Source organism: Empidonax traillii, unplaced genomic scaffold (assembly GCF_003031625.1).
Source record: "Empidonax traillii isolate 1590-97213 ecotype Southwest subspecies unplaced genomic scaffold, ASM303162v1 scaffold966:size223555, whole genome shotgun sequence".
In the NCBI taxonomy this organism is placed as follows: Eukaryota; Metazoa; Chordata; class Aves; order Passeriformes; family Tyrannidae; genus Empidonax; species Empidonax traillii.
The window spans coordinates 157190-220069 of NW_020956159.1; the positions used below are offsets into that span (position 1 = coordinate 157190).

At 37.8% G+C, this 62880-nt stretch overlaps 2 protein-coding genes across 3 annotated transcripts; both read left to right on the plus strand.

The window, feature by feature from the left end:
• Positions 1–17393: 17393 nt before the first annotated feature.
• Positions 17394–31435, plus strand: LOC114067795 (prostatic acid phosphatase-like). Its single transcript, XM_027903475.1, has 10 exons — positions 17394–17507; positions 18843–18938; positions 21786–21872; positions 22454–22606; positions 24723–24821; positions 25915–26010; positions 28455–28587; positions 29830–29912; positions 30688–30794; positions 31279–31435. The coding sequence occupies exons 1-10, from the start codon at positions 17394–17396 to the stop codon at positions 31433–31435; spliced, it is 1125 nt and encodes a 374-aa protein (XP_027759276.1).
• Positions 31436–40154: 8719 nt separating this feature from the next.
• LOC114067793 (prostatic acid phosphatase-like) lies at positions 40155–60121 on the plus strand. Of its 2 annotated transcripts, XM_027903474.1 has the most exons (12): positions 40155–40227; positions 40525–40642; positions 45674–45769; positions 47738–47824; positions 48758–48910; positions 51535–51633; positions 53088–53192; positions 54206–54338; positions 55746–55828; positions 57536–57642; positions 58218–58387; positions 59301–60121. In XM_027903474.1, the coding sequence occupies exons 2-12, from the start codon at positions 40526–40528 to the stop codon at positions 59417–59419; spliced, it is 1269 nt and encodes a 422-aa protein (XP_027759275.1). In that variant the 5' UTR covers positions 40155–40227; position 40525; the 3' UTR covers positions 59420–60121. The 2 variants fall into 2 exon arrangements, with proteins under 2 accessions (XP_027759275.1, XP_027759274.1); XM_027903473.1 differs by lacking the exon at positions 40155–40227 and having other exon boundaries at positions 40369–40642.
• The last annotated feature ends 2759 nt before the right edge of the window (positions 60122–62880 follow it).

Genomic DNA, 62880 nt, shown 5'->3' on the forward strand with positions numbered 1-62880 from the left:
AGTAGGGCAAAGAGGAGGCTCCAGGGGTGGCTTACATGAGAAACTGCTAGAAGCTTCCCCTATGTTTGTTAAAGCCAATGCCAGATGGCTCCAAGATGGACCAGCTGCTGTCTAAGGCCAAGCCCATGAGCCATTGTGGTAGCACCTCTGGGATAACATAGTTAAGAAGGGGGGAAACCACCAAAAAATTACAGAACAGGAGCAGAGAGAGAGTTTTTCTCACATGTGTGAGAGAAACAGCTCTGCAGCCACCAAGATTAGTGGAGAAGGAGGGGAAGGAGGTGGTCCAGGCACAGGAGCAGAGATTCCCCTGCAGCCTGTGGTGAAGACCATGGTGAAGGAGGCTGTCTCTCTGAAGCCTATGTAGGGGATCCACTACAGAAACTTATGATTAAAAGCAACATTTGTGTGCTATCATCAAAACTTGTGTGCTTTGAGCTACATACGTTCATCTTCTGTGATGGAATAGATCTCAGAGAACCAAATATTCACATGTGGTGGCTTTGGCTTAGAGTATTAATGTTGGATCTCCTGATTTCCACTTTCTTTTATTTGTGCATACCATCAGCATTACACTGACTAAATGTATACATTTGAGGACTCCGTGTGGACTGCACTTGATCATTGTATGATGAAGATAAAAGCCACCCTTTTCTTGTATTTCATTTGCATCTAACAGTTCCAGAGCTGAAGGACAATACAAGTGTTGCAGGGTTAGATTGTTGCTGAGTTCGAAATTTTGACGTTTGATCCTGTGAAGTAGAAATTAATTCTGAAACATTGGTATGTTTCATGCTACATGAAAAAGCTCCAGTTCAAGCCACCCTTTGGTAGCCCTTCAGAAAAGTCTAAAATGAATACATTAAGATCAGCTTTCTGTAGCATGAATGTTTAATCCTAGACACATTACATTCAAACACAAAATTCTATCTGCTTTCTTCAGTTTTGAACAAAAATAGTCTGAAGTAAATGGAAATTTTCTTCTTCCTCCAAAGTAGCATTCTAACACAATAGCTGGTAGAGACTCTTCATATAAGTTTCTCACATTTAGGCTCACTTTTTGAAACAAAGAAAGACTGCTAGTGCATTTTTAGCATCATTTAATTATAATCTAGAACAGGAGAGTCCTGGGCTAGACTGGTGTAGGTGGGATGGACATCTGACAGGAGCCTGATTTGTCCAGCCTTAAGAATAGAACAATTTGTGGAGTCTTTGTCTACAACTGCCTGATGGGAGGGAGTAGAGAAGATGGTCAAACTCCACAGTTACACAGTGGTAGAGGAGAGGCAATAGCCACAAGCTGGAATCTAGGAAACTTCCACTGGAAAAAAAAATATTGTCAGAGTGGTGAAAACACTGACCCAGAGAGGTTGTGAGACTAAACCTGTTTTGAGCAGGACTAGAAACCTTCAGAAGTTACTTCCAGCCCTGGTGACTCTCTGCAGCTTCACCAACATGAGCCCCTCCTGCCAGAGCTAGAAACACTTGCATAGTTGTCAAATAGTGGTCATGCTCATTTGCCCAGAAAACAGAAACCAGAAGTAAGATGTAAGGGAAAATAAAATGCCTGAAGTGAGAAGAGAATTTTCTCAGATCAAGAAGGAGAAATGAGAAAAACTGTGCAGGGTTCTTTATACATGCAAGATGAGCTTCTGACTTCACATCTCACCACCAATTAACTATTTGTGTCACTGTCTCCTGGAAACTTATTCCAGTTGATGTTGCTGCAGCTAGGAACTGCATCCAGTCTAGAGAATTTTCCAAAATTTTTCATAAAACATCATCCCCCCAGAGCATGCCACTGGCACTTTGCCTCAGCAGTGTTCATCACTTCAGGTCTCACTGTAAAAGCTTATGCATGCTATAATTTTGATGTCTATATTTGTAATTCCACTCTGGGTAACACTTAGAAGGCACTGCTACACTCAGAAAATGTTTTTTTTTTTTTAATACACTATATATGTACAAGGACATCCGAAGTTTTACAAGCTGCTTATTCTTTCAGAAGCGTCTGATCCTTTCATTTATTCCCTACCTGAAATCATCACAAGGTGCATAATCATTCCCACAGCAACCAATTGATTTCACAGATTATTCTTTCAGCTGAGAAATAAGCAGATGATGAAACCTGCAGGGGAAAAAAAAAGTATCCTTGAAAACTTTCCCTCATTCCAAGCTAGAAAAATAGAACAGCAGATAAACTATACATGCAACAATATCCAAATGTTTTTCTTGAGAACCAAGTAAACAAATGTTAGTCCTAGTTCAGCAAAGTAATGAAGAATTTGGATGATCTAGGAATCGTGAGTGTTGGCTAAGCAGATACCCTACTGAACTTAAGTCAGTGTTGAGCTACACTGTCCTTTTCTTATTTTCACTGACCGAAAGTCTCCTTCCTACATGGCAGATGTGCCAGGAGAGCTAAGGAGGCTTCACAGGTACCATCAACTGGTGGGTGCCACCCACAAGTGGAGTGTTAGCATAACTCCATGCGGCACTGCCTTTCCCCATAGCAGCCAAGTTAGGCCAGCCCTAAAATGTCCAGAATGCCATTTAATCCAACACCCTATGGGAATAAAGTTGGATTTTAGACCCCTCTCCACATCTGTGTCAGGTAATGGAAGTACCTGAGGTAGAGCCTCTTGCAGTGTTACCTCCCTCCTCTAGTTCTTCTGCTTCACAGAGTAAGATATCACACCCTCTTATTAGATAAAAAGTCCTGCTCACTGCAATGACTGAATCAGAAATACAAAAAGCAGGTGCTTCGTAGTGACAGCTAAACACAGTGGCTCTGAATCTTCTGTGTGCCACTTTCACACAAGGTCAATTGCACCTATAATTAATTTACACAAGCTGAACCCTCAGCTGCAACTTTACACAGCCTTGTAAAGGCACAGGCTGCACAAAACTCTATTGGTAATTAATTTGTCAAGCAAATGCTAGGGAAGAACAACAGTGGTAATTTATACCATAGATATTCAAATGAAACATCTTGCCTGAGTAATTTAATGTCAGAAAGTAGAAGAGCAGCAAAGCAGAACAAAGAACTGGAGTCTTCCACCAGCTATTTCTTGAAGGGACATTACTGTAATGTGTTATGAGCCAATTTCAGATGCAGTATAAACACATGCTTCTTCACTGAACTCTTCTGGACAGATTTTGGCATTAAAAATGGTTGAGAAATTACAGATGCACATCCTATGTACAGAGACTGGGATGACAGAGGATGATAGAACTCAACCAGGAAAGACTTGTATAGAAAACATTGTGTGTTATTCTGAGAATGAAAATATAGATCAGCTATTGAAAATATATGTTGCATTCTAACCCTTTGGAAAAAAAAGAAAAAGAAAGAAAAAAGGAAAAAACACCAAGCAACAAAAAGCCAACAAACAAAAAACCCCAAGACTGACCCCTAATCCTTCTATCTTTCTCCTCAATCTGCCACTCTTAGTACTGTCTGAGGCATTGGGACCCTTGTCATTTGTTGGCAGCAGTCCACTCCATGATAACACTAGTTGGTTGTTCTTATTGATCTTACTTTTTGTGTGTGTGTGAAATAGAACTTAAAAACAAACAAACAAACAAACCCCAAACCCAGAAATGAAAAAAAAAACCCAACCAAAAACAAACCAACACAAAAACTGCTTGGGTGCTACTGCAGTGTTTTGCCAGGATATCCTGGATTTCGAGAAAATCAAAAGTGTGATTCCCTGGACTTCATAGTCACCAAACTGGGACATACTGTAAAATGCAATGAAATATCTATTCACAGGTGTATGAGTGGGAGGAATAACCTGTTATTTGTTCAATGAAAATTGTATTTACTTACAATCAGGATTAATTATTACTCCTCTCAAGAGAGAAAGTTCAAGTCAGTAGCTGTTGGAAAGCTTGAAAATTGTATCAATGACCGTAGAACTCAGCTACGTATCCATTAAACTATGGTCTGATGAGAAATGCAGTATAAGGATTGCCAATTCACCAGCTGACTAGTGCTTCAAACCCAAGGACAAATAGCGTATTACAGCTCAGTAGGAAAGGAGAACATTTCTGAAGCATAGTAATCTCCTCATGGTAATTGTTTGATGGTTTTCAGCTGGAAAAATATGCTAATAGGATCAGTGAACAAAGAGAAAAAAAAGACTTTGAAACAAAGACGAATACAGATAAAACAGCCCAGTGCAGCAGAGATATTTCCACATGGCAGCCAACCATGAGGTAGGAAGCATTGCATTGTCTTTTCTGAATGCAAAGAAATAAGCAAATGCCAGCAACCCACCTTAAAACGGTACTTACGGAGGGAGAAAAACCCTGTATTAGTTAGGGGCAAGGATTGTGAGGTTGAAGCAATCTGTGCTATCTCATCTTATTTACAGTTACATAATTTTTTTTTTTTTTTTTTGACACTTTGCCCAGAAGTGTTGACTGTCCTGCTATACTTTTAAAAAAGACTGTGGTCTGTGATGGTGCTCATCTTTTCACGGTGTTGTACTTCATCATTTGTCTGGATACCTTCATTTCACACCTTTTGCTAAAATCGGGAGAAAAATCCTCAGGATCTGTCATTATTCCGGCCAAGTGTCCCTGAGTCATTCTGTCCCTACTTAGAGATTAACAGTAAAAACTCCCTTAGCTCTCTCTGGGTCCTTATCAAGTGTTGCCTGACAATCCCAAATGCTATGCACCCATTCCTTCTGCTCTCAAGTTGTCAGCCAATACTGCTGACCAGATATATCCCACAGATGACACGATATGAGAGTTTATATTCCAAGTCTGAGAAAGAGGAAAGGTACAGTGTGTGCTGTGGGTCAGTGCAGTGGTTGAATATTGGTTTGCTTCACCTCATGTGAAAACCTGGCCATCAGCTGTGAAACTGAAGGCAAAAACCAGAAACATCATTGCAGTGGATCGCAAAACACGGGGCTTGTCAAGAGAAGGAGGACAGAGGAAGAGAGGACCGGCTCCTTAATTTTTTTATGAATTTTTTTTTCCACCAGAAACCCCAAGACTGGTCAGGCAATGTCACTGAGTAGTACTAAGGAAATGTCGTGATCTGTTCTCATCAAACCACTCTGACTTGCAGAGTTACTGTACAGACAGCTACATCTTTCGGAATATGTAATGGAAAGTTAGCAATGCAAGAGCTGCAGAGGCAGGTCACATTTTATTCAGTGGATTTCAAAAGAGAGATGGTTCAAGGAACAATGGCTTGGATGCTTTACCTAGTGTTGAGTTAGTTTAGTTACACAAACATAGGTTTGTTGCTTCAAGTCAGAAATCAGAGCTGACATGAAAAGTGCGTACGTCTTGGTGTGGATAAAAGGCCCGTGTAAGTGTCTAGCAGACAACCAATGATGTTATTTTCTTTACCTTCCTGAAACTGCACATTTCTTTTTGATAGAACATACATCTTGTGTGAAAAGTAATCACAGGCTGAGCTGGTGCTTTGAGATGTGCATTGTACTAACACAAAATAGTCTACAAATAGCTGGAAATTACTGTGGAGCTTCTGTGAGCAAGATGAGATTATTGGATGAGTCCTGTTCCACACAGGGAAAAGAGGTCACATGCTGTGTGGAATCACAAAGGTTTCAATTGCAAGGACTTCAGAAAGGGGCAGCACTTCAGTCCTTTCTCATTCTCTCATTCTTGGAGGTTTTTTTCCTCTTTTTTTTTTTTCTCTTTTTTTCTATAAAAAGAAAGAGGCTTGGGTAGTTGGCCATATGGAAGGTCACTCTTACTTCAGCCTACAACAACAGTTTCTGTGGTGTTAGGACCTGTCAGATGCTCTGCCATGATCAAGAAGGATGCTATCCTTGAACAGGAAAGAGATAAGTCAGCAAAAAAAAATTGAATGCTTGTTCAATTATAGGACCAACATAAAGCAGTTTTTAAAAATATTATTGACACATGGACTTTTAAATCTGGCATGCAGCAGAAGATAAAAAAATAGGTCATCCTAGTAAAAGTCTTCCACCCAACTACTGCACTAAAATATGATTCTTCACTTCCTCATTTTTTGTCCCATACCAGTCATTTCTATTTCCTTCAGTGTAACACAATTGTTATGCTGCAGTTCCATGTAAGTACAAAACTATTCAATCAAATCATCACTGCTAGGTAAAATAGTGCAAGTATTTGATTCTGCTGTCCTTTTCAAGTTTACTCTAGACATACTTCTATTTTAGGCTGGCAAGCTCAAAGGAAGAATGTCTCCCAGGGTAACCCTCATCATTTATATGCAGCACAAATTATGGACAAAACTGAAACCCTAATGTTTGCCTCTAAAAACCATGAAAAGAAGAAGGCTGCTTGCATCAAATATTACTGCACTACATAATTTATCCAAATTACTTAAATCACTGAGGCCCACGTGTAATATTTCATAAACTAGTACAGGGTATTTCACACAATTGGAACACTAACAGGAAATCTACGCTTGCTTGCCTTTCTTCTCACTATTTAAATGTTCACTCTGAGAAATAATTCTGAAAACATGAACAATCTGTTGACTATACAACATTCTTCTTGTAATGTTGCACAGAGGTGACAACTATAAGTTGGAAAAGACCGAAAGGGGAAAGTTATGTGCACTGGACTAGATCTTTTTGTTAATAGGTTGCTTTTGTTTGCTCCTTAGGGCAGGAAATACACCTGCTTTCATGATTATGTTTCTCTGTGAAGATATTTTAGGCCTAAATGTACCCTTTGGCACTACAGCAGAAAAAAACATGTTTTCAAGAACTTGAAAATTAACTCACTGAATTATGCATTGGTTAATTATTTTGTGAGTCTTACAAACGACATAAGGTGAGTATTAATTTTTGTATTGCACGTGGTGATCATCTGAGAGAGAGAATATTCATGTTTGATATTCCACTGCCTCACTTTCACCAAAGTTCAAGAACAGCACAAATCTCAGCTGGCTCTGTTTACTCAGCAAAAAGACATTAAAGGCAGTGTGACGTTCCCTGAGTGAACAAACACAGTGGAAAGAAACACGTTTTACAGATCAGAGATGGTAAGAGCCTGAAGCAACCAAGCATCAGATGTTTCTACACAACATAGCAAAAACAATTTACAATTTCTTGCAAGGCAAGTCACTGGGACTTTTGGAGACCAGTAGTTTGGATGCATGTGTATGTGTGGGCATGCACGGCATGTGTATATACACATTACAGCTGAGTCACAGATGCGATTAAAAACAAACACAGAGACAGAGACACAGTACAACAAATGCACTGTTTGCCTACAACAAATATTTTTCTTCCTCAATTCTGTGCTGTATTAGTTATCCAAATAAGACCCTAATGTTCTCCAGGAAAGACTGCTATCACAGACACCAAACTAGCCAGCAGCCAGTGCCTCATTTTACTTTTACTACCAATGGTAAATAGAAGACAGTTTTAGGGTGGTTTTGCCAGATGCATCTAACATTACTTTAACATTAGTGACAAAAATAGTAACAGTGATTAGACCAACTGTAAGACAGAAGAGTTGATTTATGAGTTGCCCTCTCATCTAGCTTTTGTTAATGAGTCCATGACTAACATAAAGAGAAAGCACTGCACAAACTCCCTGTGTGCAGCAATTTTATAGCACACAAATCTCACCTGTTCTGTTTGGCCCTCCAACTCTATTTTATAGCTGCCTTCACCGATAAATTGATAGTTTATAGAGATCCATACTTCAAAGGCTCTGATTTTTTGCCCTTTAACTGGAGTTCTTCCTATGGAAATGGAGTTACAGGCACTTGGTACTTTGTTAAACGGTTCATATGATTTCCGTTTGATTGAGCCACTCTAACCAAGACACACTCTCAGCCATTCATCTTGCCAGAGTGTTATGAGGCCAAGTGTCTGAAACGACCTTTCCTTGGCTATTATAACAGCCATTTCTTTAACTAGTTTTCTTTCCAGAGAAGGTGTTACAGTCTCTCCCACAGCTTCACAGTTGGAGATGTCACAGTTTCCAATGTACTTTAACACTGTTGATGTGACTGACATTTCTTCATGCAGCAGGACTGTGTTCACATGAAGCAAATTTTCTGGTGCTCAGGATCAAAAAAACTTCCTTTTTCTTTTCAGGAATCAATATATTTATTAGTAACGAAGTTTTTGACAGAAATCAAAACTTCATCTTTTAGTCAACAGCAATGAACATAAAGGGTGAAAGTTTATCCAAGTCTCTGACCATGTGAAGAAAAAAACAAGCACAAGCTTCTGGCACAAAGAGTGCTGAGAAACAGCTGCATATTTGCAGGAAAGTAGATCCTAAGGGAGGAGCTGTTGTCCCTTCTTTCTGAGAAGAAAATAGTCCCATACCCAGAGCTCCTAAGTCTCTGAAATAGGCATCTTCTGGCTTTTTGCCATAGGAAAATCTCAGCCTGTGGCTCACAGAGACTGGAAGTTTGGCCATCTCCTCTGTTACAGGACAAAAATTTCTAAGTGTTGCTTTCCAGGCAGTACTACTTGTGCTGGGTCTTCATTTGTTTGGTTTTTTTCTGGTTGGTTGGTTGGTTGATTGATTGGTTGGTTGAGTTGGATTATAAGTACCATTGAAGCATCCTACTTTTCTGAAAAAGGATTGGTCTGTGCTGAAGATCTTTATTCTAATTCAAATTTAAATTTTCTGAATAAGTATTGTAGGGACTTTAAATATGATGTTTTATTCAAACTAATTCAATGGCTGTTGTAACAATGCTGTCTTATACATGGTACTAATAGAAGTGTTACCCGCACGAGCAGAAGCAGAAATCATTCTCCCAGTAGAAATAATCCTTCTCCAGCATCCATGTGCATCAATTCAGGGCTTCCTGTTCATTAGAGAGATTGACCAATAGCCAGTAGGTAAGATAGGAGAAAAAAAGAAACAAAAAAATTCTTTTCACAGATTATGGGAACAGAAATGATGGGTAGAAAAATAGCAATATTATCCGCTAACAGTTTACCAAAAAGGGAAGGGAAATTCAGTTATCCAATGGGATAGCCAAGTGAAATACATCACAACACTTGCATCATCCCTAGGCAGTATTCCACCAATGTAACTGCATAGTAGTGTCACTTACTTTACAGAATAAATCTGGAGCCAGTATAGAACACAGGCCAGTGCCAGAACATTGTGCCCATCCCATGGGTTTAGAGATGGATGGTAACTCAATTAGAAAATGCATAAAGATATCTGCCAGTGGTATCTCTCCTTTTCTTATTTAAAGGGAAATAATTCATATAATTTCCCAAACTTTACTTGTAATTTTCCCAAAATGTCTGACTGCCTATGTTATTATTAAAACTACAGTCACTTCAATAAAATACAGATTTCCAATAGAATACCACTAACACTTTAGAAATGGAACAAAGCCATCCTAAACCTTCCAATATGTCACAAATCATTGTTTCCAGGAAACTAAAATTTAAACAGCAGGGTATAGACCTAGATATTCTTTGCTTCACAAGGTGATAATGGTGAGGAGAACAGTAAAGAAACATCTTGTAAGTAATTTTCTTAGACCATTCCTGAGAGAATGTAGTGAAAGTGCTATGAAATCTGCCATAAATTACCCATCTACCAATCAACAAATGTTAGTTACTTGAAAAAGAGTAAGCAAGGATCAGAATTATGCACAAAAAGATAAAGACAAGAAACAGAATAGGGCACTGCATGAGAAAAAAAATTCCGTTGAAGACACGATTTTCTGACAACAAAATATTATCTGAAACAGAAGCAGCTCCTTAAACTGGTTCAGTAACACATAGTAAGCACAAGAGATGCTGCTCAGTTGACTTGGAAAATTCTGTTCAAGTGCAAGGACAGAAGCTATACCTGCTAATTTTAAATATGTTCATAGAGCTAAGAATGCTTCTTTTGTTTCTTCATTGCTCATTCTCAGGATAAAAAGAAACAAGATGGATTAGCAGTCCAATAGCTAAGTTATACATACATAGCTAGGAAATAAATAAAACTCTGTAGTTACTTTTACCTTTCCAAGGTCAGCAGATAATGAAATATACAGTAAACTTCTCCCTTTTTCTTTTCCTTGCCTACCCAACAGCTTTTGACAAATAGTTCCATGAAAATGCCTTTTTTTTTTTTATTTATTTAATGTAAGTCATACAGATAGGAAATTACAGCTTCAATCTCTGATGTAAAGCCAGATTTTATGTAACTATAAAGCAGGATGTCATAGAGGTAAAAGCCCTTTCTAAAAGGAAGCATTTCCAGCTAGCTGACAAAATTCATCATCTGGAAGTCACTGCTATGGATCAAGCGAGAAAACATGGAAAGAGAGATGTGAAAGCTTTGTCACCTCTGAATACCATCAAAAATAAATTATCCAGAATTTCTCTCTTTTACGTTAAATAAAACTCAGAACTGAGGTGCATAGAGCAGAGAAAAAAAATAACTGTGAAAAGTGGAAGAAAAGAAACCACAGTACCCCAGCTTATCTCTGTAACCCCTCAAATTCTTTCATTTTGTAAAATTAATCCAAGTGCCTCTCTCTCTTGCTGGACTCCTATCACAACGTAAAAAAAAATATATGAGGAGATTAAAGAGTTAATAATACAAGTATATAAAAATTACTTTATTGTTTTTTCACCGCTTCTCATAATGTTGAAAGAAGAACTGGACACTGACTTAAAAAAACTCTTAACTTCTGGAGGGTACACTTTTGTTGCCAGCAACCCTTAAAATAGGAGTGAAATTACGGAACTTAATTTTTATTTAAATTTGGAAATGTAGCCTTGTGTTCTTCATGTCTGAAATGTAACACATTTCTCAACAGATGATGGGATTTCCAATGATTCTCACAGAAGTGTGTGTCAGGAATCTCCTGCAGCTACAGTAACCCAAAACACAATGAACAGAAGAGAGTTTAACACTAGATGGCAATATGCTTTTGTGAAATATTTATGTGAGGTGCCTACAGATATAGGTAAATATTTTTCCAACTATTGTACTATTTCCTAGTTCTTGTGTAGGTTTAGACATACAGTTTTTGTTTGGTTTGCACTAAAATAAACTCTCATTTCATGCTATTGCATGAAATTGTTTGCTTTAAAATAAGTTTGGACAATACTCTGATCCAAATAGAAGAGATTCACAGTTTAAATGAAAATACATTATGAATTATTCAGTGTGTGGGGGAAACCTATGAAGAATCACACAAGGAAGTTGACCAGTTCTATCCTGCTTGGTGAAATACAATTTTGTGGGCTACCACCTTGCATCTACTGATTTAAATCAGAACATGAACATAATGATGCATTTTTCAAACTCAGGATTCCTCTGGGTAGCATTTTTTTCCATTACCTGAAGCACTGATCTTGCTTATCCATTTCTTTGCTCTTGCCTAATCACGTAGCTTCTACCAAAGTCCAAGTCATTTAGTCAGGTAGAACAGCCTGGATTGTATTGCAGTTATCCAAGGTGTTTTGGCTGGGTTAAAAAAAATCAAAGCATACTGTACTTAGTGAAGTGCTTTTCCCAATTTCTAGGAAAGCTCAACATGTTATAAAGCAAACCTATAAAGCTATACTTTGTAAAACTAAGCCCACACTATAATTATCAACTAAGCTTCTAATTAATGGGTTGCTTGGTTGTTTTCAAGACTGATCAGTATGTGAAGGTAACATTAATCTGTCTCAGTATTGGCAGCAGCTCAGAAAGGCCTTGGCCAATTCCCTGCATCATTTTAAGTGTATCTTCCTTTTATTGGCACTTCTTTTCCTACAGAAATGGGTCCTTGAAGCTATTACCACTCCCACACACAACCTATTCTCCCTCCCACCAACTCAGTTAGTAACAGATCCCAAAACAAAACAACAGGGTGATTGCCAGTATCATTTTGTCTGTTCATCATTTTAGCTATTGCCCTCTGGATAGTTTGTCCCACATTTCTGCAAAAAGCACTTTTACACCTTTTATGTCTGTCTAGACAAACATGGACAACACAGGATTATAGTAGGTAAGACAGTGGGACGTCTCTTTGAGGTACTTTGTAAAGGCAGATCAAAATAGCTCAGAGAACTGGCTCAATGTCACTTCTAAATTAAGTGAAAATTAGGAAATTTCTATCACCCTGATAAGGAATATTTATTTTAGTTTGATTTAATGGGAGAGAAACTGGATATATGAACTAAGGGAAAAGTACACAGTTTGCTTCTAACAACCATATTGACAGTCAATGCAAATTGCCCTGATAAAAGTCACATTGGAAATGCCAAGTACAGCTTTGAAGTAACACCACCACCAGGCCTAGTAAGTATTAATAAACACAGTGTAATGACATAATAGCACAGTTGTCCATTATAACAGTTGTGATAGTTTCATTCAGAAAATGTTTGTGGCAATATTTAAATCGATCACCAGCCTCTCAAGAAGACATCTGAATGGAAAAGATTTGAAAGGTGCCATCAAAGTATGCCTATGTCCTAGCACAAAATGCTTCCCTGATTAAAATTAAGAAGAGCAAATAGAAGCAAAAACTCCAAAAACCAAAGAGTCTAAAGGATGATAAAAGCACAGGAACAGAATGGAAAGGAGGAAGGGGAGGAAATAGCTCCAAAACAAATAGCTAATTTACTAATTCTTCACTGCTAATTTAAGATTATATACCAAAAAGTAACCATCCAAATGGATAGATGACACTGATTACCAGTAAGAAATATTTATAACCAGTAATATTTAAATCACTGGCTTATACTTTACCTTGGTTGGATTTTTATAGAGGACTTTTTATTTTTTTATTCCAATAGAAATAAAAAAGTTATTGGAAAAACATTTCTTCCCTCACACATATTTGCATTTCAAACCTTGCAGCATTGTGCTAGGCATGATCAGAAATCATTCCAGCTGAGCAGAACAATTGCTTTAATCATAGTTATTGTAGCCTACCTCAAAGTTAAATATAATTACTAAAATTTAAAGAAAGCAGCAACTCAAAGCCCTCAGGTATTCTAAGCTGCACAAGGACAATAGCTTGATGCTTGATTACACACAGGGAGGTTGTTTGAACTGATGTCAGCACCTCTAGGAAACATTTCTGCTTTATGCCCAAGCTAGACAGCTGTGGTGATGGCTGGCTGGAAGAAAATGTTCTTTCCTTCAGTATGAGAATATTTCATCTTCCATTGCAAAAACAAGATACAACTCATTAGTAAGTATAAATGACCAGACAGCACCACTGGTCTAAAGAAAAAAAAAAGAATGGTGGAGACTTTTAACCTGCACAAAATTCAGGTTTGTGACCCACTGATGGCCTAAAACCAAACTAAGCACCACTGCTCTGTGGAATAATGCCAGCTAAATCCCCTTGATCTGATTTTATAATAATCATGTGTTAAAACACAACTATCAAACTGCATCTTAATCTGCAACTTCTCCATGTCGGTCTTGCTTCTTGAATTGTTTATTTTATGACCACAAAGATGATGAATCACATGGAATTGAAGAGAAAGTGCTCAAATTTGAGAGGAGTTTTATAGTCCAGCAGAACTTGAGATGAGGGTTAGATATAGAACTTGACCTCTTTTTGCATTAACGCTGGGATCCAGTTTTACAACGCTTTTTCTTTTTTCATCAGAACCAATACAGGAAATGGAATTTAGCATTTTCCCATGCGTTGAAGAAGTCCCTGTAAGACAAAGCAACTCTATTAAAGAGTTAGTCTAGCTCATACCAATAGAGGATCTGGAGCACCAGATGCACATAATGAAGAAGACCAGAATGTGCTGAGAACATAATCTGTGGAAGAGTGTGTAAACCTCAAAGGAAAATATATTTGGAATAAGTTCATAAAATTCTAAACAGTTACTCTACATTTGCACCAGTATAATGGAGAAGAAGCTGGCCACTGGGCAAAAGAAGTACTTTATCTCTGACATCAAGAGCGCAGCTCTGAACCCAAACAGAAAGCAACTGCCTAGAACTCCAAATGGCCTAAGAATGACCACAGCCCAAATCCTTACAAGGCCCAACACCCACTGCTGTCTCTTGTTTCCTGCTGTCATTTAAGGAAGAAAGAGAGAATAATGCAGCAGTAAGTGATGTCCTCTGCCAGCAGCATCAAGATCACCATGCACAGCTCATAAGGCCCCTAACTACCAGGAAATATTACTCTATTTGCAGGGCAAAGATGCTCCATTTTGTTCATACTCCTGACAAGTCTTGACGCAGCTCCTTAGGGCAGCTGAACATGCCTTTAATTTGGTCTTAAAATGAGCTGAAAGAGTATTGCTGCACGCCAGCACTGAAATTGTTAACAGAAAATGTGTATCTGATCAGGGCAGAATTCTTTTAGAGGTGGGGATAATGTGTCCCTGAGACACAGGCATGGTGACATGACATGACATGCCTTTGTTTTCCTAGCATAAAGGACCAAAGAAGTTTATGTAAAGCATTAGCCAAATAAAGACAGCTGATACCTATCTATTTAGATACTAAGCAATTGGATTGGAGTAGGATTTTTTTAATATACAGTAGGCTGTTAGTTTATTGCAGCTGAATGAATGATACCCTCACTTTTCTTTGTCATTTAACTAAAGCAGGACACAAAGAAGTACACTGTAAACCAGAGCGAACACGGAACTCTATTGACAGATACAGCCCTGATTTTACTGGGGCTGAGGAAAGAAGATGAGGAAAAGTCATGGAAGTGGACACGGACATCAAAACTGCAGAAGCCACAGAATCACATCTTCAACACCAGAGGCTGGAATAAGTATCCCACTAAGGGATCATTTCAGGGAGGGAGAAGGAGTGGAGGCAGAGCTAGAAGGTTGAAGAAGTAGCACCTCAAGCTGCAGGTCCAATCCTAACATTATGCTTACATGCCAAGCAGATTTAACACTACACTTAAAAGCTGGGGGAGTGGGTAAGCATCACAGCCTGGAAAGGATTCTTCATGATATAATTTTGGGGTAGAGGGCCAAATTTCATCCTTTGTATTAATAAGCTTTCAAATACAAGAATAGCACTTAAACCATGAACCTATTTTAAAGCACTGAAGCACTGTTAATGAACATTTACATTCTCTCTCAACAATGTCAGAGATCCAGCAGCATCTCTTAACTGCCTTCAGATATCACAGCACAAGACACAACACAAAGCTGTACCTTTGCTCACTAAAAAATATTATGTTTATCATGATCTCATAAATATTTCATGAAGTTTATTGCTAAGATAAAGGCATGTGATCTACACCTCATATGCTTTCCTTTGTCCTCCCAAGTCAGTGAGAGAGATTCATTTATTACCTTTATCATTATCTTCTCTTCTTCTACCTTCAGCTGCTGTTTTAATACAGACTGCAAGGATATTAAAGAAGCAGTTACCTTAACTTTGAAATGGCTGTAGTTCTCACACCTCTCACAACCTGCAACAAGGAATTTCTTTCTCAGGTAAGACCTGCCAAGAAAGCTCCATATCCTGCTCTCTGGAGTTTCACTCTCAGGAACACTAGCACATGGCAGAGAACACTGTTTCGTACTTCCCTCTGTGACCTTCAACAGAACAGAATCAACCAATATGGTGTACTTTAAAATAACTCCAGCCCTTTATGTGTGTTATCTTCCCACAGAATTAGAGGCACCATAATCAGATTTAAGAAAGCAAGTATCAGTTTTTTGACTAATATTTTTACATATTTTACAAACATTTGTACACCAATATTTACATTAATATTTTGTAATCCTCAAAGAAAGAGTAATTTCACCTCCCTTGTCACAGAAATCTCAATTAAAGTGTGAGGCAATGGATGCTTGAAAAGAATACTCCTGTTGTAGATCTGCTGTCCCTGCTAGACATACCTACAATATTTGAAAAACCTGAATGGAATTCTGAGAACTTGACTATTTTTTCTCAGTTGGTCTAATTAAAAACTTTGTCTGGCAGAGCAATGTATTTTAGGAGCAGTGTCTGATGTCATGTCCTCTAGAAACAGCAAAAAACAGTCACTTCAGAGAGAGTTTTTTGAGGTCTGACAACCAGTGGAGGCAAGAAAATGTAAAGGGTGTAAATAGCTTTAATCAGTTGACCCATAACTCCCACCCTGCAAAGAAAAAAAAAAAAGAAAGGAAAAAAAAAACGAAAGAAAAGAATTTTCTTTCTCAGTAAATGTGGGCAACTCCCCACACTTATCTATCTCTGCATGACAGTGTTAAACCTGTCAGGCAAAAAGCAGAAATGAAAGTCTGACCTCTGAATGTTTCATAGAGGCATCTAGCTCTGACAGCTGCGAAAGTTACAAAATTGTTACCTCCAGAAGGAGAACAGATCCTAATAATTACAAAGGAAAGTTTGTTATATGTGCCTTAAACTAGCTCGAGATTATATATAATCTTTTTGAGTAGAAACAAGACAGGTTTTTTTCCACTAATTTCTTTTAAATTCATACAGAGAGCTTTTGATGGCTAAGAAATCACCCTCAATTTTAACATATTAAAAGGACTTCCATTAACACTGAATGTAGACCAAAAACTTGCAAGATCCATCCTGTCTCTTGCAAAGGTATCTGAGCTAGATATTTTTTGTTATTTATGATTTTATTTTTATTTATAAAGTTCTATTTTATTTATCTAATGACAGAAACAACTCTTGATTTATGCATGCTGTAATATTGAGAGTGTTTGCAGCAAGAGAAATTTGAAAATAAAAACCTTAACTGTATAAAAGTCTGGGGGATAGTTCTAGAAAACAGTGGCACAAGCTTTACCACTAGAGACAGAATCATCTGCTGAAGAGATTAAAAGTTTGGGGGTTTGTGTGGTTTTTTGTTTGTTTGTTTTGTTGGGTTTTTTTCAATGAACTTTGTTTTATTCCTAGTCCTGTGCAACAAAAACCTTCTGCTGTTTATTCCTCCTGCAAACCACAGTCAAACCCAGGGAAGAATCCAGAGATTCATTATAAAAGAACATTTGTCAGCACTCCTTCTAGCCTTCTAGTACGAAGTGTTCAGAGAAAATTGTGTGAGCATTAGGAATGCAGATGGTTCACTAGCTCTTTTGCATACAGTAAGACATCTACAGCAGTTTCACTTTTGGGAAGGCTGACTGACCCATAGTAAATCCAGCTTAAATAATAGAAGGCAACTTCTAGTTCTTTACCTTCACCTGCCTTGCAAGTGACAGGGGCAGGAATTAGAGGGCTCAGAAATTCCACTCCATGTTATACGCTGGACACAGGAATTGAGTACAAATGAAAAATCTACTTTAAATTTTACAGTGTCCCTGAAAAACACTGACCCTAGAAGGGAAAAAAAGGCAGGAGGAGGCAAGTTCAGAGCCCACTTTCAGACTTCACTAAGCACAGCCGACTCCACCCCTCTTAGGCACATATCTACCATATCACCACATCCAACTTGGTGTGTAAAATAGCTGAAAGCTACCCTCAGGATGAGAGCAAGGCGGCTGGTCTGCGGAATATGGAGTCTGTGTTTCATGTTCTGTCTTTTCTGCATCTTTCTTCACCAAACAACAGCCAAAAGAAAACTGAAGTTTGTGTCCATGGTAAGTAGATCGTTCATGGGCAAATGGAATTTCTTCAAAACCTGTCACTTACTGCTCTTCTACTCGCAGGAGGGAGTACTTTTTGAATGTGTGTTTCCTGCATATTCAAAATTCGTTATTGCGTTGTCCAAAAAAAAAAAAAAAAAAAAGTCCCAATTTTAAATAAGATTTTAAATTGTTATCTCCTTTGTGCACTCCTAGATGCACTTTGCTGTCTGGATGGATATAGAATGCTTACTTTATAGCACTAAGAGAGAATAATGCAGGATTCTGTTTTAAAAATGTAAAAGAGGATTACATAACTAATTACCAACTATGCAAAACCCTCTTTACTATGGAAGAGTTTCCACTTTTCCAGTGGTTTCAACAGATTACCATGCAAAACAAATTTCAATATGTGAAACTCAAACAAGTGTACAATGACATTGAACAAGCAGCACAGAACCAGTACTGTGAAACTAATGCTATTTGCAATGATTATGACATACCATTTGTTTGCAGAAAGCCTGGATCTTGTTCTGAACATTACACATACTTGTAAATCACTTACATAATTATTGTGCTGCAGTTTTTGATTTTATTCTTCCCTGCTTGAATTAAGAAATAAAAAAAAAAAATCTGGTGTTAAAATTTTAAAATTATATGGCACGTATCCATAGAAATTATGTTGGACATGAAAAGAAGTCATTGTATGAATGAAAAACTCTGATTTATCTTTATAAATATATCTTTTATCTGAAGTTAAAGTCCAGATCAGGTCAATGTTTTCAGAGTAACAGTTTAGTCTGTATTTAGATATCAGATAACACTTTAATCACCCCTTGTGATGAAAAAGTCAACATATGGCTTTTTAAGGCTAATTTCTGCCAAGAAAGAGCACTTCACAACAGTCAGCCATAGAACTGTTATTTTGAGCAATAGTTTGGGGTTTCTCCTTCTGAATTTCAGCTTAGTCATAGCAAAATATTAATGTTCAAGTATTTCTGCAAAATTACTTACATGCTTCTGTTTGTTTTCTGTTTATTTAATATTGCGGTGTATACCTCCTAGAACACATAAAACCTCTTTAATATCTTAAGATATATTGTAGTTTTTGTATCTTGCAAAAATTTATTTGAGCTAATTACTTCTGAAATGCCAGGAAAAAAACCCAGTTACACTGGCCTAAATAAATCAAACAGGAAATGTAGCTATCTAGAATTAAAAAAAGCACTATTAATATGTTTAGCATCTGTCAGATACAGTACTCACTGTCAGTGCATATTTCTTATGACTACACTAATATTTACCACAAAAATACCAGTAACACAAAGGGAATTTCATCTATTTTACCAGGTATTTTGCCATGGTGAACACACCCCAGAGGAGTTATTTCCAGCTGATATGCACAAAGAAATATTAAGACAGCAAGGACATGGACAGCTTACCAAGGTGAGTTTGCTTACCTGTGGCAACATACTGAAATACTGGAAGACGGTTTGTTGATATTTGGGGTTTGAAACTTTGCTTTCACTTGGAGAAAGACCTTTTTAAATCGCCATTTACAGATCTCCAGAAAGACAACTTACCAGGAAACTACAGCAACAGCACTCGCTAAATGACAGCCTGCTGTAGTCCAATAGCAGCATATGCTGAGTTGTTTGATTGCAGACTAGGATCTTCTGGGAGGAGTCAGGCATAGGTGACCATCTCAGTTTACCTGAGACCACACATAGAGCTTTATCCAAGAGTAGCATAAACATGGTAGAAGTACTCACAGACACCCCCTGACTCATCCTCTGCTGAGTAGGAGTGTTTCCTAGTTCATGAACTACTAAGGTCAGCACTAGCAGAAACTCCTCTCACGTTATGTCCAAGAAAGTAGATTTAAAGGTCACTCTGATGACCAGTGACAGGACTTGAGGAAACAGCATGAAGCTGAGTCAGGGGAGGTTTAAGTTATTATCAGGAAAAGGTTTTTCACCCAAAGGGTGGTTGGGCACTGGAACAGGGTCCCCAGGGAAATGGTCACAGCACCAAGCCTGACAAAGTTCAAGACAAGTTTGGACAACACTCTCAGGCACATGATGGGATTCTTGGGCTGTCCTTTGCAGGGCTAGGAGCTGGGCTCGATGATCCTGATGGATCCCTTCCAACTCAGGATATTCTATGATTCTATTTTAATGCAGGTATTGGTTGAATACAGTAGAGCTGAGCTTACACATAATTATCAGCTGTCACAGCAGCTGAGGCAACTGCAGAAACTGTGTCTGCATTGACTGTGACTTCCATTAGCTGCCACCTCTTATGAATGGAGCCAAGGGTGGACTCCTGTGCTATCAGACTGTAAGGCAATACGTGAGCATGAGGTGTTTTTAACCCTACTTCTGCTCCACTCCCACCATCAGTACCTACTGTGTCTGTGTGCCTGTGCTGCATTCCCTTTTTCCCAAGACATGTTGTTTGGATGGAAAAATCCACTCGTTATTTTCCCAGCATTCTGGGAACCAGGCAGCTTCACTGAAGTAGTTTAGGTGTGCCAGAAGTCTGTTTGTCCCAGATAAATGGCTACTGTGCATGTGGAGGCAGACTGTGAGGTGTGTCTCTCTGTTAGGCACACACACACCTTATGTCCAGTCAGTCTCTTTCCTGGGCGAACTAGTCATTTGCCAGGTCTCCACCAAAATCAGAATAGAACAAACTGCCTGAGGCATTCTTCTTCCCCACCATTCTTAGGGGGCCAGGCTGATCTCCAATGCAAAATCAGGGCTGTTTCTTCCCATGTCATCTCCCTTGAAGAAACAGGAGTAACAGACCGGCTTACTACACCTTAACTCAGCTGTGACTCAATTATTCCATATAAACACGACTTAAGCTCAGCTCTCCATGCCATCTTACTCCAGGGCATGGAAGACTTCAAGACCCAGGTGTCAGGATTTCACAACATACCCATTAGGCAAGCTGGGGCAGAAGCCTAAGCCACATATATGCCTGAGGAAACTGCAAACACAATTCCAGCAACAAAAAGAGGTGATCACATACACACACAGTGGGCCCTGAGTAACTTGGTCTGACCTCATAGCTGACTGCTTTGAGCAGGAGGTTGGATTAGAGGCTTACTGAGGTCCCTTTCAGCCTGAACTATCCTCTGATCCTCTAAAATTACTTTAGGAAGCGATGAGTAATCACTGTAGTTGGGATCCCAGTGAACAGTAATGTTTACATGAGCAAAGTGGAATACATTTAAATTTAGGCCAGGTAACACAAGGTACAAGTAAAAAGGTGACAATATTGAAACTATTAGAGGGACACTGCACCTGACTGTGGTCAATTCACCATCCCTGGAGGTGTTTAAGGAAAGACTGGACGTGGCACTTAGCAACATAGTGGTGTTAGGTCATAGGTTGGACTCGATGATCTCAGAGGTCTTTTCCAACCTAATTCATTCTGTGATTCTGTGATTCATCTGTCATGTGTTCACAAAATTATGTAGGTAAGTTGGAAAATTTGCAGCAAAGAGCTACTAAAATGTTGAGACTGGAAAACCCATTTTGCTTTGAGAGTAGAGAATTGTCATCAGTTTAATTTAACACAGAGATAACCAGACTTGATTTCATTTTATGGATTATTGTTTAACTGTGAACAAGATCTGTGATGGTAAATGTTATTTAAAAGGATAACAAGATCCAGTGACTAAAAGCTGGCAACATAGTCAGGCAAGAACCAAGAATCAAATGTTTCAGACTGTTGATAATAATCAACCATTGCAGCAAAATACCTGAAGGCTTGGATGACTTTTACTTCAAGTCTTCTATTCTGAAAAACTAGGTCTTGCCCAAGCTAAAACTGTAGTCTGCATATGGAGACACTGGCGATACTCTATGGGATTCGTATCCTGTATGAGTCTTCATGGGCAGGTGGCTGCTCTGTCTGCACTCCCAGTTAATCATCTCTGAGACAGCAATCGAGCTGAAACTAGACAAATGGTGTTGGGACATCACTATGCCTGCTTTAAGTCATCCCGTTCCTCAGCCAGTCTTACTAGCTCAGATAAACATACACACAGCCTTCTGTAGAGCAAAATACAAAATCATATCCACCAGGAAATCATGTCTAACATTATCCACTATCAGACACACAGCAACTTTACTGCTTTTTTCCCATGTCTTCTTTCATCCTTCACTTGTGAAAGGAAAAACATCTTTATGAAAATAATACGAAATATTTATGGTTTTGTTGTTGTAGGAATGAATGCACAGCACATTTCTTTAGCCTCTGACTGTTCTGTTACTTTTACAGCTTGGCATACAACAACAGTATGAGCTTGGCCAGTACATGCGAAGGAGATACTCTCATTTCCTGAGTGTTGTATACAAGCAGAGTGAGGCAAGTGCTGGATCTGGGCGGGGGGGTGTTTGTCATGGATGTTAATGGGACTTCCTGGATGCACGAGTATCTAAATCTGGTGTGGCTGGAGAAAACTAATACCGATTGAATTCAATGTAATTTCATGGTATCCCTGAAACTGTGGTTCAACTTTTTTTCAGACTGATGGTCAACTGAAAACCAGGCTGTACATCAGGTTCAGATCCTTCACTGCTGTATGGGGCAGTATCTATGTCAAATACCTCCAATGCCACTGTGAGATGGAGTTGCAGATACAATTTAGTTTTCATTTAGGTTCCAGCTTCTCAATGCACATATGATGTCCCAAATACTAAATGGTCAGAGTCAGTCTTATGTTTTCCACTAGCATTCTGAAGTGAAATGCTATCATGTTGCAGCTCACTTGTTCAACAAACTTTTATTCCAGCTTCAGTCTTTGTTCATCCTCATTCTTCATGCCACTGTTTTAATGACAACTTCCTCAGCACAGCACCATCCCCCTTTTTTCCTACAAGAGGAAAGAAAAACAAACCTAATGGTAGAAATGACCTTCCAACCTTTTTTTTTTTCAATTGTTTCAGATTTATGTTCAAAGCACTGACTGTGATCACACGCTTATGAGCGCTCAGGCAAGTCTTGCTGGACTGTATCCACTGACACAGGACCAGATTTGGAACCCCAGAATCCTTTGGCAACCGATTCCAGTTCACACGGTGCCACTGTCACATGATAATGTGAGTATAAACTAGAGGTATCTGCTTTCCCTTAATGATTAGTAAAGTACATAGAATATGAGATGAAGGCACAGCAAAAAGTGCATGGCAAAGCCAATGAAGAGTATATTATCTTACAAGCATTGTGCAGAAAGGCCTAAAAAGCTGAATAGAAATATTGACAAGAGTTTCCATAGGAATGGACTTATATATCAGAGACCTGATCTTAACAAAATGGGAAAAAAAAATCAGAAGTCCTAGGTATGGAGAAAAATATTTAATCTGTAACGTGAGTAAATCACTATAGAAGTAGATTAATCCTAAACTTATCACAAACATGACTTTTTGTGAGAAGAGGAAACATACCTAATATCACTAGTGCTTCAACATTTCTTAGTCTGCAGCCAATAGAAAAGACAAAAGAATCATTCTGGGACTTACATTACAGTGAGAACTGAGTCACAGGATTGTTTTCCATGCACCTTGCAGGTAAGTGCATGCACTTTGAGGATGGTTGAAAAAAGTAAAAGGGAAAAGGAAGGAGGACTCAGAACTTTAAGCGCAGGAGTTCATAGGGCAATTCATTTATTCAGCTCCCTTCCTCAACCCCTCACCTTGGAGCTGTAAGGAATCATGTGGACAGCAGCTCTGTAGCCTGCACATACAAGTCCTAGAGGACAAAGCTGGGCAGCTGAGTGGAGCTGGAGTTTCCTGTGTACGGAAAACCTATGCTAAAAAGTTAGGAAAGATTAGATGTGAGCAGTATGAGTCCCACTTTGAAAGAGAAGGTTTGCATATGTGAACCAAAATAAATTGTGTGGGCTTACAAGTCTGGTTAACACAGCTTGTGATGATAAGGGATGATAGGTTAAATAGGCCTAAGAGCAATGGTTCTCACCTCAGGGTGATGAGAGCGTGAAGAGAGTAGATATGGAAAAACGTGTCTTCCTGTTCACAAACATAGCCTGGCACAGAGTCAGGAGCTGCTTCTGACACTGTCACAGATGGTGGCATCCCAGCAGACGTTCAGGAGTAGCTGGCCATTATCAACACAACTCACAAGCAGGTGGTGCACCTCACTCACATCTAGGGGAGAAAGTAAGTTTATTCAAAAAAATCAAAAAGTGACGAACACAGGCACATTTTTCATACTTTTTCCAGCTATTTAACTTTATTCATCTTTACTACATATACAGGCTCAGCTTGAGACAACATGAATGCTACCATCCAAAACAAAACCCCATCAATTTATTAGTGAAGTCATGCCTCTTTATGAACCTACGGATGTAATTCAGAAACACTTTCCTATCTTCTAGCATAGATAGATTGTATTTCTAAAAAGATCAAGGAACTGCTGCGAAGATTTCTAAGCTCATTACCCCTTCAAAAGTCTCAAGTTCTTTTAAAAGTTATTTTAATGTTGGGACTGTATAGATGGATCTTTATTGCTAGAAAAAGGAAAAAAAGCACACTGGAAAAAAGCACATTAGAGAAAAGCACTAAGAATATCTCAATGTTGAATTTTAACTTTTGTTTAAAATTTAACACAAAAAACCCCTTCGAACAAGAATAAACTCAGTTTAGCTTAAATAAATGAAATTAAGTTTTTTAGTTATTCCAGTCACATGTAATCTTTAACCTTCATAAGCCTTAGATGAATGAAAGACAAAACTGAGTTAAAGAAACTTCACAAGTTTCTACAATTTAGGCTGAACTAAATGAAGCTGTGGTTAGTCCACTCAATACAGCTACGTATGGACAAAGACTCCTGTTGCAGCTCAGCTGTTGCTTGACAGGGAGTGAAATCATCCCTGAAGAAGCCAAGAACAAAGGAGTTCATGAGGTCTTGTGTTAGTTTTCTGTCAAGAGACAAATTTCATTTCGTGTAAATGAATCCTTTAACTTTGAACTACTGCAGCTATTAGTCCCCTGAACATTTAAAGATTATTTTGTAAGTAGTCATCAGTATGACTCTTAGAGTCCTAAAGATGAATTTCCTTGAAAACTACATTCCCAAACTATTTTTCAGCTTGTCCTAACTAGTGCCACCAATCAGAACAACAACCCTGCAAGGGTATATTGAATTGCAGAACAAGATGCACCTTGCCTAACTAGTGTTTTGCAATTTTCTTTTCAGTTGCTATACTTACCTTTCTCACACTGCCCAAAATACAAAGAGCTTCTGAGAGAAACCTTCACAACAAGGGATTTCCAAAGGCAGCTCAAGCACTACAAGGTAAAGTATATTTTCAGTTCTGGAAATCTAATTAAAATGTACCACTTCTTCAACATTATATAACAGGTAGGTTTAAAAAATAGCAGTGCTTCTTCCAGATTTCTAATCTTCACAGTGGGTGTAGATGACATACAAAAAACCAATTACAACATTACAGATCCAGCTGGCCTGGGCTGTTCTTATCAACTCAAAATTGCAGGTCATAGAAAAGATAAATTATTGACTTCTTTACAAAAACCTAGCTTCTAGGAGACCAGACAAAACAAAACTCAGATAAGATCAGTGCCAGTGCCCCTTAAATTACTCCAATACTTCTCTCTGTTTACTCCTATGTAAAGCAAGTCCTCTGACATCTCTGTATAACTCTCTACTAGTTCAGATTCTTCCTCCTCCACAAAACACTCACAGCTCAATTCTCCAGAATTTCTATAACAGCCTCAGTGCTTTCCTCAAGTACTTGCTCATGTTTCACACCCAAAGTCTTCATCCAGGTGCCCATTTATGTTTTGTTCTCCTCTCTATGTAGTACCCTCCCCTGTCTTTCTCCACCACCAAAATCATTGCATGAGTATGTAATCACACGTCTATTCTGCTGCAACCTTCTGCACAGGTGTATTCAAAATGACACGATGAAACTCACCTGGTTTTCATTATCTTTAGCCACTGACCTCAGCCATCTACCTGTGGCTCTGTGTCTGGGTATTATATGCAAGTATATAACAATTCCCAGTTTTATCAAATTTGTATCATACCTTCCTTCTCCTGAGTACCAACATCAGCATAATTCTGTTTATCACGCTTCTTTTAAGCACTTATTGGATTTCTGCCAGACTTCTTCATGTATTCATGTCCCCTTTACCTCCTTCTGAACATTTTCACCACGCATAAACAACCACCATACTTCATGTCTGAACTCATATCCCCAACTTTGTCTAGATGAATAGGCCAAATTCTCTTACATCTAAGCAATGGTTCATTGCTTAATTGCAAAGACTCTCTTCTTTCTAACAATTCCTATGCACTAGTATGGCAGCGTGCAGAAATTACGTAAAAAGGCCCTGTGTACCTTAAGTTTGCTATTTTTGTATTCCAGCCATTTCTGAAGTTTTTAGCCACTCATACAGGATACTCACTGAAGAAGTTGAACACTGAAAGAATTTGGAAGCTCTTGGACACTTTACAATATGAGGTAAATAGAATCACAGAATCATTTTGGTTGGAAAACACCTTTAGGATCATCAAGCCCAACAGAAATTCCAACACTTTCTTAAAACTAGTTTTAGCTCCTAATTTTATTGTTTGTAAGACCTCAAAAGACAGCAGGTCTGTCCTTCAAAATTTTTTGAACCATAGACTATTCTTCCTCCGAAACCTTCACCTAACATCAAACTTACAACTGAAAATCCTGTGAACATACTGTGACTGTGTGAGGCTGCTGTGGGTCGTTCACCACTATAATGAACACAAACCAATGGCCCATCAAATTCAAGATCCTGTCAGTGACTGCATATGGAGAATTAGACAAAAGCATACCTTTGGATAAAACTGTCGTTACTCCTCCAAACACCATCATGAAGATACACATGAATAAAATATGTTGCTGGCAAAGAAATATGAGCAACCTTCCACAAAGAGTTTATGCAAATTGTGTAAGCAAGAGAAGTTGTTATTAGCACAGGAACAGTAGTGGTCAGAGTATTTTCAGGAATTAAGCAGCCATTGGAATGACACAAACAAATATTTGTTCAAGTTTGGGAGCTTGTTCTAAGCAAAGGAACCAGGGGTATCACAACAAAAGCATGGATTTTATAACAAAAGGGATATTGTGGTGCCAAACTGTCATGGGCATCTGGGTCCCACAGTCTGGTAATTTTGTGATTTAAAAAAAGCCTGACTGCCCTTAGTTTAGCAATAAACCCCTCTTTATATAACTTCAAAGTCCAGACTTATCTCAGCTGATGCAAGTGCAAATTGCAGAGTCTTGTGTTAAAAAGTTGTTGAAGGCAGCTTTTGCTACAAATACTTTCATGTGTAACTATTTATAAACTCAAATATTAATGATAAATTGGTCATTCATTGACCAATGGATATTCATATCCATTCATTGGATATTTCCAAGAAAACGGAGGCGTTTTAAAGTCAGATTTCTTAAGTTACATGTAATATTTGTGTGTGACACTAATGAGTTTACCTTCTGTCCTGCAGTTTTTGGTCCAACCTTGGTCAAAGCAATCTTGAATGGAATGTTAAACAGGCCCCTTGAGCTAAAAGAAGTGTTAAAATGTTTGATATCTCACTGTAATTTCAGTGAGGCCACCCTTTCACATTTTCCAATGCAGGATAGTTCAGGACCACAACTTTTTATTTCGATTTTTATATTATGCTTAGAAAGCTGTGTCACCGGACAAATGCGCAACATCAACAGCTCCCATCAGGGATCTAGCTAAACTCTGGAAGACAAAAAAATTAGTTGGGTTTTTTCTTCTAGTGTTAGATTTAATGAGCTTTTGTCTTTCATTCTACTCACTGAAGACTCTGGGGTTATCAGTTAAGACATTTTTCGTAAAAATCACCATCACCCTTTCAAGTATACAGAGAGACCACCATCCTTATGTAGCTTTTTTAATTCAGTTCATTAAACTACGGTAGCATGCATCTCTCTGTGTTTGTTACTTTTGGCTAAGCGTCACTTGACTTTCAGGTAACTTGGAGACTGATGTGCTCGCTTGCCTACAGCACTGTCTTAAATAGCATGCTATTAGCCCATTCTTTCCTCAAGACACAAATCACATTTGTTAAAAGAGAAATGGATAACATTGCGATCTGAGCCGGTTTAACCTAACAGTTCTATTGTTTCTCTTGTTTAAACAAATCCTTTAAGTAGTTGACATTTTCCTTCCAGCTCACTTGTTACAAGAACACTCCTTTTAGTGAGCTCAGTCCAAAGGTTACATTGCTCCAAAGAAAAGTTACAAACATTGATTAGAAAGGAATTCAGGGCAGTGCAAATCAGAAGTGTTGAGCATATCTTCCTTTCTCACAGTTGTGATCATTAATGTACCTTGGACTGCATCCCCAAGAAAAGACTAATTTGTTCCAGTTTAGCTTGAGGACTGTGTCAGTATCCAATAGACCAGGTATAAGCAGGTATGAATTTCATCTGTGTATCTCATCCCTATACACCCAGCTCATACTCGGGTACATCCATATTACAGCTCTACATATTTCTACTTGATCTCTGTATCCCACTTAAAATCTTGATGTTTATACAGAATTTGTTCCAGTAAAGATTTTTGGATGTATCCCAGTAGATGACTGAAAAAGTCATGCAGTGATTTTTTTTCATCTGATGACATAAATAATGCCAGATGCTTTTTGCATAATTTTTAGTATTATATTTCCTCTTCTGGTTGAGCACTGCCCTTCAAGTTTCAATTAAGTGGTATGATGCTATAAATAGGAATGTTACAGCTGTCTAAATGCAAAATACAGTCATCATTTTATTACAAAGAGAAAATGTTACTTGAGTGAAACATTCCAAATTTGTTCTGACAAGCATTTTGTGCCAGAACAAACAAAAGTTAGCAGTAGGAATCAGTAAGAAAATCACTATGTTTTCTTTCTTCACTGTAGGATAATAACAATTACACTTTACCTGTTTGGGCTACTCGTGGTGTCAGGACCAAGCTGATAAAGCTCTCAGAATTGCTATTGCAGGCGGAATTTGGGTTCCACAAACAAATACAAAAATCACGTTTGCAGGGAGGTAAGCCAAATTCTTACCCCATTTAAAAACAAAAGTAAGATGGGAAAGAAGAAAGGGATACAACAAACATTGCTACAGATTCCATAGTAGAAGTATGAAAGATGCCATGATGTGGATATTGGTGGTCAGCACTGAAAGATTTTGATTATTAGGAAGGGAGATGGTGAGGATATGAATCATGAATATCCTAATCTAACATTGTAATGGAGATATCATTTAGATTACATTGTATAAGAAATTCAAAGTAATATACAGATTCCTATTGAACTGAGTCGTGTGAATTTAATGTAAGCTACTATGTGTAACTTACTTAAAAAAATACTATTTGCAATAATGTCTAGAATGGTGACTTTGTAGCCTTACAGTCTTCATACTCCACTACTTAGTGTCCTAAAATGAGATTATTAAACTGCTTCTAAACTTTATTTTGCTCAGAAAATAGTATCTGAAATTTAAAAATATTTTATACCTTTTTAGTCACTCATTCTCCTCCATTCATCCACTGCCACCCCTTGAGCCTCTTTTCATTTTATATGGACAAGCTTTCAGACAGGATCTATGAGTTACAAAGACAAATAAACAAATAAGCATGAATCAATTTGTCACATTTTTGAAGCTCCAACTTAAAAAACTTAGCAAAAAGTTCAAACATCCGTCCTTGCTTTACTAACAATTGTTATTAAAAATGCGCCAGTAGCTGAAGACTATTCTGTCTATTTCTGCTTGTCTGTACAGTTCTCCTTTTAGGATTTTTTTTTGTTGAGATGTCAACCTTACACACAGCCATTGATTTAATTCAAGCAGTTTGTCTTACAGCTTTTCAGCAGTTAACATTAGTGAAATACAGACAGCTACACAGTTTATGAAGGCCCTGAGTCTGAAGGATAGGCTCTTCCTTTTTTCTCTGGAAATCAGGAAATCAATGGAATTGCACGCACAACAGGGTACTATTCATTACTGTGCTCTTCTTGCACCGGTCTGCTGGCACAAAGTAGCTGTGAAGGCACTGTTTGAAGATGCTGAGGCTATTAGGGATCCCCAAAACATTTTACACAGAAGTAAAATAGGTCCACTGTTCATATAAAAGATAGTGTCAGAATTAATCAGGGCACTTGGCACAAATTACTGATAAAGTCAATTGAATAAATCTGGTGCATTTCAAGAGTGATTGTTAAAGTGGCAGCAATCAATACAGAAGTTAATATCTCTTTCATTGTCATTTTCTTCCCCATTTTCTTTCAGGTATTCTTTTAAAAACTATTCTAAAGCATATCTCAAATGCCAGAAACTCTTCACACCGGCAAAAAATGGTTATGTATTCTGGGGTGAGTGATTTCTATTTCTTTTGTGCTTCCTTTCTGCAGTTATTAAATGCAGTGAAAGCCATGAAATTTTATTTCCACCATGAAATATAGCTACAAGCATTTTTATTTGGTTAGCCTTAAATATCTTTGGATTATTTTCATTCTTTATTGAACAGATACTGCTTTGAAACCTGCAGCTTTCCATTTTCCACCCGATGTCATGGCTTTTTTCTTTGTAATATTGTTTTGGTTGAGTAGAAAACTGGAAAAACCATGACTCATGTTTTACTAAGCCTGTATCATGAAGATAATTCAGAAAGAAATCTCCTGCTTCCTGGATATTTTTTCAGGTGCAAAATAAAAAATAAAAATAATAATAATAAAAAAAAGAAGTTACAGTTATTTGAGGTCTTATGAAGGCATTTACTCAATTGTGACTTTGTATTTTGGTTTAGAATGTGCAAACACTGTCATTGGGGAAGGAAATGTTTGTATTGCCCTCAGTAAAAAGCTTCTGTTTCTGTATTGCCATTAGATTATGGCCTAACTTTTATAAAAAGTGACTAAGGCTTCTTAAATATTTACATATATGTATATTTTATACATGCAGCACCTCAGTTTATACATCCATAAAAGGACACTATTCGCTTAATGTTGCAGAGGGGAACTATTAATGAGGTCACGCAAGTAATGTTAATGTTGAGTGGAGAGATAATGTGCTGGACATATTGTAAAATAATAGGTTCATGCAATCATTTTCAACAGACCTTTAATTACAGGTTTCTTCTGTTCACAGCATGCAGCCACCATTGCTGCCTTGCAGACAGCACTCAATGTCTTCAATGGGAAATTGCCTCCTTACAGTGCCTGTCATTTTTTTGAACTTTACCAGGAAAGAAATGGGCAAGTACCTTCAAGCTATACTTCAAACATGTACTTTTTCTAAAAAGCAATTTACTAATTTGCAATTTACTAATTTCTAAAAAAGCAATTTACCCCAGATTAATTAAACCGGTTTCATGAGGTTCACTGTACAGGAAAATATTATAGATTGATTTTAATTATAATAATTGGACTCAGTTTAGCAGACGGTAGCAGAGTAAACCAGAAAACCCTCTATATATTGCTTCATTACAGGTATGAGAAGTTTTACTCCCTCCTTTTAATCTATTTAACTTCTTGACAAAGATGACACACTACATGCAAACTGGCATTGACCCCCTATTGTTTAAAACGACCTTTTCAGAGTACTAATGATATTAGTAAATCACAAACACAATAACAAACAGAAAAATAAGCTGGCTGAAGGTTTGTCCCAAAGTACAATCTCTACAACATGGAAAGACTGTGTGGTTTTGCATGGCTAAGTTTCTCTATTTTGAAACAGGCAATACACCATAGAAATGTACTATCGGAATAATTCCTTGAGAAATCCTCACCCTCTCACCCTCCCTGGCTGCAAATTCCGCTGTCCACTGGAGAGATTTACCCAGTTGGTCTCTCCTGTCCTCGTACGCTACTGGACAAAAGAATGTAGGATGTAGGACACCAAAAGAGGTAAGTTAGGTGCTTTGGGCACATGTACCCAAAAGTAAAGTCACAATTAGATCTTCTGCCAACAGGTCATTTAAACAATCATTTTCATAAGTGTCTGCTCTGAAATGAAAAATATGCAGATCCAGTAACATAGAATTGTACCCATGGCTATAGTTTCTACTCCATTCATGCATTTATCCATTCCAGACCAACTTTCTGATGAAATGAAATCAAGGCTGATCAGACTTCAGCGTATTGTTTTTCATATGAATTTTTTTGATTTGTTTATTTTCAGTACAGTCAAAAAGACCTTCAGTTACTGAGGAAGCACGTACAAATGCACTGACTTAAAACAGTCACCTTATCTTCTCTGACTGCAGAGTATTTGTTCAAGCTAATTAGCAACATTATGAATTCCCTTGATTTTAGGAGGCATTCGGAGATTAAAGGAGATGAATATTGAATAGTATACCAGACCAGTACTCACCAGAATGTCAAAGATAAACAGACACACATTGGCAAACTAACACATTCCCTACTAGGTTGTCTGTATCTCCATATTAAGATGTTTAAATGTCCATTTTGACCACTGATAGTATTTACTTTCGCAGAAAGAGGGAACAGGAAGGCAGAAAATGACATTGTCTGTCTTTTATCTAGTTCTGGATTCCCTGAGGGAAACGAAAAGCAAACAGACCCCACCTTTTTGATGATCAAATATTGTACCTAACATTAAAAAAATACCACACTGCTTCCTGAATCACTGATCTAAAGGAGAATTTGAAATGTCAGAGATTATAAGAATGTAGACCAGCCAACTCATCTGGGTGAAAATAATTTCCTCTTAAATATCTTGAACCCATTAACAGAGAGAGTTTAGCCAGAATGAATGAAAAATTAGCAACTAATGATTCACTAAATAAATTTCCTCTCTATAGTCACTGCTCACAAATTCTCAGGAAACATATCAGGAAATTACCACATTTAATTGCAAAGGTTATTTGGCAGAGGGAGAGACAGGTTGTTTCTGATGAGGGGGTTTTTGGCAAAGCTATTAATACAGTCATGGAAGATAGTGATAGATACTTTGTGTTTATACTGTGGTGCTTAGTATCCTAAGTTTTGTGGAAATTATTCCCTCTCCTTCACAAAGCAAGCTGTGTAACTGACCAAGTAAATAAACAACAACAAAAAAAACTATCATATAATCAAAATTTAACAACAATAAAGACACAAATATTTAGCCTTCAAGTTCAACACGAAGGCTGCACGCTGTTCCAATTCTCAAATTTTGATGAAGTAGAAGTTAGATGGTGTTCAGGCATTTTACACCAAACCCAGAATCACTGCTTTCATCAGCAATCCTGAGTGCTGAAAACACATATGGGCCATGAAAGAGGTTACAATCAAACCCGATGCTCCAGTCAAAATATTTTCCAGATTGTCATACCAAAATTTGACACTTTCCCCTATTTTATCCTGGTTCAGAGAGCACCTCTTGAGGCCAGATCCTATTTTTGCTTATTTAGGAAATGTCTATTTTGCTTCTCCTACAGGCAGTTTTAACTCTCTGCTGTGCATGAGTAGCACCTGGGAATGCCAAGCAAGGCCCATCGCTCCCAAGCCCGCACAGTGCAGCACTCTGACAGACTGCACTGTGCTAAACCGCTGTGCTCCACAGTTCATAATGAATGCAGATAGGATGGAACGGATGAATTTTAACACCAGGAAGCTAAATTAAGCTGAATAGTGATGTGAAGAGTTTACAGGTCACACTTACACCTCACATGCACAGCTGCAACATCACTGGTTTCAGCTGTTTTCAGATTTGTCAAAAATAATGTCAAATACCATTCTTTGCTAATGCATACGTTAATATTTTGATTACACATGCATCAGAGCATCTAGTGAATAGAAGTTCATAAATGAGACTTTTTAAATGAAATCCAGGAGTGACTAAGCTCAAAAAATTAACTTAGATAGCTATTCTACAGGGAGACACCAGTTCCCAAAAACAAAGCTGTTTCCAGAAAATGTTTAATTGAAATTTCGTGGAAAGGACTTACTTCCCCACTACAGGGAAATAAAGGGATTATGCAAGTATTATTATTACAGGTCACACAGTACAGTAGCAGTATTTGAGAGTGGCATAAATCAGAGTCAAGTTTTTCCACATCACGATGACCATATTGTGGAACATAGGAAACAAAATTAGCTCAGCATATTTGGGAAAGAGAAAAAACTGTGCTCTCTCTGCACACTTTTTGCTGCTCAGGAGGATTTCAGTGTGGATTGACTCAACATTTCATAAGACTTTTTCTAATTCCATCAAAATGAGAGCAAATTTGTTAAGTCTTCCACACTTAATTTGAGCTACCCTCTTGCTGAGATACTATGATCAGGTTTGCCATGTTTTTGGAGAAGGAGGCCACATGCTAAGAGCGATTCTCTCTTTTTCTCTTGCCTTTAGGTGTTTCCTCCATGATCTTCAGTGTGATTAGCTTTACGGAACAACTCCTTCCACACTGTGGTGTGACTACAGTCTAACATTTCTCCTTAAATTCTGTCAGCATGAACAGTCTCCTGACCTTTATCAAAAGAAAACATTCCTCAGCACAATAACTCAAAATTATTGAAAGCAGGGACTTTTCCTTCATGAATATTTGCTTTACTTTATCAAGTGGTAAGACCCAAGAGCAGATTTAAACTAGAGTAATTTTCAAGATCTATTAATTCCAAAGGGATTTTGTTAGAACTAATTCACGAATGTAATTGTAGCTACAGTGTTTTAAAGGGCTATCACCTACATTTACAGCAAGATTGGAAAATACCTCTGAAGGACTGTTGCCCTCTTTTGAAGAATGAGGCAAGAACTTCCAGAATTGGTGACAGAAGCAGTGCTTCAAAAGGAGATCCCAGAAGGAGGAGTCATTCCAGTGTCCTTAGACTTTATTTTATTCAAGAAGTAATGAAGTATTTCATACAAACAGATCCCAGAAGCCACAAAAATTAGGATAATGTCTGTTTACTAACTAAGAGATATCTTTTTTTTTCCTTTTTTTCTGTCTTAGACATGCACAAATATTCTACCTCTATATAGAAGGAAGGAGAGACTTATGGAAAATATGGACCATGAATCTAGACCTAAGAGAAGCCTAAAACAGGCAGGCTAGCTACCATGAAGACCTAGCACACAGTTTGCTGATCCAACAAGGCTTTCAAATATTCTTTCCAAAAGATAGCAAGGCCAAGTGTTAATTTTGAAAGAAGAATGATTTATGGTTTCAAATAGCTTTTCAAACACCTTTCTTTCATTATGTTACCGTGGTTGTATACTCTGAGCTGATCACATGAATTTTGTTCCTCAGAGGAGCCTATAAGTTCACACTGCTCTTGACATTAACAACAAAAAGTACTTTCTACAGAATAAAAAAGTCCAGAGCCACGTGCTCAGCAAAGCATGCAGAACCTCTTGGGCAATCCCTCACTAGTTACTTTTTCTAATATTGCTATTGCAAAACCAGTTTGTGTTCTTACCACAAAAGCTGAATCAGCACAATCAGATGCAAATAACTTCTGAAAACAGTGAATACTTCTTTGCTTTCTTATTTTTTATTTTCTTACAGTGGCCTTTGTCACCAGTCACATTGCCTGCAGGTCATTTTAAAGAGAATCAGACTAATAGATGAGATATAGAAAATTTTGCCATTCTAGCTTTCTTTCCTTGGACCACGTTTTTAAAATAGTTGTTAAGCCTATGAAAAGTATATTCCTTTTTAGAATTACAGCATAAGCAGATAGCTGCTTAAGTTAAAACGAATCAAGATAGCTGCTGTAAGTTAAAATGAAACAAAATAATAAAAGGATCCCTTTCCCCTCTAACAAGAATCTGAGATTCACAATTCTCACCGTAAATGCCCATCCTCTTCTCAGGAGGTCCCAAGCAACAATTCCTGTGCTTCTCAAGCCATTATAGGATGCATCAAGAAACATTGTAGGTAGATTTCGCAGCAAACACAGAGATAAAAATAAATTATGTCCTCTAGTCAAAAAATGCAACCCCTTTTACCATAGCATCCAAATAAAGGTAAAAACAAGGGTTTTCCAACAACATGGGACAACTAGTTCTAGTTACTTCTTAATAAAAGGAGAACAAGCTTGTTTATTCTGTATTACCCTAATGTCCCACTACAGACACCAGCAAAAAGCCTTCCTAGGCCTTGCAGCCCTCACAGAAAAGTCAGTGCAAGCTATTTAATTGATTCCTTTCAAAGACACATTGATCATGACACCTCCCTTAATAAGAAGTTATCTTAAAAAAACTGCTGGAAGAAGCAAATAGAAAGGAAAAGCTAAGGCTCCATCTTTAGTGGCATCAGACTTCTAACAGATCATAGCTTTAGCTGTCAAAAACAAATTTATAGGCCTTTATTTTATTTCCTCTGAACCTGTTCCTGATTCTTCTTTTCCTGAACTTGTGCCAACTTGTGCTGCTTGAGTTGCTTTTAATGTGTTTTTTTTTTTTTGGTCAGATGTTTAGAAGTAGAAGTTCAAGAGCTGTAAAGGGGGTTTCATGCTTCTCCCATCAAAGACAAGGGCAACTTTTCTGTTGATTTCCCAGATTGCACAAGGCTCACATAGAAAATGCAAGAGCTGAGACGTTTTGTCTCCAGTTCCCAGTTCCTCCCCTCCTTCCTTACCCAAAGCCATCTCTCAAAAATGGTCAGAATTGCATGAAGACCCTTAATCTGTTCTGCAGTTTTGGCTGGTAAGGGGGATCACAGAGCTGGATGGACCCTGGTCTCAGTACTTCAGTTCAGCTATGGAAGTGCATCCTAGCTGAGGTCACTGCTCACAGAACACCAATGTAAGGTCCCCCTTTCCCCTGACACGTTCAGACCATGACTTCTTCCATGCTACATGCCCAGTGAATGTGCCTTGAACATTCTGATTTCTGCTGAGCAAAAATAAATTTCAAAGTTAATTCACAAATTAAGGTATTTCTAAATTATTTTATTCCTCTCATCCTTATTCAGCAGAAACCCCATCACACACATTCTTTGTGAAGTTTTTTTGTTCTTAGGGCTATCACAGTAGAAACACATAAAGGAAGATTTCCTTTTTACCTTGCTTACTCAGAGGAAAAATAAACATCAGTGTTTATAAAGGCTGAAACATCAAGCCCAGATCTTATTGTAGGACTATAAATTCAGGATGTCAATGAATGAATAATAAACTGCTCTAAACTATGTTTTTCTACAACTTCACCAGCTGACTTCCTTTGAAAAATCAGTCCTGTGGTCTTTTGCAGGTATGAAGCCATAAATGGGTTCATTTCAGTTCCTCTTAAAGAAGAAATTAGTAAAAATGACAAAAAAAAAATTACATTTCGTCTTTGAAAATATTTAGACTATTATTTAAACTATTTAAAATTAAATATGTTGAAAAAGTAGGATCACCTGGAAATGCAACTCCTTCTCTTCTTTCACAAACAATGCATAGACAGACCAGTCATATTTTAAGGAAGACTTGCTAATGATACAATAACCTAAATAGTCATAGATGCTGTAATATAAGTGGAAACATCTTCTGATGTTCATTAATTTTCCTGTCATATGCTGAAGCAGTGCCAGCAAGAAGGGGAATGAACAACAGAATGGAACAATAATTTTGTCCTGGCTGGAAAATGTTGCATTGGACAGCCTGGCCTGTCACTTTTGTTAATTGCATCACTTCCCTTTCTCTTTGGGTTATTTACTGAGCTGACTGACTACCAAAAATGAAAGAAAGAAAAAAAAAGCCCCAACCCACACCTTGCATAACTCACAAATATGGATCAAATGAATTGACTAATTTTGATTTGTTTCGTGGTAGTGGTGGAAATAGGTTTTCCTTCTCTTTAGTGCTTACACTACTCATCTGAGATGTAGCTGACAGAAATTAAAATCCTTTAACCAGAAGGATCTGACTCTACCTCTTCCAGAAACCAAAATCACCACCAGACTGCAGAGTTTCAGAGGGGAAAGTGAAGATGAAGAGTGCTTTCTGTGTCTTTCATATTTGCTGTTCAGTCTGTTTATATACTTCCTAGAAATATGTAAGCCTGCAAAAACCTACAAACTAGGCTTCTGTGTCTCAGAAATAAATATCTTAATCTCATAAGAGCAAAAAGAAATTCTCTCTGTGCCTTCTAACCAGGTGCATATTACAAACTTGGGACAAACTAGGAATTTACTAGGACATGGTGTGTAGACACTTTCTCCCCCCCTGCTTGCCTATAGAATAGTAACTTTGTGCTTAGGGCATTTTTCCCTGTAGTGCAAGATAGAGATTCATGTTCTATTACCAGAATAAGTAAGCTAATTCTTCCTGTGTCACAAATTATTTCCTTTGTCCCTTCCCACTTCCCACAGTTGGGTGAAAACAACCCAACACAGGACTGCAAGACAGTCTTTTGTTTTTCTCATAAGTGCTTCAAAACAGCACCCAGAAAACGTGTCACTTTGTTTACTGAAACCAAAATATTTCTTCTCTTTCCCTTTCTCATCTTAAAAGAAGCTTGAAAAAGATGACTGGAGGTAAATCCAAACTCTATCAAGTGCTAATCTGCACATTCAGTCATCAACAGGACCTGAGCTGGTTCCCCATGTAAGCAGCCTGGTCCATGAGTGCTGGCAGCAGCTTCATATCCTTCTGCCTTGACTGCAATGACTTCCACCCTTTCAGTGTTGTAGGTTGAGCTCCACCAGCAGTGGTTACCTCAGGTAACCCTTGTGTACATTAAAGCTTGGGTTCTTTCGCAACCAGGCCACTTCAAAGCTAATCAAGCTATGCTTCAGCAATCCTTTTATACAGATACATGCACTTAAAATGGATAATTGTGTTCAGGTTAATTCTACTTAATGCCCTAATTTGATAATTAAAATATATGGCAATGAGCCAAATTAACATAAACACGACTCAAATTGTTTAGGTTCACTTGCATTAGAATGCTTGGACAACTGTAAATAGATTGAGTTAAGAAGGATTTTTTTTAATTATTATTTTAAGCAACTTTTTCTGAGAAGATCCAGGATTTAGTTGTTGCAGAATATGAGCTTATAACAAGTTTATAGCTGCCAAAGGCCCATTAGAAATGGAAACAATTCAAGACAGGCAAGGAAATTTCCAAAATAAATACATGCTACCAAAGTACTTACAGATTGCATATGGGCTTCCTACAGGACCCTATCTTAACAACTATGGCACATGAATGGGATATTCTTTCATTTTGGAATGTGTAGACATTTATTTAAGTTGTTGCAAGCATAAAATAATCTCACTAGCAAAGTTATGTGCCAAAGGGAAGAATGAAACCACAAAAAGCAGAACAACTTGTTATATGCTTGGTCTTGGGTTAAAATATGATTTTTAAGAGATGTAAGCAAAGATTTTCTATAAAATGGGGTTGTTATATATTTTCAAACATTTCTGAATGGTGCCATCCAGAATCACAAAAAAAATTGAGGTCATGTCGAAAGTGAAGTCACTATCAGGGTTCCATAACAATGAGACTTCAGTAGTCATAGTCACTCATCAACAAAACACAATCAACCAGCAACTCTTACAAAATACCTGATCGGTTATGAATTTCATAAGGGCTTAGAAAGGAAAAGAAAAAATTGTGAGAGCTAACAAGAATTTCTTGATCAAAGAGCTTAGGAACCACCCATCTAGAAAACTATATAGATTAAAAAAGTAGGGCATGCATCCCAGATTTTTGAGGCATATTGAAGTATTATAAAGAAAGTATATTTTATGATTTGTATCTTAAATAGTAGAGGAAGATCATCATCTCATGTTTGTTTTCAGAAGGACAAAGTATTATATATCTATGAAGCATGGATTTCTCTGTTACACCTTCTGCATAGGCAAAAATCATATCAGGAGAGATCAAAAAGAAGGGTGGAGACATAACAGTGGAGAATGAAAGAAGTTCAAGTGTTGAAAACTGGTAATGGAGCAAGAAGACAGACGGGAAAGTCTGGGAGCTGTGGTACTCCTCCCATCCATCAGGCAAAGTGGATACATAAAAACCTTTTGTTGAGAATACTGTGGCAGAGAGCTCAACAGGAGACTCTGAGAAAGATTTGGGTATGACAGGAATGGGATGGCAATACACTAAGGACCTAAAGTTTTAATATTTAAAGAATTCTATTTATAGATCTCTGCAAACTAATCAATTTACTCAGAAAGTCCTCATGAAATCAAGTTGAGTATCATTATTCTTATTTTATAGAGAGGCAGTCAGCAGAGGCAAGCTGAGCAATCTTCTCAAAGGTAGTGAGCTCCTGTCAGAAAGAGTGTTCTTAATCAGTAACAATAAAAATGTGAACTCCAGGCCTTGTTCACAAGAAATTTCTTAGAGATCTGAGGCTGAAAAAATCTTGATATAAGCAGTCACAAAAGGGGAAGTACAGAAATAGTCCAAGGGAAAAGAAAAGCAACACACGCAAATTGAAGAGCAAATAACTGCCCAGTAAGGAGCCTAAAGAGCACAATTGTTGCAAGATTTCAACTATTTTATCTAACGGACTGGCAGTTTTAACCTACATGAAATGCTGTTTGAAATAATTATTCTGCTTTCACAGTAATAATACGGAAGAGGGAAGAAAAAAGAAGGGGAGGGAAGCTGAAAAGTGAACTAGCTGAGCAGCAAAGAGAAAAGAGAAGGAGGATTGCCTCTTGGTTCTGAGTTCATCCTCGTGGCCACGCTGTAGTTTGGAAAAATTCCAAGCACTGAGAAGTGGAATCAGAACAGGTAGGTTGAAACATTAGGAATGCTTAGCAACTCTTTTGTATTTTAACCCATCCTTACACTCCAAAAGAGAAAAATATCAGAGAAAGAAAAGGAAGTGAATTAAGATTTAAGAAGAATGTAAACAGTAATTTGAAAACAAAGGGCAATGCAATTTGTTGCGTAGTCACACAACATTCCTCTTGCATTTGAAATGCACCAGCGGCAGTTCCACCCCTTTTGAAAGTACAGCCTGACATCTTGGCTGTTCAGCCTGAGCAGCTGCTGAAGCTACAAAGCCTTTTTTTCCTCCTCTGCCAGGATGGGTGTGATGATACAGGTTCCCAGCCTGTCTAGGGTCCTGTGTTTTTCTTTTCATCTTATCCTCATTCTGCTTCAACAGACTACTGCAGAACGAGAACTGAAGTTTGTGCTTGTAGTAAGTAGTTTTGTTCTCTATTTTGTTGTGGGGAATACAGGGAATTTTACATGTCTGTCGAATCAGAGAAGGTGTGTAGCTACTATGCTTATCTTCTAACTTGGAAATAACTACTACTGCGCTTTTGTTTACTGAGTTTAAAGACTTTAACTAAAGATGGATAAAAATGCCTCTAGTTATAAGAATTCTAATCTCCTAACATCTAGTTATTATTTCAAGATATCTGAACAAGTTAGCTTTGTGGTAGATGCCTAGTGAACAGGAGTTAAGAGATGCAAAGTCTATGTTTGCCTATTCTTCCTTAATTTAGCTAACACTCCAATTCATAATCCAAGAGCTGGTGATTATGGCCTACCTATTCTGTACTTGGAAGCTGAACCTTATGATGTTACAGAAGTTACCACTAAAAAAAGTCGGTATTTTTATGTAGAGATTTGAGACTCATGTTGCATTAACTGCAGTTAGGCTGAAAACTGACTGTAATAATTTTTTTTGCTGGGCCATTTCTTACCTTAGAGTAACTAGACAATACTTCAATGGCCCTTTCCCCAGTACCTCAGGAGGAAGAGAGATTAATTCAATGTAATACTTTGGATTATGAAGGTTGAACCATAGTCCTTTTCATAGTTTTTTTTGTTTGTTTGTTTTTGTTTTGTTTTTGTTTTTTTTTTTTGTTTTTTTGTTTGTTTTTTTTTTTAATAAGAAGTACACTGATAAAGAATAGTTAGTCTAAAGTGATATTTTCTATAAAAATATGAGGGGATTGGAATTGCCATTTATATATAGGAAATTGGTGATCTTCTCCTTCCACCTTTCTCCATTTGAGACATTTGAGACATTACATGCATGTACAGGTAACAGGCAGAGGTGCTGTGTCCAAAACGTATCATCTGGCTCTAGATAAAGTATTTCGTGTCTACTTGTCTATTGGCTGCATTGTAGATGCACAACTTGGAGGGAGGCCAGAGAGCACAGGAAAAACCAGTCCTACTCCTGCTGACACCGCAGGGACTCAACACTAACTCCAGTAACGTTTTGTATACAGCAATATATTTCAATGTTGTTTCAGTGATAACAAGAACTGCACGCACAGATGAAAACAGGCAGACAGCAAGTGTTGGAGAATTAACTCCTTGAAGGGAAAGAGACCTCTGTTGCATTGCAGTTGTTATTGTGTCCTAACCAGCAATGGTTTTGCAGAAAGACTTACAGGAAATGTTCACCATTATGGAGATAGAGGCTTCCTTTTTAAAACCATCCACTTAACTATGAAGCCACATACCAAAATGCCTATTTATTTCTAGGGTAGCTTATCACAATTAATAATAAAATAGTAGGTAAGTTTCATTTAAACTGTCTTCCTTTTATCCCTGATACATTTGCTTAGGCTACCAAACACCTAAAAAGTTACAATAGGTTGAATCTTATTACAGTATGCATCTTTTTTCTCAAGATGCATGGCTTATGTGTGCTCAATTGAATTTTGCCTTCTGAACTCACTGATTGAATTTTCATGGGAGCAGAATTGCTAGCATAAATTAATAGGATAGGAATTGGCCCAGAAACTATCACTTGTACAATGAGATATTATGAGGGTATGGTTATAGTCAAGTCTAGAAGGCATCTTTCTGAGATAATTCCATAGCCATTCTCCAGCTGGACTCTGTGAGTGACTATGTTTTCACCTGACAGTATTACTGCACTGTAAAAATTGTCATAATGACTTTTTAAAACTTTTTTAGCAGAGCTGCACCATATAAAATACATCTGCATGGGTGAAAAAACAGATAAATGAGACCTTTTGCTCACTTTTAGAATTGTGCTGTGCCTGGGAGGATGTCTCACTCTCTCCTCACAATTTCCAACTTTGTGCTGATTCCATGCATTTTTCTTATTGGTCACAAGTCATTTTGTCTGAATGTGAAAAGATCTAATTCAAGCCAATTTATCAAAATGCTTTTTAAATTTTCTTTCTCACATGTAATCATTAGCCTTCACCATAATTCTTGTGCACTAAATTTAAACCAGGCAGAAGAAAATATAAAATATGTAGGACAATCAGGTACGCAAGTAAAAGTGAAATACTGTTTTATTGCCTCTGTATAAAGAAGTTCTGACTTGTAACTTCTGTCTCCACACATGCCGTCATTTCACCTGTCATGCATACAAAGAGGTGTGGCTTCTGAGGTAATGTGATTTCATCATGTCTTTCTTCTTGTAACTCAGGATAGAAAGTGCTTACTGAGCATCTTATCTCTGAGCATCATTTGTCTAATCAAGCCAAGCCATCTGAAACCTTGACTAAACATGCTTAGTATTTCTGCATCTACAGTTTCCCTGAACTGACAATATGATATTTCCACTTCACTCGTTTCTTTGTTCCTATAGTTGGCTTCAGAGTAAGAAGTCTTTTTGTTTGAGGCTGAGTCTGTCAATAAAATCGTCTATAAGAGGCTCACTGTTACACAGAGACAGATAATTCACTGTAATTCATGGCATTTCTGAATGAATATGTTGTGTATACTATACATGCCATATTCTCAGCTAACCCTCTCCTCTGCAAGAGGTTTTCTCCAACAAAATTTTTCACCTGACAACAATTGAAGCAAATGCTGACCAAAGTCTCAGTCATGTGACCATTCTGATCTGAGGTCATCACCCTCATAAAGCAGTACCAGAGTTGAAATAGAGGTACTGGGTAACTGTGCACCTATTGCTTTTGAGAACTCAGCTAAAGTGCTTCAGTAACGAGTGCTGAAATTAATATCCCAAACAGGTCTGCTTTGCACTTCTTGTGTATATTCTCCTTCCTTCCTTCTTGATTTCTAATGTCTTTTCAGTTTTTATAAAACTTGCTCCTTTTCCCTCATCCTGCCATGTTTTCTGAAAGGCCAGGAAGGCAATCTGGAGGCTGGGAGTAATAAATGCTGCAGCACACATATTTTTAGATTAATTTAAAGGATCAACTCCTTTTAACAAAGTTGAAGTTATGAGTGTTGAGAAGTACATATTGATGAGCAAGGCAGGATTTGTAGGGATACGCTTTCTTTACCTAACATTATCAGGTCTTCTAATGAAAAACATAAACTTCCAATATACAAGCTCTTATTAGAGTTTTAAATTTTTTAAAAAAGTCTCCTAAAAGGTTGCAATGAGTGAACCAAGTTAGTCTTTTAGGTTAAGTGATTGTTCATGAGGTCATTGTTTCATTTCCAACTGCAGATGAAGCACGGTCATTTTCAGAAGTAGCAAGCAAAGAAAGAAAATAGTTTTCATTACATCTCCTGCTCCCAAATATATTTTAATGTCTTTTGATCTTGATCTCTTTTGCATTCTAATCTATGTTCAGGTAAAATACTGCTCTGTTCTGGCTTATTGAAAGTTTTTAGGGATTGAGTATTGTGACAGTGAAATACACTCTGAGGGTTGTGTCATACATGAAGTATAAAAATCACAAAGCAGTATTTAAAATCTAACACATTTTCAGTAATTTTTCACTAGTAAAAAGGGCACATTTATTGGACAAGTGTTGATCCATTTTTAAAAATTGCCTAAAAAAATAGTCATTTAAACATGTCAGTCAGTTTGAGTAACTGTCAGTTAACCCTAAAAATGCTTTACTGGGAAGCTGGATAATCTAACAAGAGAGGATGCAGCTACATTGAAGTTGGGAATTTAACCTTCATTCTTTACAGAGGCACCAGCTTGTCCAGAGAAACTAATGAACCCTACCTGACAACGATGTACATCAGCATATCAAAACACCAGGGAAATAAGCAGGGGCACAAAAGTCCTTCTCACTTGTTTTTCTTGCATGCAACTGAATCAGCCACCAGACAATGTAGCTCTTAATTTATTCTCCTCTTCAACACAGGTGCACTGAGAAATGGTTATAAATAACCAACTGAGATTCCAAATTAGTAAGAAGAGAGATATATACAGAATTTAAAATTGCTAAGAGAAGAAAAAAAAAAAAAGATTTAATGGACTATTTTTCTGTTCTTGAACTCGGACAAAAAACGGTGTGGGGCTTTTTTCCTGAAACTGTGCAATTTCATGTTGACCAACATGTTGTCGATGATAGTGAAAAATATGGCTTGATTTGCTGCAAAACATTCCTTTCACATCTTCAGTGAAATTTAATTAGCAAAGCAAAAAAATAATAAGCAGTATTCTAAACAGTTCTGATAGTAACATGTACTCTAGTAAATTTTGTTGTCTAACTGTAGAAAATGAACAGAGGAGAAATCCAATTATATTTACCTATAATAGACAGTATTTTCCGACTTTGAAGTACCTGCTCTAGCATAGGTTTGCGCACTTGTACAGAAGGCTGATGGAAAGGGGATATGCTGCAATTAAAACATTAAGCCACACAGATGGTGTTTACTTTGAAAAATATAAACATGAAACCCCTCCCAGTGGGAGTGGCAAACTAACCGGCCTGTACAACCGTCTCTGATGTTTGGGCAAGAATGATGTGGCTTAATGAGGCAGTGGAGAGTAATAATTATAAAAATGTTCTTATACCACTGAGGTCCTAAGAAACAAATGTCCTTTTATGAACAAATATACCATGATTCTACATTGTCATTTTATTCTGCTGAGTCAGGAATGAGGTTGGTTATGGGAACATTGACAAGCAAATGTAACTTTTGCAATAGTTTAGGTCAGCATTCTGGAAGGTTGTCTGGAGCCCTATGAATTTGTATTCCAGCATTTCCTTTCAGATTTCCTGTCTGAATGCCTAGCTATGAATGTAATCCCAGCATTAACATCTTTGGTGATTAATTTGATGTTCTAGGAGGAAGAATCATTGGGCTTATGCCCAGTTAATTCCTATATAATTATACATATTCTTGAATGTAAAGAATGTACTCCAATCCTACTTGACTAGGTTTCTGCAGAGTCTCCAATATTTTCATTTGAAAAAGAGCACTGGAATTATAATATATGCTTGACTTCTAGTTAGATAAGAAAGGAATGTTAATAGCATCTAACTAAGGAGGTTTTGATTGGTAATACTCTTAGGTTTTCCGACATGGTGACCGAACACCAATTGTAAACTTTCCAACTGATCTACACAAAGAAAGTGAATGGCCCCAGGGATTTGGACAACTCACCAAGGTATGTTGACTTTCCTAGAAGAATTTATATATGCTAATAAAATAGGAAGTGGGAAGATTTTTTTTTTTTTTATGTGTGTCTCAAAATCATTAGCAAATCCCAAGTCCTGATAGCTGGTATTAGCCATACCCCATAATTTGTAAACATTTTTGCAATGTTATTCATCCAGCTACTGTTCATCATAGCTTTACAACTACCTTCCTAAAAGCAAGAACTTTTTTGATAGTGTGTCTGTATTCAAGTAAATGGCAAGTTTAACTGCCATTTAACATTGTACTATTATCACTGATGAAGTTCTAATGACCATTAAGCACTGGATCCTATGACAGGGCAAGGGAATGACAACAGCCCACCAGGTCAAGTGATGAGTCCACATCTCAGCATTGGTCTGACAACCATCATCTCACAAAACAAGGGAAGACTTGCAGGACCTAAGGTTGCTTCTGGGGACAATGTGTCTTCTAACAAGGCTTCTTGCAGCCCAGAGTTTCACTAGTATGCACTGAACCTACTTCTTGCTCTGGCATTTTAATATCAAGCCTTAGCTCTTTAACTGTATTTTATATATATGAAGTTCTGAAGCAAAGAGAGGTCAATGCATTTCCAATAACACTTTGTCATGATGCAGAAGCATGAAACAGAGACAAGCCAGTATTTAATGTTTGAAGGGACATTTGAATGATTTGTAAAATTAAGATACTCAACACATTACTATCCTCAGGTACATAGCTTATGTAGTAAGAAGAAATAAATTTCTGCTTGGCATAGACTTTTTTGAGAGATTTTTGGTATTTTATTTCCCTTTTAGTAACAGTAGTAAGAATGTACTCTGACAGATACAAATTAAAAAGTTCATCTCAGGTTTTAGAAATGAATAACAGAAAAGACAGTGTGCAATCTAAGACAACTGCGGGCACACCAAGACAAAGACGGAAGAACGTTACTTCAAGTATGAAGTGTAAGCCACAAATTTATCAAACAGCATAGCAATGACAATGATAAATACCAGGCTGTCAGCCATCCTCTCTCAGCTGTCACTAAGTGACACACATTGTCACTTAGCATCTACAGAGTTACAGCAGAGTTACAGAGTTACAATGGGAATTGTATTTGTATAGAATATTTGTATAAAATTTGTATAGAAAAGGTGCAGCAGATTCTGCAGTCTTAGCAGCTCAGAACACATAATTTTTTCATAGACATAAATGAGTATTTTTGTTAAAAATTCTAGATCATCTACAACATACACAGTTGTGCTGGTTTTGCCTGAGGAGAGCTAATTTTCTTCACAGTAGCTCTGCTTTGGATTTGTGCTGAAAACAGTGCTGATAACACAGTGATGTTTTTGTTACTGCTGAGCAGGGCTTACATAGAGTCAAAGTCTTTCCTGTTTGTACCACCCTGACGGTGAGTTTGGCTGGGGGTGCACAACAAGTCGGGAGGGTACACAGACAGGACAGCTGCCCCCCACTGACCAAGGGGATGTTCAGTACCATATGGTGCCATGCCCAGCATATAAAGCTGAGGGAAGAAGGAATGGGAGGAAACATTCAGTCTTATGGTGTTTGTCTTCCCAAGTCACTGTGATGGAGCCCTACCTTCCTGGAGGCTGAACAGCTGTCTGTCCACAGGAAGTGGACAATAAACAATTTATCCTGCTTTGCTTTCATGTATGGCTTTTGTTTTGCATGTAAAACACTCTTTACTCCAACCCCTGAGTTTTCTCACTTTTACTCTCCTGATTGTCTCCAATATTTCACCAGGGGGGACTGAATGAGCAGCTGAGTGGTGCTTAGTTGCCAGCTGGGGTTAAACCACAGCTACCGTACATTACAGAGTTGATGATTATTTAAAAACTGATTGCTGAAGACACACACAATAGACACAAAAGTAAATAGAAAAGAAACTTATACATTAAGATTCTCCAGTCACCTTAATCTAATGGTCACCTGTCTGCTTGCCTCACAGACTGGAATGCAGCAGCTATTTGAGCTTGGACAGTACATGCGGAAACGATATTCCACCTTCTTGAACAGCACATACAACCGGCAAGAGGTATATATAGCAGAACTGTCTGGAACACATTTCTCTGGCATAGCAGAACTATGGATTTATAAAAACACATCATCATCATTGTTTTATTCATGGAAAAATTAAGGTAATAGAAGAACATTTTTGAAAGTCAGACTTTTATGTCAAGGTTAAATCACAGATTAAAGTCCAACTTTCAGCTCCTACATTCAGTTTGGGTCTCTCATAGCCCAATTTTCCTGAACCAACCAGCTCCACACCACCAAGTGAATTGGGAATCTATACAGTGACTCCACTGTATAAATGAATGCCTATCCAGTCATGCAATGGGCCATGCTCACTTACTTCATCCTGTAAAACAGAGGTCCAACAGTTTTTTGGATGTGCTTATCGTACAGTACAGATTTGTTGTGGGGAAGATACCACTATCATTTTGGTCTATATATTAGGGATTCATTGACGGGAAGGTATGAAAGACTATAACTTTGCCAAGCTTCCAAGAGAAGTTTATGATTTTAAGTGCCTTGACATTCCTGAGCTGTAGCTGATAGATCATAGAATAATTTAGGTGGGAAAAGACCTTTCTAATTATCAAGTGCAACTGTTAACCTAACACTGCCAAGTTCACCACTAAACTACATCCCTGAGCACCATGTCAATACGCATCAGAGTTTTTCTGAATATCAAAAGATGGAGAGCTTCCTTCTTTTAAATCATGCTTTCTTATTCTCTCAGTTCAGTCTGAGTGTTAGATTCCAAATTAAAACATGCCTTGGCAATTTCATTTATGAAATTGAAGTAAGGCCCTAGAAAGCTGAGTTACAGTTTCACTGTTTTGACTTTATGCAAAAACATAAATCAGAAAACAAGAAGCCAGGATTCATGAGTTGGGTAAAATTTCCCTATTATTTTTATAGTTTCTATTTTAACTTTAATTCTTTGCTATTCTATCTTCAGTTTTACATCCAAAGTACAGATTACGATCGCACCATTATGAGTGCCCAATCATACCTTTCTGGCCTCTTTCCACCAACTAGCAGCCAAATTTGGAACCCTGAGCTTCTCTGGCAACCCATTCCAGTTCATATTTTTCAAAAATCAACAGAGCGGGTGAGTATTGCCTAGATGTTTCGTATAATGTCTTAAACTTTCACAGAAGCAAAGCAGAGAAAAAATGGAAATAGCTGAAAAATATTTTCTATGCTTTTTGAGTTCAATCTAGTAGAAAATATCAAATGCAGCTACTGGTTGACAAGTATATCATAGGTCAATTGTAATTGCTACATGAAAACTCTCCTTCTGTAGTCGCAGAATACCTGAACTGTCATACACACTACCATTTTCTTCAAAGCACATTTCTCTTGACCAGAACACTTTTGGGCAGTATGCTAAAGAAGATGCCCTAAACCTTTCCAGAAAACAAATGCTTTTCTAAGCACCAATCAGCTAGACAGACCTCCTCTCTTTGGCAAGTTTGTTCTATAGTTTATTCAAGGAATTGAATTTTCACCAGCCACTGTAATGACCTCACAATTATTGCCTTGCTATTCTGGTAGCACTTAGGCACTCTAATTACAGAGAAGGGTCCTTTTATGCTCAGTACTATAAAAACATTTAATGAAATCCTAGCACTTCTCTTGAATATCATAAGAGCAGACCCACCTGAATAACAGGTCCTGTAGAAGTTTTACTTTACGTAGCTCTCCCTGGCTGACTCACATTTACGTTTAAATTTCACTTGCTCTTGTGACAAGGACTGTGTAAGGAACAGTGTGTTCCAACAAGGATGAAAAGCTACTGAAGGTAATGACAGAAAGCCTAATTTTCTTCTGCCTTTGAGGACAGAATTTGACTTTAAGGAAATTTATTCAAATCCCCTATTAAATAACTGCCTGTCACCAACATTAGAGAATAGACTCTGTCATCAGGAGGTGGCCACACCTGACTCTCTTTGGTATTCCTCCATTCTTTGAGACCGTGCTCGAGAGCAGGTACAGAGTGAAAGGGTTTCCACAAACTGGATTAGGCACAATGTGATTCAACTAGAAATTTAACCCTGTTCCTCAACAGAAAAGAATGCTGTCACTGCCATTTAACTGTGGGACACCAGGGGAAGTTATTTCACCAGAAGACCAAAAAAGCATCAAAGTGGTCAGAGCTTTGCCCAAATAATACCTCAAAGCCCTTAGGGGAATCACAGTGCAATGTAATGACCTGTTTGGAGAAGGCAAGCTCATTTGTAGGAGTCTCTAGTACCTCATTGTTTGTGTGGCTGCTCTGAGTGGGTATTGATGTTTCACTGAATCACACCTCTCAGCAACTCAAAATTCCTGTTATATATGCAAATCACCTGGAAAAAACATTGTTCCCTTGTTAACCAAGCAGATGTTTGAAGGCATTTTCAAGCCCTAAGCAACACAAAGTGGGAAACTGAGGCCAAGTACAGTCCTGTAAAAAAAGGTAATCACAGTTTATTTTTAAGCCACTGAGATCTATCAAGACTTGACAGGCAACAGTACTGAGTAATGCTTAATGAAGCCAAAGGGAGTGGCTTAATTAATAACACCTAGAGAGGGATAATTAAGCCATGCAGCACGAGAAACATTTGTTATTGTGTAATTAAACAACATTCCCCAGGTTCATATTATAACTTTGAGCCTTCATCCCCTAGTGTGCTGCTGTTACAGAAAAATTATACTTTTGGAAATCTGCCCATGTGAAAGTGGGCTAGAGTCAGTTGGCGGCTACTGCAAACTTCACATTGATTAATAAAACAGAAAAGAGATGTGCAGTCTGTTAATGTTACCCCAGGACAGAGTAACCACTCTTGCCATAGATATTGAAGTTATTTTCTCCACTGTGTATGAAGTCAGTTCCTTGACATGATTTGTAAGGTTATAGGCTAACATTAGTGCTGGGTCAAAAATGCTCTAATGATGTGACACAAAGTACTGAACCAGCACAAGCTTGTTTTGCTCATCATGACTTTTTACTGACACTTTATGCTGGATCAGGTATCATTTGTCTCTCTGCAATTGGTATAAACCCTATTTGTCAGAGCACAGTGTTTGATAAATGCATGTATTTACATTTGGTTCAAATCAAATATGTACTATCAGGTGACCCTGTAATGCATACACTGGAGTTATTAAAAGGGAACCATATCCCTGAATAACAGAAGAGCCATTAGGCTCATAGCTTTTTGAGATTTCAGGAGTACAATTTATTTGTCACTCTTGCTTGGAGTTCTGTCCATTAAGTGATACTTAAAATGCTTACCATAATCCACCACTTATCTCCAGGGATGAGAGCAGGATGTGTAGATGCAGAAGCAGTTCAGGTTCCAGTACCAGGTGGAGTCAAGTTGCATCTGGGGGGATTCAGAAATTAGGGAGGAAACGGTAGCCTTTCAAAATTTCTGATCATGCACGTTAATCCGTTTCCCAGAGCAATCCTTTGCCAGACACACATAATTGCTTTTTGCCAAAATCAGTTCAACTGAGGGAAATCAAGCTATCCATTGAAGTAGCCACTGAAAAGTCAAGCTACCACAGTCCATTGCCTATGTTAACTGAATTCACGAACAAGGCAGCCAAGCAAACAATCATGGAGTAACTCTTGCACAGCCATGGATCTGTCTAACAAATATTACATCACCAGTCTCAGCAACAGAAAAAAACAGAGAGGTGTTGATAATTTTAGAACTATTCTAAATTATACTTTTCTGGTTTCAGAGGCTGAACTTTCCTCTGCCCGACTGTCCCCGTTTTGATGAACTTCAGAAAGAAACACAAACATCCAATGAATTTCAAAATAGAATACAACCCTACATGGTAAGACAAAATAAAAAGAAAATAAGAAGGAAATAAAAAGAAAATGAGAAGAAGGAAAGTAACTAAGATGTAGAAATTATGGAATTGCATTGTTTCCTTTTGCTAAAATGCAAAAATATATTAAAAAAAATTAAAATCCCAAGAACACTTAAAATCAGACATTTAGGCCAATACAATCAAAAAGTATATTTGATATGCTATACATTACTCAAATTTTTCTATATGAATCTCCTAAAATGTGAATTTAATATTAATTTTCTGAGACTATTTAGAGTTCAGTGATCTGCAGGGAACAGAAATTTCTGGATGCAGCAATTTCTAGTTTTACAGGGTAGCACAAAACAAATTCTAAAACATCTGAGAAATCTGAAACTTGGAAAGGTTTGTGCTTTCCTGCTCTAACTTTCTGAAGTTGGCAACTAAAGCAAGCCTAACCAGGAGAACACTCTGATTTATGTAAATTTCTCTGAATGCATTTTGGATCCATCACAAAACATGCTTCTGTTTTGGCTCTGACACAAATTTTCACAGTCAGAGGTTCAGTTTCCCATTGCAGTGCTGCAGCAGGATATAAGTAGATGGATGGTATACTTGCCTCAAGCAACCATGTTCATGTGGATAATAATTGTTCTAGATAGTGGTTACTGCTGCTCTTTTGTTTGCCTGCCATTGCACTTTGTAATGGGATGACTGCACAAATAAAGCAGGGGCTTCAGGTCCTCATACCCTGACTGCACTCAAAGTCACTTCAGGCTTACTGCTTGGGCTAAACCCAATATTTTTCTTTTTTTGGTTTATTTCTAACTTTCCACCAGCTCAGCTACTCTGGTCAGCCTCACTCACCTGCAATGGGTGGTGAACTATGACTTCATAACTATCCTCTATCTCAGCTAGTAGTATGAACCAGGTGAGATATGGGAATAAGGGATATTAAGGTATCCTTTTATTCTTCTGTGGTAGCACATAAGAATCCCTACAGGAATTGTGGAACTATTAGATATTCAGGACTATTAGATAGTCAACTCCCCTTCAATGGCAGAAGTAAAACGTACTTTCCTTTCCAGTTTCTTTTTGCCTCACCTCTCCTTAGTTTTCTATTTTCCCCTCATCTTTTTTTCTCAAGTTCATTTCCCCTTAGTGCCTTCCTCTTCCTTATATCTGAAGGCTTGAGGTGACTGAGGCAGCCTCCTGGAGCAGTCAGAAGAGGGAGAGAAGAGTGTGACAGAGAGCACACCAAACCTATCAATGGCAGGGACAAGAAAAACAGTGTCTGAAACAGAGACCAGTACCTTGGGAAGTTACAAAATGAAAACTGCAACCAGAATCTTCTGCTACAGGGGTCTCATTTGTGAAAAATGAAACATTACTGTGATGCCAGGTGTTAATGAATCTGTATGCATTTATCTTCCATTTGTATTGAATATTTGTTGTATACTTTTCACTCTTCCCCCCAGGATTTTATACAAACAATGGCTGTTAATACAGGACTTGAACTAAATAATCTTAAAATTCTGGACAATTTCCAACTCTGGAATACATATGATACTCTACATTGTGAGGTAATAAGAAGTCAATAGATGCTGGAGAAGAATTTAATGTTGGGTTTCAGTTACATCATGACAAAGTGTTTTCACAGGAATGAGTTGTCTTCTCTCCTGGATCTGCTTCTTTGTTTGTTTGGTGTTTTTTTATATATATTTGAATCTAAGTTATAATTTAGTACTTTGGTATCAGATAACCCAAAAACATGGTTTACAGCTTGGGAAACTCTTCTTTCCATTTCATGTTTTATCCTGAAGAGCAGATACCAAAATTCATGCCCATTATTTCATTTTCCTTCCCAATATCATGCAAGAGAATTAGAGTATGCTGCCTATGGTATATTTGTGATTTTTAACAGAGAAATGAAATTATCAGCCTTAACCTATCAACAGGTAAACATAAAAAACTTAGATTTTGAACATGAGAGATAAGATCAAGATCTATCAGTTGAAAATTTTTGAGATGACGATTGCTACCAGTGAAAAAAATCAGACTGATCATAAGAATGGATTCCATTCAGTCCCAGTCATTACCAGCAGCACATGAAGCCTTTTTGAACATATCCTTCACACACTGAGGCTATTAAACACGATAAGACACAGTCACTCTTCCACGACTGGAGAGTGACACTTGTCTGTAATTGGCCAGTGATAGAACTGGTATGTGGACAACTGTATGGAAAAGCAGAAAAAGTTAGAGATATATAACCTGATGACCCAGAGGAACGGAAGAGGAAAAGATATATGTCTGTGATATTTCCCACCAAACCCATATATCTCTACAGCAAGAAGACATTATACCTACAAAGAATATCCTTCACACAGGTGCTTCTGCTCTTCCTATACACTCACTTCAGGCTGATCTCCATCCCCCCAAAGTGTGTTTCAGGGCATTCTGGGGAGTAAAACCACACTGGGCAAAGAATTGCAGGACAGCCCCGGAGAGTCTAAACTTAGCAATGTGAGCCTAAGCAATAGGATGATGGAAACCAGTGAATGACAAATATTATTTTGTTTTCCTTTATCACTAGGGCATTCACAATTACACTCTCCCTGTATGGGCCACCAAAGATGTCATTGACAAGATGGAAAAACTGGCAGAATTGTCCTTATTATCATTATTTGGGCTTTATAAAACAGAAGAGAAAGCACGACTGCAAGGAGGTAAATCAAAAAATGTATAGTTCGCAGAAAGGAGGAGACAATGCTTATAATCAAATGCCACATCCTGTCACCTTACTCATGCAAAATTATTCATACAGAATCTTGATTTGAAACTATGGGCATTGGATGCCATATTAAACATTAAAATATGTGCTGAACACTGGCACTTGCATAGATGAGATATTGCAACAAGGTGTAAAAACTTTTTTTATTCCAGATTTTTTAGGGGATTAAGATTTCAAGGAATATTTTAGAAATATGAGGGAAAAAAAATCAGGCCCTCATAGGTAAGACCATTACTCATCTTATAGTAGGTTAGATTAAGTACTGTTTCTCCAACATTTATTCTGTTTCCAGTTCTTTGTTTTTTCCTTTGATGTACTGGTTATATATTGTGCCAAAACCTTGTGCCAAACCAACACATCGGTAGCTCTCTGAGTGACTGATATAAAGCTGCTCCAAAACAGACTGATCAGCAGAGAAGATGAGAGATTCCAGTTATGGCTATACTACAAGAACTGGGAAAACTGCTTAGCTCCAAAACAGGGGTGCACAGGCTGTGCATATTCTGACACTGCTTCAGGACACAACCCAGGAATTTATCACATGATCCCCAGGTGTCCATGAGCAGGAAATGCAAACAATTGAGCTTGAATATCTGCAGGCTGGAACATTTGGGGCTAGGCTTTCTAATACATGTACTGTGCAGTCTAGCTCTAGATAAAGAATTATTAGCAGACTCATCATCCAAGCATATATAAATCACTGGATCCAGCCATACAGTAATTACAGGCTTGGACTGGCAGTAAAGCCCACTAGCTGGCAGATGACCATATAATCTGGTCAAAACTATTTACCTAGTGTTCACAGGCATGCCAGTTACACCCACTTTCCTTAGAATTATATAAATTGTGCTTTGTGGGAATTTCTGCTGCCCTTATTCCTTTGGTTTTAGAATGTCTGGTCTGGAGAGGAAGTACAAAAGAGCTTTCGAAAAAAATGAGAATCGACACTGCGTAACTGGTTGGAAGCAAAGAGTTAAAATATTTCTTCAGAACATAGAGAGGAAGAGACTAGCACAGTTCTCATTATTGCAACACTAGAAACAGACAAAAAAGGATGCAGAGGAGATCTCAGCATAACAGAACTGGAAGTGTCATTAGCAGCCCCGGTTCTTAGGATAGTTCTAGATGATTTCCTGTGAATCCTGTCTCTTCCCTTGACCTCGATGTAGAATCATCTATTTTACCTTTGTAATACCTTCTCTCTGCTTATGAAATTGTAGTAAGCTAAAAAAATAAGTAAGGGGCCTGAGTAGATGTCTTACATTTGAAACTCATAACATTTGACCTTTTTTGTTTCCATGCAAATGTTATACCTTCATTTTCCTCTTCATATCTTTTTAAGGTGTCCTTGTGAATATTATTTTAAATAGTATTAAACAAGCTGCCAATTCTTCAAAACCAAGAAAAATGGAGGTCTACTCTGCAGTGAGTATTTTCATCTTTAAAAAAATCTTACTTTGATTTTGCCAGTAAAGGACCCTTAAAGAGAATAATCAGAGTTTCCCTGTAAGTTAAGTGAAAGAATAATATAATACCATTTAATTCAGCTAACAAGCTGAACACCACTCAGTACAAAAACACAGAATAAGCATGGATCTCACCTCAGTTTTAGTCATACTTGGCAAAGAAAACTATGCCTTTTACTCAGTTTTCCTACAACTTAATGGTGCATTTTTCCTTAAGTGCTCCAGAGATAGTGGCACACAGCAGAACTTCAGCTGTGCCTCCAAAGCTCTCCTCTGTGCTTTTTTGTTTGTTTGTTTGTTATGTTATGTTATTATTTAATTTATTTTAGAGGGTTAAAAAGGCCACTTGGGTCAGAGCAAGATCCACTTAGCTCATTCATTATCCTGTCTCTAACAAGGGCCAAAGCCAGGGATGAGAGTGAGCGTAATGCCAGCACAGAGTGATAAAACATTCCAGACAATCTGTGGCTTAGGGACTTCCTGAGGCAGAAGCTGTGTCTCTGTGTTTAATAGCTCTTGAGAGACTTTTTCCCACCACTTTTTAAATGCATTTATACTCTTGGCCTCTGCAACATCCTGTGACAATGACCCATGTGTTAAAGTAAAAAAGTACTGATTTAAGTCCTTCCTAGCATTTATATTGTGAGAAACAGAAAATAGTCAATCTTTATTCACTTTTTCTGGGTCACTCACGAATTTAATATTTTCTGTCACACCTCTTCCATCTTTCCTTTTCTGAGACAAAGCCTTACCCTATTTAATCTTTCCTCGTATAGAAACCACCTGATACCTTAAATCTTTCTTGCCGTCCTTTCTACGTGATTTCCAGCAATACTACACTCTTTTTGAAAAGGAACAAGAAATGCATCCAGATTTTTCTCTTCTGCATTAATATCTTGAGTACAAGTAGACTGTTATTTTTTTTGAAATTGATCATTCTAAAAAGTTCTAGAATCTGAAGAATAATTAAAACATAGATGCTACACTATAATATAAATAGGCCTAGCAGATATGTGTATAAAGATGCTTGCAACATTTATGCATCAGTGTTTGGACTTCCTTCCTTCAGCTCCTGCTCCTGATATCCTTCAAGATGAGGGATAATGGGGAGAGGAAGAGACTACAGGTAGATGGGTAATTGGTTCATAAAAATAGAAGCCAACTGAGATTTTATTGTGTGAGTCCAAACACAAGGAACAACAACTAAAAAAATTCTGAAGTGGAAGTGAGGAAAACAGTCTGGTGTGCTATCTAAAGAAAAGAACTTGTATCTTTACTTGAAATGCTGTAGGATATATTACTTTACACTGATTTAATCTGACCTGGGAGCAAAAAACTCTACTGGAGGAAGGAGTAGCACTGAAAATCTAGATTTATTACTGAGACCACATCTTGCTTTCCCTCAGTATCTGTGTCTCCAAAATACTGCCAGATGGTGTAAGACATAAACTGCAGTAACTCTTTGGAAATGTCTCCTGCTTCCTGTAGTACCCATGTTTTTTCCTAATGTTGAATACACTGAACACATTTTTATGGTCAAATTTATAAAGGTTTCCTTTTATTTTGATTTCCACTCCTTTTCTACTCTTGTCTAATTACTCTAGATAAATGCTAGTTGACTGACCTAACTGGCTTTCAAGGATGGATTTTTTTTCCCCCTCAATAGCATGACACCACAGTTGGGGCCCTCCAGATTGCTCTCAATATTTTCAATGGAAAACTGCCACCATATGCTGCCTGCCAGTTTTTTGAACTCTACCAAGAAAGCAGCGGGCAAGTATCTTCTTATCTATGCAAGAACAAGAAGTGTTTGGAATTGTTTCCCCCTTACCCAAAATCATTTTCCTCTCAAATATTGTGAAGAGATACCATTTTGATTTAGATGGATACTTCAGTTAACAGTCCATAGGCACAAAGTTATACTAAAGCTAAGAAAAAATACAAGTGCATGTATGTGTGTGCTTTGAAAAACAGGAAGAAGAGGAAAAACAAGCCTTATCAGATAGAAGTAAATGGTAAAATAAATTTTCCCAATTCTTCAAATGATAGCAAGAACATTTCCAAGATTTTTCATAAATCCCAAGGCAAACCAGTTGACTTAGAAGAACCTGGTGCTGTTGTCATTCAAGGAGCCTTCTGAAGGACATTTTCAGCTGACTGGTGATCTATGCAGTAACATAACCAGCTTCAGCAAAGTGGGCTTTGCAGGTGTCTTTCACAAAGCCTCCATTCCTGAAGAACAGGTTGTAGAGTAGGACTTTAGAGCCTATTTACAACATGCTGTCTCTAAATAGGAGATCTTCTATTTAGGAATGTTTTTTAAAAATTTTTTCAATGTTGTTAATCAGGCGATACAGCATCGAAATGCATTATCGGAATGACACTTCAAAGGATCCTTACCTCCTCACTTTGCCAGGATGCACCGCTTCTTGTCCACTTGAGAAGTTTGCTGAACTAGTTTCTCCTGTGATAACAGAAAATTGGTCAAAAGAATGTGGGAAGAAAGACAATGTGAGAGGTAGTGTAACAGTTCTGTATTTTCCACATTAGACATCAAGGCAGAAACTGTATCAATGGTTTCAAACTTTGTACCTTTCACACAATAGATAGATTTCCCTTTAACAAATGAGGGCCAAATTTACTATGGGCAAGAGAGGTCAACAGGAATTAAATTTCTCTAAACATGTGAAGAGTAGACTTGCCCACCAGTGTAAAGGCAGTGCTGTTGTGAACATGCTCATGTAAGGAGCTGCTTAAAGGCCAAAACTAGAGCTCTGCTTGTTGAAAATGTCAAAGAGAAGTATGGGTGTGGGTGCCAAGAAAGGGCCCTGTGTATCTTGGATGCATCAGACCTTCTGTAGATGCAAATCAAATCTGGCTTGCAAACGCACAGAAAGAGTGGTGCATCTGTATTTCTGGCACACATACTATGTGTTGAGGATACCTTAACCTCAGCTGTACAGAGTGCAGCTGATCCATGCAAATATAGTGGCTATTTGCATCAGACTACCAACAGCTGAGAGCTGATAACCTCCTCCCATTCAAATAGTATTGCCTGGAAGAAGGAGAAGAGCAAGGCAATACATGTTACTTTTCAATAGTGATGGTATTTCCTCCTTCCTGCGTATATTCATTATTTTGCTTTTTTGTTTGTTTGGCTTTTTGCATTAACTACACATAGACCCTCTTGCCCTGTGGAAACCCAGAAGTGAGATTTGTCCATGCACAGGAAGCTATCTATGCATTTCTAGGATTGAAGTATATGTTCTAATGTTGCATGTGTCAAGAAAATATGATCTTGCCAGAAATAGGAACAAAATACAACCATACATTGGGCATATTTGTAATTAGACTTTTATCTCTGCATATAAAATGATATGCATATATGTCTTTCATTAACTCCCTTTTCCTTTGCTGTTTGTCCTTCACAGATATTTTTATCGGATTTGATGTTGCTATTGGCTTGTTGTTCACTTTTAACCTTGTACTGCTCTACCTCCTTTATCATTATGGACGCTGCAGGCGCAGAAGCAACTACCAAGACATTTAAAGGGGAGGTAAAGAAACAAAAGAGAGAGCAGCTACACATCGAACAATACTTGAAGTTGCTGATATCCATCAGTTTGCTCTGGTCAAAATAATCTCCAAAGCATATTCAATAAATTTGAAGAGCTGAGGTATCTGTGGCCTAGCTCCTAAAATTCTAAACAACTGCAGTGAGAAATACTGTAGTAATATGTTATTGTTAAGAATTACTGGATGGATGGAATCACTCTAATTTATATCTTTAGGTTTTCTGCTACTGTTAATCAATCTTATATCAGTGGGTGGGGTGAAGGGATCCTATTGCTTATGCTTTTTTTTTATATTGTCTATTACCATTCAGCCCTCTGCTACTCAACAAGTCTTTCTTCAAAATCCCAGTCTATAATATTTTCCTTACTTCTTATAAATGGATATTTTGTTGATACACAGGAAAATGTTTTTAGTGCGCAGAAGCTGCAATCACTGTATGAAAAAGATTCATACCAGCACATGAACATACTGTTTCTGCATTTATTCATGCAAATCTATTAATGAGACTTGACCTTGGCCTTCAGCTACTAAAAGTCTTCAGCCTGCTTTTTAAAGGAGTTACACTACTATAGCTCTCACTGAAATTAGTAGAAACTGGGATAATCTCTGTCACACATCCAGGCATCAAGTAAGAAGCTTAGTGCAACAGCATCTTAGTCGGTGTCCACAACTTGGGTAATACAGATGAGTAAATAATTAAAATCTATTTTCTGCCGCTACACCGATTTCCTATTTTTCTGAGCTCAAAGTTATTAATGATCCTTTGCCCTGCAACTATTCTACAATGCCTCTGTTCTCTGTCCTGCTTCAGGTACCATCTTTAATTTTATTCTTTTGAGCCACTCTTACAGTAGCTCCTCAAGCTGTCACACTCTTCATTATCTTTCATTTTAATCTACAATAACTCATTGTTTAACTCCTTGCTCTGTTTGAAATCTAGTGTGTTTGCAAGACATGCACTGAAAGTAAGAAAATGATTCTGCTTTTTGTATTTTGTGCAATACATTTTGTTTAGATTATAAGCTCCTAATGGCAGGGAGTGCTTCTATAACTGCTCTCTAGTATCATAAACTAGTATAATAAGCACTAATACTGCTGTATAAAATCCTGCTTATAATCGTACGTTTCAAGGGCTGAATCAAGACTTTTTCATCCTGTAGTCCTGAAGAGGATACTGTGAATTCCATTACCACGGAGAAGTCTTTTAAAAAGTCAAGTCAACTATACAAGCAGGTGCCAACAGCAGGTTCAGTCCAACAGATACAATGAGTTCAAGCTAATGTACTCCAGCTGATGTGTCGTGTTGAGATGCACAAGTCTAGAGAAAGCAGAGAGGTGGAGCTGCTTGGCTCAGGCAAAGCAACACAACAATGTGAATACATTGCATCTGGACTGATGTTCCCTCACGTTCTGTGGGTTGCAACTTGGAGCCCAGGAGCCTTGGTCAGCTACAACTGATCTAGAGATCAGCCCTCAATATTACAGCTGTAGACACATCTAAAATGTGAAGTAGTTATATGTAGTGATATTAAATAGTATCAATCAAACAGAATAACAAAGGCTTGTGGGAACATAGCACTTCCCAAACACTGCATTTTCCTGTGGTAACTTCGGCTCTACTGAAGCGTCCACCTTTTGAAACACTATTTCCCCTGCAGTAAAAAGCTTTTAGTAGTATCCATGACATTTCCATTTTATTTATTTTAGGAAATACCATAATCAACTGATGGATTTGATTCTTACATGTTTTATTGTGTAACAATCTGGGGCAAAGCTGTGAAAGAGATGAAAGGCTGTCCCTAAATCAGATGGTTTAGATGTACAATCTTAAGCTTGTACTAGAACTACTAGTTCTGATTTTCATGGAAAAACTTAAAGGACTTTCTATATTGCAGTCAAAGGTATTACAGCAACTCTAGGAAACATGCCCAAGCTGGCTTCATTACTATTAGCTCTGTACTTAGGGTGGGCAAAAGTTCAGAACAAACTACAAAACCCATCCTGGCTCCTGAATGTGTGTGAGTGGTCACCTGGTGCTGAGGTCAGTATTACCATGGCCACAATGCTGCTGGTACCCTCTTGAGGATAGATTATGTCTTTTATTAGAAGCAGTCAGATGCTTGAAGAGTGAAGATGATAATTGACTGATAACATGCAGTAAGAACTGGTTCTGAGATATCAGAAACTCAGTCAGTTGCACTCCACAAGAAGCAGAATGAGGCATGTTTTTTCCAAGATTACTTCTTACAGAAAGAAGTACATTCAGACAGAAAGTAAAATGTGAAGTGTCTGAAACACCTTTTGGGGTTTACACTACTCAAGCCTAAGCTGTAACACAGAGTTTCAGAAGATGAGGCAATTCTAGCTGCTCAGGGGTTGTTGCGAAGGACTTTTGTTGTAGGGACACCTCTCTGTTAACAGTTAGTCATACTTGAAAATGTCCATGCACTTTTAGAAAGGATTCGGTGGACACAAGTTACACCAAATGTAATGGACAGGTTTAGACGATGTAACTTCAGAATAAATGAAGGTACATTAAAGAATTAATACATTAGTAAAGTAGGCCCTGAATCTCATTTATCATAAAGGCATCTTGTCTTGTTGTGATTAAATAATGTAAAATTTCTCCAGTGGAGTAAAAGCTTGTACATGTCAAAGAAGTTTCTTGCTTTTCTAATTTTTCAGCCATATTTACAATAGCTTACTATAATCTGCAGACTGTTTGGGATTAGAAAATATCTTGTCTCCAAGCAACTTGTAGCACTGCAATAAAGTACATTAAAGAAACAATTCAACATTTGCAATTGTATTTGACTAAAAAACAATGGAGCTTTCAGTATACCTAGAGTTTCCAAACAAAAGTGAATGTTCAGGTTTGCTGCTTCTGTTAAGAACAGATTTTTAGAGCATTGTTGTTTTGGCATTAATAATGCTAACTTTGATGACATCAAGCTCTTCAGTTTGCCCTCTAGCGGTGACAGCATCTGTCTCTACAATAGTAACAGTAACAACTGGAAGCTCTGCAGCAGGGTTTTCTGGTGCATATAGCAGACAGTAGTGCACACGGAGCACTTTTCAGCTCAGTCAGCAACATCCTGACTTCACTGATTTCATTCTGGAACTTCTTTATTCACAGGCCTGAATATTGCACACACTGGGTCAGCACAGTATAGGCATCTGACTTCCAGAGGTACATTGGCTCACCCTGGAGCACTCATGGTCATTTGTAGCTGTAATATAATTTGATCCCAGTCGGGGCCCCTCCCCGGGCAGATGGAGCTCGTTAGCCCATAAGGCAATCCATCTACGTCCTGAGGACCTCGCTGCCACCGTCCAAGCGTGCTTGGCCCCGGCAGATGAACCTCAGGATTAAAGGGTGGGCTCAGTTCCGCGCACACTGTGTCTCACCTAAAAAATCCAATGCGCAGGCTGGAA

Coding starts and splice junctions, on each gene's coding strand:
- LOC114067793 (XM_027903474.1), top strand. CDS start 40,526: ATGGGTGTGATGATACAGGTTCCCAGCCTGTCTAGGGTCCTGTGTTTT. Junction 45,770..47,737: donor GATTTGGACAACTCACCAAG/GTATGTTGACTT, acceptor CTTGCCTCACAG/ACTGGAATGCAGCAGCTATT. Junction 48,911..51,534: donor TTCAAAAATCAACAGAGCGG/GTGAGTATTGCC, acceptor TTCTGGTTTCAG/AGGCTGAACTTTCCTCTGCC.
- LOC114067795 (XM_027903475.1), top strand. CDS start 17,394: ATGAGAGCAAGGCGGCTGGTCTGCGGAATATGGAGTCTGTGTTTCATG. Junction 22,607..24,722: donor TGCCACTGTCACATGATAAT/GTGAGTATAAAC, acceptor TTTTCTTTTCAG/TTGCTATACTTACCTTTCTC. Junction 24,822..25,914: donor GGCAGCTCAAGCACTACAAG/GTAAAGTATATT, acceptor TTTGTATTCCAG/CCATTTCTGAAGTTTTTAGC.